Here is a 65,464-nt window from a genome sequence, read left to right on the forward strand (position 1 = left end):
TTAAGATACAACTTCAACTGGAAAATGACAGAGATAAAGACTTGTATCTTCCTTCCAAGAGAGCTGATAAGCTATGATACATTTGCTAATGTGTGATGGAGAATGAAATATATTGAATCTATCATAGAGAAAGGTATAGTAATTTTCCTATAGGAAGATTCATCTATTTAATGTTGAATTTGTTACAGATAAACACACTRTAAATCTGAAAGTTTTAGAAATATCACAGAATCAGATTCACAGAATGGTTGAGGTTGTAAAGGATCATCTGGCCCATATCCATCAAAAACTGTCTTTGGAACCCAGTCCTGCTCAGACCTGTCTCTATTAAAGAGCCTTTAGAATTTCAGATTTAGCTAAAGGAAAATGTGAAWATTTTATTTCAAATAATGAACATCGTTTTGTGCTCTCTAATACCTTCTCTGCTTCGTACTAGTCACCTCAKCTCTGTTATGGTACCCAGATTATATAACTACATACCTTTTTTTTTTTTTTAATCTCTACTTTTATTCATGGTAATGTTATCAAGTGGATGACAAACTGAGCATATTACAAGCATAACTCAATTATATTGAGTTAGAAAGTGATTAATCTAAATGAGCATCTTATTGGAGGACAAAAAGAGAATAAAATACAAGAAAAAATTAGGAATAGAAGGAAAAGACAGGAAAGTGAGCAAACAACTAACCAACAGTTAAACACCAAGGAAGAAATCTTGAGATTATTGTAGATAATTGCTAAAATAAGTTTTAAACTCTGCTTTCATTAAGAAAATAGTCATTATCAGATACTAGTTATTATAACTCCTAGACAGCATTTCTATAAGTAATCTGGAGTTCTGTCTCTCATGTCCTAATATTTCTCTTGGATCTGAACTAGYCTTCCAAATTATTTGCTGTTTTCCAAGGTCAAATCATTCCTTATTTTCTATTTTGCTTCTAGGAGAAAGAGTAGCAATGTTATTGAATATTATCTTCAGCCAACTTGTATTAAAGGTGAACAATTTTCTATTCCTTCACTTGATAAATTGATAAATCACAGAAGAATTTTCTGAACATACAAGAGAAAAAAGGTAATGAGAAAGATAGAGATAAGTATGAACACAAGAGCAGCACCTTCTTCAAAGAGAACTTGCATTACCAGTGCAGAAATGCAAGGAAGTCTACCTTCATACTGGCACCAAACTCAGATGGATATGCTCCATTCCCAGCTTAACCTGACCTGTGCCTTACATGCAGCCCTGTTCAGTYTGCTAACCAGTAATTTATCTAATCCTGGTATGCGCCACCATCCTGATTTCTTCTCTCACATAACAGTCCTGAAGGCTGCACCCCAGATGGGGAGATAAGGCTAGCACACTAGCCAAGGTCTTTAAAATGAAAAATATGACTACAAGTCAATCATCTTATTCCATAAATACACGGACAGCCCGAGAGCCCCTTTGAGCTCTCCTGGTGTAAGAAATGTTTGTTCCCTAAAGTCAATCAAAACTAGGAAATAACGATTATAAGCAGGAACAGCTTACTTAGATTTACAAGCATGACTGACTTCTGGGGAATACCACGGAACTCGAAGATGCTGAGTCTACCGTTCAAATCAAGGATTACCCAGATTGTTGATAACATTGGAAACAATCGAGGAACACTGGAAACAATCTAGGATCATCCAGCCTGCTGATAACATTGGGATGCCGATAACATTGGGATGCCGAGACTACTGATAACATCGAAATACCACAAAGATCACGGAAAGGAAGAAGGAAAGGACTAGAAGAACTATATACTATAAATACTGAGCYCCAAGAGACAAAAGATGGGAGCCTGAGARGGATTGTCTCCAGGCTGCCCCAGCGCTGTTATTCTCTGTACCCAGCTTACTCARTAAACGRTAGATGAGAAAATTGGCTTGTCTCGTCTATAACAGTGGGGACGAAGCAAACGGCTATTGGGGCCCTGGTGTTTTCCTAAACCTAGGACCGGAMCCCACAGATGYTCCTCACTCAATCACCAGCCGAGTGGCCTACTGGGCTGGAGGAATAAATGAAAAGGACCAAGATGAACCCTCCATAATCCCTATCACATCACTGAGTAAGATATCTACTGCTGTTACAAAAACCGCCTGTATCCAGGCCATATATGAACGAGGGGCTAACAACGCTCCCATATCTGCTACAGTGAATCCTGAAATGCTAAGACCTCTGATAAAAGGTGCTCCAGTTGTCCTTAAGTACTGCCTAGTTGGCAAACGAGAAAACATAAGACGGGCCATTAAATATAATGAGCAATTAGGTATCAACTACCCTCATCGATAGCTCCCCACCTGGGCTAGGCTAATGTATAATTTAGCTAATCTTGGCCATGAAATGGGTTGGTGTGATTCTAACAGCAATGCAAACTCTAAGCTTAGAAGGAGAAATCACAGAGAGAGACCAGTAAAACCGGAAACTGAAATTAATCTCAAAGGGAAAGAACAGCAAAACTTTCAGACTGGATTTAGGAAAAGTAGGAGTGAATTATGGAAAAAGGCCCCAGATCTCTTCTACGAGACCAACCCACAGGCATAATTCTCTGTTTAACTGAAGCTTTCCAGAAACAAGGAAGGGATAAGAGGAGGGAGCGTACATCAACAGGTCCAGCACCAGATCCTGGGAAGGGAAACAATCCCTTCTCTAAACCTAGAAAGGAATTAAAAGAAACAAGTTCAAAAAACAAGTAACGCCGGGGAGTCAATTGGGCCTGCCTGTCCGGCAAGTAGAGTCTTATCAGTGGATAAGTGATAAGGGCCCATATATTTTAATTCCTGTCGGTCCTCAGCGACAACTAGTAAAGTTTTTAATAAACACAGGAGCACAGATCTCAATATTAACACAACAGAGTGCTGAAAAGCTGCGAGTGCAACCTGGACGGCAAAAGATTACAATTACTGGTATAAATGGAGCAAGCGCTGTGTGCCAGACTGCCAAGGTCGCTCTATGGCTCCCGGGTGAGAAGTGCTTGTCGACTGCTGTCTTTGCAGTTAAAGATCATAACAAAAATATTTTAGGCTTTGATGTTTTAAATGGACGAACCTGGYATTTGACAGATGGCAGTGAGTGGTCATTTGGATCAAACACCTGCCCCAGTCTGGGTAGGAATCGGGAGGCTACAATGCGCGTACTTCACACAGCCCCTGCACTCCCTGATTCAAAAATCACTAACGTATCACAATACCCAATTTCTGCTGCCCCACTAACGTATCACAATACCCAATTTCTGCTGCCCCACGGGGTGGCATTTCTGAAGTCATGGCTGACTTGGAGATTATCTCCAAAATCCACTCCCCATATAACTCACCTATCTGGCCTGTTCGTAAGCCAGAGGGAAGGTGGCGACTGACAATTGACTATCGGTGCCTGAATGCTAATTCTGCCTCATTAACAGCTGCTGTACCAAACATTGCAAACTTAATAGCTACCTTACAAGGAGCTGCACACCCATGGATGGCAACACTAGACATAAAGGACATGTTTTYCATGGTCCCGTTACAGGAGAAGGRTAGGGAGAAATTTGCTTTCACGTGGAATGGCATACAATACACATTCAATTGACTCTCACAAGGGTATAAACATTCACCTGCTATTGCACATGCTGCACTGGCTGAACTTTTGCAGGCAGTCTCACTACCACAGGGTGTGAAATTGTACCAACACATAGATGACATCCTAATTGGGGGTGACTCACCCAAAAAGGTTGAGAAGGCAGCCACAGCAGTATGGCAAACACTACGTGACGCTGACATTGAGGTACCACCTGAAAAATGCAAGCAGAGAAGTAAAGTTCTTAGGTACTTGGGGGGTAGCTGGCAGTGCAGTAATTCCTCTAGATACCCTAAGAAAAACTGAAGAGCTGCAAATTCCCCAGTCAAGGAAAGAATTACAACAATTGATGGGAACTTTAGGATATTGGAGAAAGCATGTACCTGGATTTTCTATTATTGCTCGTCCATTATATTCACTCTTAAGGAAAGGCAAACCTTGRRAGTGGAAGCTGGAGCATAAAGAGGCAGTCAAAACCCTGACTGAAGAATTAAAAACGTATCAGTCACTGGGACCAGTACACCCCCATGACCCTATTATAGCTGAATGGGGTTTTGCTGAACATGCTACTTACTGCAACCTATTCCAAACTGGCCCTGARGGACCAAAACGACCTTTATTGTCTAGCTCGACTGCACTTAAAGAAACAGAACATCGATATTCCGAATGGGAGAAAGGASTTTTATCTTTAGTTTGGGCAGTTAAGCAGGTTGAGAAAATACACCAAGGACAACCTGTGCAAACTAGAGGACCCTTTAATCTACTAGAAGCAATCCTAAAGGGAACTGCTTCACCAGAAGAAATTGCACAAAAACCCACTATCAGAAAGTGGTATGCCTATCTAACAGGAACTGCAGAAAATATGCAGTTAACTGAAGGACATACTAAGATTTCCAAATTGCAGATGCCTGTAAGTACAGATCCATTAGCATTACAACAACCATTTAAAGCTTCGCCAGTTCTGGATGCACCACCCCTTATCGATGGTGCACCAACAGAAGATTTACAGACGCTTCAGCAAAAAGAGTAAATGGTAAATGGCTATACAAGGCTGTTGCATTAAATATTACCACTGGCGAAGACGTAACAGAAGAAGATGAAGGCAGTGCACAAGTGGGAGAGTTAAGAGCAGTAGTTTTAGCTGCACAAAATGGAGCAAATGTTATATATGTAGGCTCTTATGCTGTCTGGGCTGGTGCCACACAATGGCTTTGTCAATGGGAAACTCTTAACTGGGAAGTAAACAGAACTCCAGTCTGGAGAAAACAAGATTGGCAATTACTGCCGGATTCAGCAAGAAAAACACCATTTAAAATAGGATGGGTAAAAGCCCATGCTAAGGACAATCAACCAGGCACAAAGTGGAATCAAAAGGTAGATGAGTTAACCAGAATCAGGAAAATCACCTTAGACCCTGAGTGGTATCGATTAGGAGAATGGTTACATCAAAACCTAGGYCACACTGGTAAGGAAGCACTTTGCTGCACAAAGCAGGGGCTGGCCCATAAACCGGGAAACCTGTGAAACTATTCTCACAGAATGTCCCCAATGCAGATTAAGGTTACAAACAGATCATCCTGCTAAAGCTCCATCTCTGCACATCAATGAGGGGAAACCTTTATGGTCTATGTGGCAAATTGATTATATCGGACCATTCAAATCCTCTCCAGGATATCAATACATCCTTACAGGAGTGGAAGTGTTCTCCGGCTTGCTTATGGCAACCAAATGCAGGAATGCCAATGGACAGAGTACAGTGCAAGGACTGTTGTCTTGGTTCTCACATCTCCCTRCTCCTGATGTTATCGAAAGTGATAATGGCTCACATTTTTCACGTAAAGAAGTGCAAGCTTGGGCAAAGCAAGAAGGAATTCAGTGGGTATTTCACACCCCGTACTGTCCCCAATCAAATGGGATAGTAGAAAGAGCTAATGGGTTGTTAAAAAGGAGTCTGGACCCATGCAAGGCCCGGTGGGATATCTGACTTCCACAATTCTTCAACAATTAAATAATCCTTACAGGCCCACTGGAAGCCCTATAAACCGAGCATTCTTTGTGAAAAATGAGCCCAGTGCTCCACCTACAGGTGAAAGAGAATGTCCAACAACACTACAGCCAGGACAGCCCATGATGGTCGATCTACCATCTATTGGTTCTGTGCCTATGACTCTAACCAAACCTCGTGGCCCGCTTGMTYGGGAAGCTACTGATAACAGTGGTGTAAAACATAGAATTGGTGCTTGATGGATATCTCCTCCTTTTTAAATGGGGTAACCTGTTCGGCCTCACCCCACCGAGACAAGTTTCTATTTAATCTTGCAGCTGCACACAGGATGGTGGCTGGAAATGCGGTATTCATATTGCTGTTCCAGATGCTGGCGATGCTACCCCTTCGGACCTATGCTCGAAGCACCGCAGAGTGGCCACGGACACAAACCCGTCTTAAGTATACTGGGAGTATGGGCATTCATTCTAACAAAAAACTTAGACCTTTCAACTGTGGTCATGCATGGAAGCAAAGTATACTTGCAAAACGAATGGAGTTGGGATAGTACTAACCGAGTCCTCCAACTCCCGGGAAGGACAGGAGAAGAGATAAAGATTGGATGTCAGATGACCAATGGATTCACCTATGAAACAGCAACTCAAATATCTGTAACTGAAACTGAATCAGGAGGAAAAGGAGAAACAATTTGTGCCACTGAAAGATTGGACTATTGGTACAATTTTACTTTGGTACAACCTGTTTTTGGAGTTTGCCTCTGGGCTTGCGATAGCATAGGGCTAACACTTAAATTTAAAATTGACGTTACTAAGCCTAACATAATAGCATCCATCCCAACTGTAATGTCTTCCCCCAGCGTAAACACTTTTACAGCTGTGAGGGACAAGAAATATACATCTTCACATATTTCTGAAATTGGACCATATGTAATAAAAATACAGGACAACAACAAATGTTATCTAATCCATCACGATCCCTTAAATGAGTACAACTATTGATGTAAATTAATATATCTGCAATCAACCCATCATGTTCACCGTTTCTAAAGACATCCTATGTGAGATGGTCAGCATGGTTGCATAGGCAAACCCTCAGTCCTTCAATACAAACAGAGAGAGATGTGACTGGCATCATAGGGATGGGATTGGGAGCCTTAAATAACATAGATGCTGAAGTGCTTGTAAATAAACTAAGCACCACAACAAGTGATTTGCATAAATTAAAACATCCATTGAATTCCTCTCTCTCAGCACTGGGAACTAACCAATTGCTTTCATCTGATATATTGCCCCAGTGGGAAAGGATTAATGAAAGAGACCACCAGTTAATTGTAAATGCACTTGGTGTAACTCAAAATAATACTTCTCTAGCTCTTAGCTGCATCCAAGCTCAGCTCTGGATACAATCTGTAGTAACGGGAATTGTAAGAGAAGGTGAAGAAGGCACCTTACCCACTGAAATTAGAAAAGTAATTTGGGATAATGCAAACAAATTTGAAAGAACATTTCAGTCTTGGTGGTATTTAGTTAATTTATGATACCATCAGCAATAAAGCTACAGCTTTTGTCTTGACAATACAAAATGCTTCAGTATTCACTATATATCCAATCATTGCACTAGGATTAAATCACAATGGGACTGTACTCTACGCCTTAGGACATAGAGTGTGGGCCCTGCGAAATGAAAACAAGTGGCAAACTTTTGATGTTGATGCATGTACTGTGCAGAAACAACAAGGCTTTATTTGTGAAGGTAATACTATTAGAACTCAAGACATTTGTCTTGATACACAGCAAAATATTTGCCATTTTGAAATACACCATGATGAAACCCCTGAAACTGTACTTATATATGTAGGGAACGGATGTATTTGTATGTGATTCTATACTTGTCGATAATATTAGAGTGGATACAAGCAATCATTCAAATATCTGTGTTTGTGATTTTTCTGAAATTATGGGATGTGATTTTAATTATTCAGCCCTTGTAACTTCTTATAAATTGTTCGAATCTAAGTATACATTAAATCGAGATTTGCTACCTGCACCTATCGGAATGGACCTTATGTTGATGAAAAAACTGTTACGCATCAGAGACAATGGACAAAGAACTCTAATCATTCTTCATCACGATACAGAAAAAATACACCGTGTTCTGGAGAGAGTGAAAAGAGATGGAGAACATCATTGGTGGGAAACTCTTCTCAGATGGTCACCAACAGCAATGTGAATTTTTAATCTCATGCTTCATCCAATTGTGATTTTACTAGCTCTAGTGTTATTAGGTCTATTACTTATAATTACATTATATATAAAGGTTTGGTACATGATGAAGCAAATAACCCAAATGCAACCACCTAAAATGTATAAATTGGTACCTGGTAGAAATACTCTATGCTAAAATGTTCTCTTACCATAGACCTGTGAGTGCAGGAATTATCAATATGATATTTATGGCACAGAGGCAAGAGGTGACCGTACCACCACTCTGTGGAGACAAGATGAATTGACTGTAGTCACGGGGTGGAGTGAGACGGATATGCTCCATTCCCAGCTTAACCTGACCTGTGCCTTACATGCAGCCTTGTTCAGTTTGCTAACCACCAGCRATTTATCTAATCCTGGTAGGTGCCACCATCCTGATTTCTTCTCTCACATAACAGTCCTGAAGGCTGCACCCCAGATGGGGAGATAAGGCTAGCACACTAGCCAAGGTCTTTAAAATGAAAAATATGACTACAAGTCAATCATCTTATTCCATAAATACACGGACAGCCCGAGAGTACTCTTGAGCTCTCCTGGCACAGCTGCGGCCTGCACAGCAGGATCTCCCCTTGAGCAGGGACGCCTCTCAAGGTTACTCCTTGAGGTTGAGAGACCCTCCTTTCCATGACAGTTTTGTGGTAAGTGAGCATAGCGCGCTTTCTTTAACTTTACTTTGTAACTGTGCACAAGAAGCCTTAGTCATAAACCGTTGACCAGGTCTGGGACTAGGATTGGATCCAGCCGCACCCAGACTACTCTCAGAAGGAGCCTGGAAAGCAAGGGGGTCCAATCTGAACCTCGTGACCCAACGGGAGGGTATCTCAAGATAATTGTGTATTATCTTGAGCCTGCATGCAGTGAATAATAAGTGATCTTGCCATAGAATCTCGTGAAATCATTATTATACTAATAAATCGTATTGTTAGTTCTCCATTCGAGTGAAGTGCATTTTGTCACTCACCCCCGCCGCCACTCGTTCTGTGACACAAACAAAGGTTGGATTGTGTCCCAGGAAAGAGTACTAACTACTTAGGAACTTAATTTCAAATTTAAAGTAATTTTCAGTTCTACTTGTGAAGGCTTCTGTCTTTCTCTGACCGTCTTCAGACTTCTGAGCATAAATGACAATCCCTAACTAGAGAATACATGAAACTGCCCACTGAAGAAACATAATCAGCTGTTACTGGCATCAGTTTCACCACATTTATGATTCTTTTGAACGTGTCATACGGTATGCTTTCAATGACTGTAGGATCAAGATTACAATGTCAAACCATTTTATGACAAACTTAATCTGCCACTGAGACGGTGTCATTTGGAGTTATCAAATATATCATCTTCCCAGCTTCTGAAAGCAGATCTTCCTTACAAGGAAATGAAATCAGTCCAAATCCCCTTCAACAAGAAGCACTAAAGTGAGCTGTCACTCATTCAAAGTGGATTGTCTGGCTCTCCAAAATAGGATGTTTCCTTTCTTTTCTCATGTACTTGGAGAGTATGAAAGGAATGGACAATGCTGACAATGCTGACATTTAAAAGTGTTATCATTGACATCTGAATTTTCACCCAGTGAAAAGAAGATAAATCTTGGAGCTGCTCATTCACTATGCCTAAAATCTCAAATAAACACTTGTGCCTTTATAAATCAGGAATGTTTCCCTCAAAACTAGGGAAACAAAACCTTATTTTTGCTCCATGAAACTTCACATGTCCAAAAGAAATTGAGATTTATCTGGTAGTCCTTCTTAGCTCCCTGCATTACCAGTAGAGTATTACCCTGAACTACTGGGAAAGAGCTGATGTAGTTGACAGCTTCCATGTTGTCTAGTTTTAACTGAGTTAGACAGCAGAATTCCTGTCAGCTTCCAAAGGTAAGTCTTCCTTGAGGAGATGCAGAGCCTGCCTTGGACCACTCAAATTCTCAGTCCTGCACAGCTMACAAACTTGGACACTTGGGCAGTCACAGACATGGGCGAGTCACAGGACATGGTCTGGTCTTCTGGCAGGGGTAAAGCCAATCCCCTGGACTGGGGACTCCTCTGAGGGCATCCCTGCTGCGAGACCAGYGTCATAGTAGCACGGTGCTTACTTGGGTATCTGCTGTACTGCTCCCTGTGCTAGAACAAGCTCATCAGCTGTAAATCTCCACAGCAGGAAAAAGTCTAAATACCTTACACAGGGAGAGAAAGAATTTGAAGAAAAGATGAATTGAATGAATTTCAGGCATAATATGTAAGACTTGATATATTTATACTGCATCCTCAGAGCCTGCAGCAATGGAAGGGGACTATTTCAAATGAGCGACAGGCGTATTAAATTCACTGTTTTCATTCTATTTATTTAGCTAACAGCACACAGCAACTCACAGGTCTTTATCCACAATAGCTCTCAATAAGTATTGAGACTGCCACTTAGCATCAGGACTGAAATAAACTACCATTTTCTCAACAGGATTGTGAGTTATAATCTGCATAAGAAATATATTATGGAGCATACAATAGCCACTTCTGCAATACTGTCATGAAACTTGCAGAATACCAGCAAGTGTTCCATGACTTCTCTATGGATGTAGTCTTTTCTTTTCTGAATATTCAACAAAAAATATTTTTTAGTTGTGAGTAATGATTTTAGATCTTGATCCCCAAGCCAACTATTATTAAGATTTGCCCTCCGTCAATTTGATTGTATGGAAGAATTTACCCCTGCACTGCAGGAGACAGTAAGTACGGGATCTGGCCTTGCCACATCTAGTCACATCTCTGTCTCTGAACTTTCAATTTATATTGATATTGCAAGTTTATGAGAAGATCAAAAAGTGATATTTGAAGAAAGTAATTTCTGAAGCATCCAGATATTTGGCTCAGAGCACATCTGCTGTTTATGTGGTGTGAAGGAGACTGCAGCTGAAATAGCCCATGTATAATCATTAATCAAGGACCCTCCTTGGCTTATCCTCAAACTGAGCTGTTAATGAGGAAGTACAAGCTGAAGAGAGGGAAAAGGAGTGGAAAGTGGTTCATGCTGAGACAGACTCTGGTGTGGTTAAGGCTTTGGAGCCTTAAGGCAAACCTTTAAGGCCTACATTAGGAGGAGTGATGCCAGCAGGTTGAGGGGGTTGATTCTGCCCCTCTCTACTCAGCTCTGGTGAGGCTGCACCTGGAGTACTGTGTGCAGTTCTGAGCTCCCCAGGACAAGAGGCATGTGGAGCTTCTAGACAGGGTCCAACAGAGAGTGACAAAAGTGATTAAGGGACTGGTACATCTATCATATGAGGAAAGACTAAGTGAGCTGGGCTTGTTTAGCCTGGGGAAGAGAAGACTGAGAAGAGATCTGATCAAAATGTTTAAGTATCTGAGAGGAGAACACAGGTTGGAAGGGGCGAAACTTGTCTAAGTGGTGACCGGTGACAGGACAAGGGGCAATAGTTGAAACACAGGAAGTTCCRTCTGCATATGAGGAAGAATTTCTTTCCTGTGAGGATATCACAGCCTGTAGTTATAGGCAAAACTACTCAAGTTTTCTGAGGAAAATATGTAATGGAGATTTCGACATCCCAACCATCATAACACCAATGAGAAGTTTTTCTGACTTTTCTTCATTTTAGGACAGATTTTTATAATGTGGCTTCTACAAAAYCTTAKCCTTTATGAACTCTCATTTCTTAAAAAGAAAAGAAGACTGTAGATTGTATTGGTGCATTTTTGTTTTCAAAAACTTTCAAATGTAGTGAATAGAGTGTGACACAAGGGTCAGTTGGAATTGTACAGGGGTAAAAGAGAGCAGCTGGTTTAAAAGAGATATTGGTTTTGACTTTGGAAACATGCACAATTACAAGAATGCTTTAGCAATAGCTACCATTACTTCCCTAAAGTCCTGAAGAATTTTCTCTCAAGTTTGAAGAGAAGCTGACGAGATAGTTCTGAGCTACAATTTTCAGCCATTTAAATCTCTTCTTGGTGGTGGCCAGCGACAGAACAAGGRGTAATGGACATAAATTAAAATATCCGTCTCCATGTGAGGAAGATCTTCTTTGTTGTGAGGGTGACAGAGCCCTGAAACAGGCTGCCCAGGGGGGCTGTAGAGTCTGCTGTAGGTTGGGTTGGACTAGAGGTCCCTTCCAACGTTAACCATTCTGTCATACTGTCATTCTGTGATCTAGGTCTGGAAACTCTTGTTCAGAGTAAATCTGAAAGCTCTGAACTAGAGAAAGCAGCTTGAGATACAGTCTTGAGATAAAAGTCAGATAAAAATATTTCTTATTGAATTTTATCTTTTGGTTTGATGTGGTAGTATTAAAGCAGACATACCTTATTGCAATATCTTTGCTTTCACTTGCTGAGTTTGCCAGCATTCATAACAATGCTTATGCTGAATCACAAACATGCTACACAAACCTTTCTTTCTACTGTCTTTCATTTCAACAGGAGGACCAGCCATGAGAGTATTTGTTCCCTACGTAGTTCATGTCATTGCTTTGAAAAAAGTTTTGAAATTCAGAAAATCTCAAACCAATTTTTGATCTATTTTTTTTTTGTTCTGATAGGAGTGATAGTAACAGATGTAGAAGCAGAAGGAGTTTTTGCCCTGCCCTTCCGTTCTCGTATCAGTAAAACATGCCTCTAATTTTTGATTAATTTCCAGTATAGTCTATGAGAAAGAACTATGAAAAATGACATTATGACGATTGTAGCAATGATAGATTAGCTGATACCACTCCAAGTCATTCTGGTAAGGAATAATTCATGTGACATTTTCTCTTCATATTACAATCCTTTTCATAAAATAATCCTTAGTCATTCTATAAAAGGTAATGCAGTAAGTTATCACTTTGACCTTTACAATGTTTTATAATTTAATTAGAGAAAAAAATTTCCTCTCTTCTCCAGATCACTTGTTTCTCTTTTACAGACTACCCGAGGAAAATAAGAGGTTTCGGAAACTCTTCTAATGTTCAGCATTTCTATTACTCTTTTCTCCCCAAAATCTTACAGCTTTAAGTTTTCAGAGCTCATAAAGATACAATTTTGCAGAGAGATTTTGCTGTTCAGGCAAAACACCTAGGTATTAATCATATATTTTACAATTCATTGCCAAATCAGAAAATATCAGAAAATATATGGTCTTTCTCATCCCATTTTAGAGGTCAAAGTAACACTCAGAGGACTTATCAAGGAGAGGGACGTACACACACAAAAATACTGCTTTGGACTGTCAAAGAACCACTTGCCTGGAAGGTCATCAAAATTCATCAACTCCATCTTCAAAATAAAAAAGAGTTTTCTTTTACTTTCTAGTCCATGCTGCTCTTAATGGAACGCTGTTCAAGAATCTCATTTTTCTAATGAATAAAAGGAATCTTCTCCTGATTATCAGCCTCAAATTTTCTACGAAGTGTTGATACCATACATCTTTGTTCTTATGCCATTTGTATAGCAAACACAAGCAAGTATTCAGCTTCTCCAAAGATTTCTGAATGAATGAGAGAGTCCCATTTCCAGAAACCTGTTCCATATTTGCATACTAACCTACTAGTTAGTAAGTTTCAAACAGCATTTCAAACAGAATTTTTTTATTTATATAGAATCTTCAACTGTCACTTTGATAACAATATATTATTATTTTAGAAAAGTTCTAGTCTACTTATAGTAATTGTATTTAGTATTCTCACATATATCGCATACATGATAGATCTCATATATATTCAGCCTGAGCAAAATATTGGTGGTACAGAGCTAATTATCTGAAGTCTACTAGACTGATAAATAAGGGATGACAGTATTGGGAAGACACGATATAAAGCAAAGTGCGAGTGTCACAGTATTTGTGGACTATCATTTGATCATCTGAATTTTCATCAGTCTCCTCACTGAGATGGCAACACTGACAGTTCATACACAGAGAAAGATAGAATATAAACCGCTGTGATTATTTTCCAGATTATCAGTGTGATGCAATGGAAATATTTGAAAATGTAAATTTGGTGTGATGATCAGATTGTTTGATTTTCATCTAATAGATGTTTTGGATTTAAATGTTTTGTATTTTCCCATTTCATTTCTAAACATACATCCTGTGTGCTGAATAACTCACTGACCCTTCATAATTTCTACTCATTGTCCTCCTGAATGACAATGTCAGCTTGAATGCAGCACAGACTGCCTTTAAATACACCGTATTTTTTCTGTAGTTTTCTCCTAGATGTGGTCTGTTCACAAATATGTCAGTGATATATTGCACAGATCTATTATCTCAAATTTTCTGAGAGCTGCTTTATACTACAATACATTTTCTTTCAAATGATTTTTGACCAGTATTTCAAGGGAAATATCTTTATAAACAAAATAGGTTTGTTTCATTGTAACAGAACCACTTTCTGCTTCAGACTCGGCAGGAGACCTGCATCATAAGGTTTTGCAGTCGATATAAATTCAAAATAAACAGGGAACTCATATCTCTCACAAGTACTCAATATTTGATGGATGTCATTTATTTTAGACTTGTACTTGTTTCTTCATTGGATATATCCAATTTGGATATATCCAAACTACTGGATAATAATATCTTTAACCAATGAAAATGAGCATCCATCTACCCTACACTCAATAGAAATTTATCATAAGCGATCATCAATATTTTGTGTTATTTCTTGCATTTTTGTCTTGGCAGACTGAACAATTTTTTCCTCTGCTTATTTGGATTAGGGACTTGTACACAGCAGAGAGATTGAGCCATTTAATGCAGTAAAAGCAATTGTGATTTAAACTTGCCAAAACATATGCAGCTTTGCTTTCCTTTAACTTTTTTGCCCGAAATTCTTGAGATTTTCAAACTCTAAAGAGACTCCAAATGTCAGTGTGAGCCCAAGGAGCAAGTCAAGACTAATTTTTGTGCTCCTCACTGTGACAAAAGCAGGGGAAAGCTCCATCAAGCAAGTTTAATCTACATAGGTCAACATTGCTCTAGTACATTTCTGCAGAGTGTTATTCTGTTGTGTTACTTCCCTGCATTGCTTCTGAAAAAATGATCCAGTGGTGAATGTAAGTGCATTTACTTCTGGAGAGAAATCTAAGAGAGATATAGGCTGAAACAGAGAGGGAGACACATATTCCTAAAGGATCTTGAGGCCTCAGGGAGCTTGTTGGTGGCCATCRCTCTAATCATCATAACGCTTTGTTCTGGGCACCAGATGAACACTCATTTCTCAGACAGAAACCCAGGCAGAGGCCGAATTGATGGGGACCAATGAGGGTCCATGTGACAGTGCTGTAACTGATAYGTCATGCAGGAACTCAAAGCTGATGTATCGCAGTGCATCTTCAACAGGTATTGATGGCCTTACTGAATCAAAGCTGGAAAGGAAATGGTCTGCACAAGTGCACAAACTTAACGATAACTGTGCCAAGTCAGGGAGACCTAGGTGTAAAGGTATTGGATTCATGACTGTTATCCAAAGGAAAACGCTAAGATTGTGGGTTTAATGAACCTGCTTTCAGCACAAGCCAAGATTCAGATTCCTTCATGAGCTTTCCCTGAAAGGCAGATTTCATGCTGATTCCATATGGTCTGTGCATATGAATCTCTATCCCAGCTCTTCTGTTAGTGTCTCCTGACTTACTCTTTCTTTTCTGTGCCCAGAACAAAGCATTACGATGATTAGAGCAATGGCCGCAAACCATCCTAAACCATCCTAAGGCGAGGTAAGAAAAGTATGGCAGAACTAATCAAGTCAAGGGCATCAGAAGTGGTTCTTGCATCAATTTGTTTCCAACATAGCAGACTTGAACATGAGAAAGACTAGGAAAAACCTTATTACCATGTTCACAGAAGCACAACACCCTGCACAGCAAATCCACTTCCCAAAGACACTTTGAGTCCAAGGCATACTGAATCTTCCAGGGGTGATCCCTCAAGAAAACCACTTTGTCCTCCAGGCTGGAGACTGCAAAGTTCAGATCTCCTGGGTTGGCAGAGTGGGCTCCAGGAAATCACAGGGAGAGATGAATTAAAAGATCTGTGGAGGATTAATGGAGCTTTTTTCTTTTTCCTTTCTTCTCGCCATCAGAATAGAGCACTCCCCTCTGCAGAATATAGCACTCCTCATCTCCTTTCTGGTCCTCCTCTGGTTGTGTTTATACTGTTAATATTCCTGGCATTGAGGCCAACTGTTCTTGAATAGCTGTTGTCCTGTGCATCCTCTCAAACAGGATAGGTACACTCAGAATATCTATTGGAACATCACCTGGCTATACCAGCTTCACCAGCCATTGATTTGGGATGGTTCTGTCAATCTCAATTTCTCTAACAATTTGGTGATGTAAATAGTTGAGTTACAGTGTCTCGTCTTGTTACTTAGTTTATTATATAGATAAACTCTTGTCTTCCAGCGTTGTCCTCTACTTTCACCCCACTCTGTAGCTCAGAAGGCTGTCTTGCCTTTGACTTTTCTTCTCGGTCCAGTCCTCCAGTCCACTTTCCTAGCACTCCTTCCTCCAGCACCTACAGTATAGGATCTGCTCTAAAAAAGTCACCTCTTTCTGGATCTTCAGCAGTGTTTTTCCTCCTCTCAGCACTTGTGCCACAGCCTCCCACTGACTGTTCWACCTCTGCCCCTAGCTGGGTGGTTGAGTGGGAAGAGAAGGCAGAGTAGTCTTGCTGATACTTTCTTGGTAAAAAGGTCCCAAAGCAGACAAATCCAAAGGATTTCTTTAAAAAATCAGATAGTCTTTTTGGTTAATATGATTTAGAAGTGTACATGGAGTGAGACTCTTTTCTTGTTGATTATTCATATCTGAGTGATGGAATTCAGAATTGAAATTGGAACAGAAATTGTGGTTGAGAAAATTTACCTACCTAGTTTGCAGGTCTGCCTAGAGCAGGCTTGATACACTAACAACAATGTCCTTCAAATGTATTTCTTATTGCATAAGATCAAACTTTAACATCCCTAAGGAAACAAGGAAGAGAGAAGGAAAGTATTGTTTATTTGTAGAAAGGCACAGAATATAATCAAGAGATCAGTTTAGCAGACAGAGAAAGCAGTCAAAATGGAAGACATGAATGGGAGATCTGTATTCAGAAACCAAAGCGAATGTCTGAAAGTTTGAAAGGCTGCTTTAAGATGCTCTTAGAAAAAGACAGCAAGAGACTCCCTATCTTGTTTTCAATTACTCAAATATCCTAAATCCTTCACTGTCAAGCTAAAGTAGTGATGTACTTAAAGTCCCATTTTGTATGACAGAAAAATAAATGAAGTCATAATAAGTATTAGGCCTTTATGATCCAATAGATGGAAATTTAGATGGCTTGATGCATTATTATTCAGAAAACATTTCAAAATAAAAATTCTTCTTGATATATCTTAATTCTTGTTCCTTTTGTTCAGAAACATAAAAGAAAATACATTTGTATTGTCATTAAATCATCCCAGCCCAATATTATCACCTGGTGGTTAAGTTTCCTTGTTCCATTGTTATGAATGTATTAGTTGTGTTAGATGACATTAAACATTTCACTGTGGCCGTCCATCTGGCATGGCTTTTCTGTGGAAATAAACTATTTTCAAATGTTCTATAAGCAACTCGACATAAGTAATCATGGATATTGATTCATCTTTATGGTCTTTGGTAAAGCAAGTATTTTTAGTAAGGCCTTTGACATAGTCTCCCACTGCATTCTCTTGGAGAAGCTGACAGCTCATGGCTTAGACAGGTGTACTCCTCACTCGGTGAGTAACTATCTGGTTGTGTTTTATAACCCGTTTAAAAAAAAAATCACATTCATGCAAATAAGTAAAATAATTGCARATTTAAAAAGAGAAAAGAGATTTGCTTATGAATGCAGATAATTCTTAGCAGCAGCATTTTCTAATTCAGAATATTCAGAAGCTACACTACCCATCTCAAAGTCTTCAGTGTTGTTATTTATATCCTCTTCACATCTGTGCAAGCAGTCACAGCTTTAGATTAATGAACTTCTGCAGCTGCGATCTGACAAGGGTGAGTACGCTGTCGTTCCCGTTTTCTCTGTGGCACTTCATACCAGCAGACTGACACTAAATACACTCATCCAGACACAGTTTCACAAGTTCCTTATCTTTTCAAGTGTTTACATTAAGGATGAGATCAGATTCCCTCTCAGAAGCTGAGATCTGTCTCAGTCACTTCCTAGACATCTCAGAAACACGTAGGTTGTTCTTTTCACATGATAGCAGGGAAATAACAAGCTATGTTGTTGAATATATTGATATTTCCCTCTTATACAAAGTTCTGAAAACATCTGATACCAGAATAAAACCAAAGATATGGCAGCTCTCAGAAAATATTCCATATACCTATGCTGAAAAGTAACAGTCTTCTGAAATTGTATAGACCACTGTGCCATCCACCATACCAATCTGAAACTGTATCAAATGCCTTTCTCTTTTCCCTGCTTAGCTGTATACATACTTCATTTCAGCAATAAAATTGTACGTACATGTCACAAAATTCCCCCATATYATGTAAATTAAACCAACATTGCCTTTTTACAAGAGCACCTATTTCTCAGTTCTGTAATCATTCAAGAAAATTCATTTGTGTGAAGAAGCATTTTTCTGGTGGTGCAGAAATACATAAAATAAGCCACACAATCTCCTTGGACTCATTTGGTACCGAGTGACATCACTGAACAGGTTGCTGTGTTCCATTAATGGAAAAAAAGCACCAAAGAGCAAAACTTTCCTTTTTAATTATTATTTATTATTTATTATTATTATTTTACTTTTTATTTATAATTATTGCTCTGTTAGTATTGCTTCAGTGGGACAGTTGTGTTTCTAAATAGTGCRATAGTGCAAAAGTTGTTTTTAGAAAGAGATTTTGTCTAAATGGGTAAAAGTGGCTGTTAAAGTTGTTTGTGGTGACTATTTGACAAAAGCTGTCACTGGCAAGGTTTGCTTCATTTACTTTCAACTTTATAAAACTTAAAAATTGAAGCAGATATTCCCAAGCCACACATGAATTCATCTACATGTTATGTCTAAGAGCTACTGAAATACAATTTTTATCTTAAAGAAAAGCAGAGCTATAAAGGTATTTTCCAAAGGTCATGCCTGAGTAAGATAATGTGAAAGATCACACTGGCGTTTTATTTTCAAGTTTTCTTTTAAAACTCAAATATGTACATTTAATTTTTATTAATATAAATAGGAGTCTTTAAATTTCAGTGGACCCCTAAATCCTTTTCAAACTACTGAAAAAATGACAACTGMTTAGTGCTACAAGGGGCCATTGCTTCCAATGTTCTATATATACATCATTTCATCTTAATTCCTAATTACAGAGGGTAGAGAAATGAACTGGGATAGTATATGAGAGAAAATTAGGATAAGGAAATTGTGGGCTTATACTTGATGACATGGAGGTGAGTTGTATGCATATTATCAGAAGGAACAAGTGTTTTTTTAGCCTCATATCAGGACAGTCAWCAGAGCTGAATAGCTTGTTGGAGCTGAACAAATGGCTCACAAAGGTGAGGACACAGCCCTCCAGATGTGTCTTAGCAGAGCAGAGGGAAAGATGGAAAGATCACCTCCCTTGACCTACTGGCAGCACTCAGCCCAGGGCAGCCCAGGGTGCTGTTGCCATGAGGGCACATTGTGCACAGCTCATGTTCAAAYTGTCCATTGGGAAATTCTCTGCAAAGCTGCTCTCCAGCCAGCTGGCCCCCAGCCTGTGCAATCATTCCTCCTCATTTGCAGAGTTGGGAACCCAGGTTTCTTGTGCAATGTAATGAAAAGTTTGAGTTTCCCAGTACTCCAAATTTACAAATGCCAGGATGCTCCAGTGGGAGCCATCTGTCTTTGGTGCTAGTGACCAAGCATTTATCCTAGAAATGGGAGGATGGTGTTCAGCTTAGTTTGGTCTGTGGGGAATTCAACCCATGCGAATCTCATTCTGCTCAGGACAGCGAGTTTCACAAGCACAGAGTGGAGGAAAATCAGAACAGATTGAGGTTTTTTGCACTGTATGTCCCAAGGATGGGTCCAAGTGGAAGTGACTGATGTAAAAAGCAAAGTAAACAAGGCAGTGCCCAGTGAGCAAGGGAAATTATTAAGCTGGTGAAGAGCAAAGTGTCTTCTGGWGTCCCCTAAGTTTCTTTCTTATTCTTTTATGTTTAATGCTGTCTAATATAAAATCCAYAAACAATGCCTAAAACAGGGACAGGTTTCACATGAATCCCTTCCCAATTAAGTGTTCTAGCCACTAGACTATAGGCAGCCACTTTTGCTTCACCGAACACAGCTTGCTTATTATCTTTCTACTACAAAGGGAACAAAACTTTTGTGTTAAAGTGCCTGWTAAAAAAAATGAATTTGTAATATCTTGCTTTACATTTTATTAGAGTAACAACCAAAACTGTCACAAATTGATCTCTACATGGCATGCATGAAAGAATTGCAAAATGTTCCTTTTGGACGAAAAGACAAAAATGCTTTTTTATTCCTTTAAAGAAGGAGTACATTAATCAGACATGTTTTTCTGACTCAGCACTGAATGATTTCACAGTCATATTAATGCAAAACTTYGTAAGCTATATGTAATAACAGAATGAGTCTATAAATATTCTGGTTAGGAAAAAAATAGAATTCTCCTAAATCATCTCTTGTTTAGTAGTTTGTGTGAATTTCTCCAGAAAGAGTGAGTTAGGCTGAACCAATTCACTCACTTTTACTGTATCACTGTGTCTCACTAGTAATGAAAGAATCAGAAAGAMATAATCTCTTATGGAAAACAGCAAAATGTCATATAAGCAGTTCTGTCTCAAGAAGAGATAATTAAATATTGAATTGAAATTTCACTGCAGTTTTTAACAAATACACAATACTCAAAATATACACAATAGTAGGCTAGTTGATAAATAAATAGCCATACACTTACACAGTTAAAATAAAGATTTAGCTTTGTGAAGTCTTAAAATAGTATTTTTTTTCCACAGTGATGAAGCTCAGATTTATTTTTTGCATAACAGCTTTTTACAAGACGCTCTAGAAATATTTGCCTGCTTTCAAGGGCCAAGTGCCTGATCACTGCACGTGTTGTGTGGTGTGGGAGTTACAACCGTAGCTCCTGAAGTAGCATCATTCTTTCAGTCTGAGAATTAGATAGATCAGATATAGCATTTTTTCTTCTGAAGTGAAGATAGCAGGAGCTATATTATTAGACTTGTGCCATTCAGTTCCACGGGAGCTTCATACAAATTTCCACAGCACATTGTAGCTTTTTTGCTGTATCAGTTACACTGGTTCAGTGAAGACTTTCATGGATTTCATCCAAAGTGTGCTTTAAGTATACCTAACTCTTCTCAAATGCACAATTTTCTAACACTAGAATCCRCAGCGTCCAAGAATATCAAACTGGAAATAGTGTAGCTATAAAAGCCAGATGCTATAGCACCRGCTATATATGTCATATATTGTGTATAGCTCCAAATAAAATTCAGTGAGAACCCAGCCTGTTGCATCAAAGTCATTAAATGAGAATATAGGCATGAACTTCAATATTACATTCAATATCCTGGCATCACTTTTAAACTAAATCTTGCAGAGGAAGTTGCTATCCACAGAATAAATACATAAAGAAAAATAGTTACATTRCTACAGTCAGTGTTGACATTCAGCTACTTCCACGTCAAGCAAAAAGTTTTATTATAGAGATATTAATAAAYTTACAGTCACACAAGTTTTTAAATAAAGGTATCTCCACAAATCTAATCTACAGCCTCTAGATACAAAAAGGATAGTTGATGTCACAAACRGAAGGATAGGCATAGAACTAGATCTAAAATCACATTAGTATGATTATCTAGCAAAGCTTCTTAGAGGCATCTGTAGGAACGAGCATAACATTACAATGTATTTTATGGATAACATCTCTAAGAACATAGTCACACTGAATTATGAATTAAAACCAGCACCTGAAGTTATATTTGCAGTTTTATATGTGTAGGCGTTCTGTGCATGAATAATCATTTCTCTTTTCAAAAATAAAAATCATCATGAAAACCATTCCTTTTGTTTTTTTTGTTGCCCAAATAATGGTGTATACAAAATTGACAACATAACCTTTAKTTTTTGTTAAACGCTCACTAAGAGTATGGGCTCAAATATCTTACTTGCACATCTTAAAAAAGAACTATGAGTGCAGAAGATGAGAGAGCAGCTTTTGAAGTACAAAAAGGACCCAGTTCTGGGACCTCTTTAGAAAGTCTAAAATCTGAATCTTGATATACGACTAACTGACAAAAATTTTTGAAGTGTACATATTACCAAGAGGAAAATATTTTTTYGTTTAAGTAGGCAGAAAATCATAATTTCTCCTCTTTCCCATCTAACATCAAAACCAACTCCAGACCAGCGTTGGCATCTCTGCTTTAGAGAGTTGCTCCTTAATGCAGAGCTGATGCCAGCAGTCTGGTCAGCATGAGGAACCCAGATGATCAACATCTCAGCAGGCATTTCATTGACAAAATAGCAATGATAGAATGGGATTTGGAGGGAACGAAAGAATTCACACTTTTATTTACACCACTCCAGCCCTCCTTCATGCTCTCTCGCTGCCTGCTTCCCTCCTCTCTGTGTTTTCTGATTGAAAGCAGAACTGGTCTGATCTCAGACCAACACTTTACAGTATCGACTCAGAAAGAGGAATTTGCTTGCACCTTGAACGTGTCTCTCAGACAAGTAAATCCAAGAGTCTGTGAATGATTTCCCRGGTGATTCTGTTTTACTCTGACAGTTGTTTTGGAGTAAAATTTATTCAGGTTTCTGTTCTTTTCTCTGATTTCTCATCATGATATCCTGCTAGTATCTTGACGTTGGGTACTCTTAGGTAAGCGTGAGCAATCGGATGCCACAGAGATGAAATTTCATCCTAGCAGGTGGAAAACTTTGTTCAAAGTTATAGCCGATGCTAATATAGTGATAAGACCTGATTGGCAAGTGCTCCCTTTCAGAGAGCACTGCTCTTCTCTTCCAACCACACCATCTTGTTGCATGTGGTGGGGTTCAGGTCAGAGCTGCCAAGCTTCAGCCTGCCATRTCCACATCCCTGGAGCTGCCTTTGAGGCAGAGGATTTAGGGAAAAATCTGCAATACTGTCAGTGTAGGGCTGGTTTCCAGGGCAGCACACCTGGATCTGCTCCAGCTGCTGCTCTGACAGCTCCCCTGGCTTTCAGGATATTCTTCAATGTCAAAATGTGAAAAGATAAGTCATAAAAAGGGCTTTCTGGAACAACTCTGTCATTTCTATACTGCTGGTTAAAAATATCCTGCTGTCACTGATCTCTTCCTGTCTTGTTAGTCATTTCTAAAGCAGAAGCAAGCTTACGGATTTGACAGGAGTCAGATCTTTCAATTCCTCTTTCCCATTCAAGGAATGTGACATAGAAGGGTTTGGTGCAGCAGTCATGAGTTTCCAGCAAAATCTAAATCTGAGGGCTATTGAATATTGATCTTTTAGATACTTTTTTTTGCCTCTGGTTCTAGATTATCAAAAGCAGTGCAGGTGAACGTGTAAATGAAACATTAAAACAAAACTTGGAAAACTAAAAAAGGCAAGGAGTGCTTTTTCAGTATTTTCTTTCTTTCCAGCCAAATATGCAGCTGGATGACTTTTTAAATCTCTTTTTATGTCCTAAATTATTTTAATGAGTACCTTTTGAGTAGAAAAATGAAGAAACATTGACTTTTTACACTGAATTTTCCTAGAATTTCCCTAGGCACTGTATATATTGAAGCTATTACCCCCTTGCAGCAGCCTGAAAGACAATTGCTATTGAACCACAGCATGATTCACTAGTAAAATATAAAAGTCTACTCCAATACAATGTGCCAATATGTGAATTTCAGAAAGGATTCAGTATTAAAGAATACTTATGTTTTAAGTGTCAAATCTATGAACTAGCTTGCTGAAAAAAAAAATTTAAAAAGTTTTCTAATGATTTAATTTTTTTTATTCCCTGCTGTGAATTGATTGCATGGATGTTCTATCTCATGCTGTTAAAGGTAAAAAAAAAAAGAAAAAAAGAAAAAAAAAGGAAAATTCATGCTCTTTACTATCTGATATCTGCTAATCGAAGCATGCTGTGATGCCTACAGCTGGATAGTGGGAGCAGGGAGTGAATGACGGATAATTGCTGCTGTAGGTGGCGGTGCCAGTGCCATGGGCCACACTCCATAGCGCTGCCTGGTGTTGTGCACATGCTCCCTGGCCAGGACATGGTGGGCAAAAGAGGAGCCCTTGTCTCACCTCCCTTCCCCAGAGCATCACTCATGGCTCTGCTCCATGTTTGGGACAATTCCTGGGCTGGCTAGCTCAGCTTGTCATGAGTGTGTGAGGGAGCATTGGTGTATCCCTCTGAAGTGAGCCCTCCTGATTAAGGTCAGGTGTGGATGCTCAGGTGGGCTCAGCAGCATATCCTTTTCACCTCCAGGTGTGAGAAGCACAGAGGTGTGGAGAGGCACATGGCAGCTCCTGTATTTTGATGAGCAGAAAGGCTCCGAGCTTCACATAGGCCTGTGGAAATGGGGCATCCAATGGGTTTACATGACTATGTCCTTGTAATGTGAGTCTTAAGTCTGAAGGGTAGGTGAAAAGATGCACATGAAGAAAGAAGCATTTTCCTCCATCCTCATATCACCTGCAAAAGGAAAGAAAAATGTAGGTATCTCTATGGATCATGTACACTCTGAGACCTAAGGTGAGCAGGCTTACAAACAGTATTGAAGTAGCACTGCACAAACAAACAGCAGCATGAAAACAGTGACATGCACCATTATCCAGAAGAGAGATGGGCTAGACAGATGTGCTGCACACTGGCACGTCTGCAGCCAGGCTGGGATGGGGGACATTGGTGCCACCTGCTTAGTAGCACCAAGCTCTGAGTAGGAGCCATGGAGGTGCTAGGGAAGCACTCASGAAAGGGCCTCATTTTCCTCCCAGCTCCTGCAAGCCATACCCTACTTGGTGCAAGGCACTCTGAGAGCATTATGTCCCTTGGTCGGGCATTTCTCCCTTCTGAGTGACCTTGCCCCACTTGGCGGTGCATCCATGGGCATCATCAGCCTTCCCTGCTCATTCCCCTTGTTGGAAGCTGGTAGCTATCCCAGCACAACGGAGCACATGTAAGAGCACCCTGGATTCTGAGAAATGCACACAAAATATTTAAACACATAAATTGTTACCTCAGAGGACAAACATGTATCACCAGGAGACAATTTTGCAGAGGACAGATAGGTGTTGGTGACAGTAATATCTTCTAGTTCAGTGCTGAAATGATCAGATTCTTTGATCACATTACAATTCAGGGCCACATTGTAACTGGCAGGTTTCTTGTCCCGTTTCTGTTGGCAATTACAGAGTTTTCTAAAGGCTGCTCTGAATTTCTGGGACATGAGATTGTAAATCACAGGATTGATAGCACTATTTAAATAAATACAGATTCTGCAAAATAACAGGAACCAATTCTCTTGGAAGGGATTGGAGAGGAAGGAATTCACAACAACCAGTGTTCGGTAGGGCATCCACAGAAATGCAAATAGGATCACCACCACAGCCAGCATCTTGGTAACCTAGAGGAACAAAAAGATAGGCAGAAGGGTAGTCCTCAAAGCTGGGCAGGAACGTACACACTTAGAAGCAACTGCTCTATTCTGTGTTAACTTTAGTGAAAAGGAAAACTAATGTTAAACTTCATGAAATTGACCATTAATGTCATGATAAATCTGTGAATTTCTGATCAATGATTTATTCAGAGAGGCTTTCTGGAACAAGAAGAACAAAATTCTTGACTTCAAATTCCCCCTAACTTTCATTAAATGATGCTTTATATATAACATGCATGGAATAGTTGGGGTTGGAAGACATCTCTGGAGACTGTCTGACCCTAATCCCTACTCAAAATATGGTCACCTACAGCTGGCAGCCCAGGTTCATATTTAGTCAGATTTTGACAGTTTCTAAGATTTAAACTGCATGACTTYTGTGGGAAACCTATCACAGTGTTTGTGCACCCTCCCAGTAAAAGAGCTTTTTCTTGTGCTTGAATAGAATTTATTGTATTGCAGTTTGGTTTCTGTTGCCTCTTGTCCTTCACCACTGAGAAGAGCTTGTCTCTTTTTTCTTTACACCATCCTGTCAAGTATTTATACACGTTGTTCAGATCTCCACTCAGCCTTCTCCAGCCTGAGCGACTCCACTTCTCATTATATGAGAGCTCTGACCCTTTGCTGGACTCACTCCAGCAGCTCCATGTCTTTCTTGTGCTGAGGAGCMCAGCACTCAGTGCAGCTCAGGATGCTGTTGACTTCTGTGCTGCAAGGGCATTTGGTTGTCTCATGGTCTACTTTTTATATGGTAGGACCTCCAGATCCTTCTCTGCAGAACAGCTCTCCAGCAGGTCACTCCCAGCCTATCCTGCAGCCTGGGGTTGTCCCTCCTTAGTACAGGACCCTGCAATTGCCTTTGCTGAAGAACATGGGTTCCTCTCTGCCCATCTCTCCAACCTGTCTAGATCTGTCTGGATGACAGCACAAATCTCTGGGGTATCAGTCACTGGACCTACTGTTTGATTGTCGCAGAGCTGAGAATTTGCAACTGATTTATCTGGAAAGAGATGTTGATTCCAGTACAAAAATGGGGGACAAAAGAGTCACAAATCTGACCTCAGCTCTGTATCACTGATTCATCTGCATGATAGRTGCGACTCGTAACAGCCTTGGAGCTGGCTGTTTGTGGATATGACGGATTGGGCAAGGAGCCACTCTGCAGCTGAGTGACGCTGAGTGGGGTCCAAGTCAAGAACTGCTAGGACAGCAGGGGAAAGCTGCTGCAGCCCCAATGAGCTCAAGAAGCATGCAGAAACACCAGCTTTGCCTTACACAGGCTCTGTGAGAAGAGAGTGCGCAGCGTTTAGCCACAGTCATGTCCCTGAGACCTGATGCAGGGTCCTGGGCCCAAGTATCTACTTGCTCCTTTGCAAATGCTGTCTCTGCTGGCTGTGGAAGCAGAGCCTCCACACCCATGAGGAGTAATGAGGGGAGCTCTGGTGTTTCTCACTGCGCCCCAGCACACACTGGGGCTTGACACTGCAGAGACACAGAGCCAAAGGCACTGTGAGAATGCCTTGCTTCTTTTCCCTGGAGTTCACAACTACAGATGAACAGTCTCTAAATATGATTTAGGTAAAGTTGTTTTCTTAACAGCATCAAAAGCCTTCACACTGACAGCGCTAAGTAGAAAGAGCTAAGAGAAAAGTTTGGTCTGGTATACTWAAGTAAGCTGTCATACCCATGTTTAAATCAGCAATTATTAAATGTAAATAAATATATCGAGGGAGGTAGCTATTTCTTTTATATCAGTGAAGTGCTGGAAGAATTAATTTGTTGAGGAATCTGTTTTTTATTACCTACTCCTTCTAGCCATAACCCAGACTCTCTGAAAGCATCAGCAGTGGCTTGTGCGTCAGTCTGGAGAGCTTATTAATTACCCAGGTGAAGGTAAGCATACCCTGATGCTCTTTTCTTGTGGATGTGCGCTGCATATTCTATGTTCAGAGTACAAATTATTCTCAGTTAAGGAAATTGAAAACATGATTAAAAGGCTTTCTGCAAATCCATTTCAGTGCAAATTACAATTGTACTTTGAATGATACCAAAATGCTTCAGCTTGAACATGCTGCATGTAACCAGTGTTCAAATCCAGTCTTTTGGGTTCTGAGAATGTTCTGAAAACATTTAAAAGGTTTTTACTTACTACAATCCCAATATTTTAATATTGAAATATACTTTATTTTTCTTGCTCCAAGGTCTTGTCATTCTAAAACACTATTATAARAAATTTTCTTTATCAGAGAACTCACAATTTGATACCTGTTTCTTTCTCCTTTGAACATTAATCTTTATTACATTGGTTGATAAAAGTCATAGTCATATTTGCTAACTTACTCTGCTGCAGAATCATTTCGAAGTTTAAAATGCCCTTTTCTGAGCTTCATGGTGTTCACTGCAATGCACAAAGATTGTATATATAGGAAACCAGAAATTCTTTTGGGGAAAGTATGAAATCTACAAATATGTAGGCATATAGTCATGCTGTACATGAAAAACAATAGAAAAAGACATTATCATATATGTGATTGTTTTCAAATAAATTGAATCTTTTTTTGAGGTTTTGGTCTTCTGTTTTTCATCATCCATTACTAATTAAGAGCTATACCATTAAATGCATTTGCAAGTATAACTAAATCTCAGTAGCTGAAATGCCTCCTCCAATTTGYATCCAGCATTTACAGGAAATCTTTCAAGCTTGTTGATATTTTGATGTATTTCCAGAATTCAGACTCCAACATACTCTCAAACACTTTTCATGAGAAAGGTACTTGGAGCTGCTGTGTTTGCTGCAAATATTCTGCTTGTACAGTGCCAAGACCTATTTATTTCACCTGGCCTTTGGAGTGAGTTAAGTAGAATGAATATGTAGGCTGATGTAAAGATTACAAAGGGAAAGGCTATGAATAATAACTAAAGAATTGTTAGCTCAAGTTTCAGGCATGCATAATGTTGAAGCAGTAATGTGTGTGTAAATATAAATGTAAGTTGATCTGAACTGCTGCTTGATAGAGGCAATGAGCTGATTGTATTGAATTTGGTTTGTCTGCAATTTTCAGTAATGCGCAATCTGGTCAAAGCTTAGTTACAGATACTTGTATTTTTCCAATATTGAATTTACGCAAACACATTGTGATTTATGCAATATAAATGTTTATAACTGCAGTTAATAATTTTGCTCAATTGTTAYTCATTTTGATTAGGATGCAGCCAATGAATGAGTTTCTGAAAAATTTATCAGTATAGATGGTTTGTAAGTACCAATAACAGGCCATATTTGAGCTGCAAAGGCAGAAATTGTTAGGTAAAAACAATGTGCTTTTTTTTCCTACCGGCCTGAAAAATAAGAGGTCTAACTATTGCAGCTGCATTTACCACTGAAAAATCTGAATTAAAGCACAGTACATCCACATAATAGACTAAAAAGACAAAGGGACTAGGTGAACTGTTTTGTTATTGCTTGAAAGGAGGTCTGAGGAGTGAGGCTGCGTTAAAATACACCCTCCAGGTTATAGCATGTTAGTACAGTCAATTGCATGTCAGAACTCATGCAGAGGACTCAAAAATGCTGTGAGCATGTGTCTTGAAGAGTGATCCGTGTGCTCACATTTCAAACGTTCATTATTTCATCAACAGTATTCATTTTTAAGGGCAGATTATGTAGCATAATATTTTATCCTGGTTCGATACCATATGTCTATGCCACCCTAGTGTTATGTCAGATCATGTTTCACTTGCTGTTCCACAACTGAAATGAAGCCAGTCTCTGTCTTCATGCAGCTTGGCTAATTTAGCAAAGCACAGTCCAGAGTCGATGTCTTATCTGCACTGAATTTATACTCCTTAGTATCTAACACTAGCTGAACCGGTGTCAATAACCAGGAACTATAGGATGCACCACTAAGAAGACAGGAACAGATAACATTTTATCCGTGATTAGCCAAAGAGTTGTTTCTAGACCTGTGAAGGTGTATATAGGTACATATACCTATATACATACCTGTGAAGGTACATATAGGCTATATGTAATGTCTGGGAAATGGGCAGTGGAGGAAACTGCATAAAACATCTGAATTACTTGAAGAGTGAAATGGAAGAGTCAAAAACACTTGAAAGTTGCTCAAGGAAGGATGCTCTCTGAGGAAAATAATGATGTTATATATAGGTAGAGTAAGGAAAATTACCTGAAATTGATGGAGAAAATGCTTGCACCAGATCAGCTGGGAATATTTGATCCTAAGTAGATGATATGTGGTTTTCTTTCATATCAAATATGAGAGCAATATTCTACTTTGACTGTTTTGCTTTAACCTTAGCACATCTTCTGTTGAGGTACCAGGCTACTTGCTAAAGATCAAATAATATATTAGAGGTTAATTTAATCTAACAGCTGACCATCACTGGAAGAGTTTCATTTCTCTACCTCTTTTCTTCCCAGGCACTCGTTTTCCTTTCCTTTTTATGCTGAATTTTGCCTTTGCCATATCCTGTGAAGAGTCAATTTACTTCACTGAAACAGCAGGTAACTTATTTTGAGAAAAAAAAAAAAAAAAAAGAGTGGAAGATTTTCTACCAAGTTAGTGAGAACTGAAATCACATTCCAAAGCTAACACAAAATGGGGACAAAAATTCATGACCAAGAAGAATGGAACAGTAGGAGGCAAAGGAAGAATTGAGAGGGAATAAGATCTCTGTCCTTTGTCATCAGCAACTGTTAGGGTGGCTCAACTAATACTGAAGTTATAATACAGTGTTGGAGGGAGATTCCTCAGATCCAAGGTCCTGAGAGATCTAAGAAAAAGACCCTTGTTTGTTTGTGAAACAGGTCTTGGATCAGACAATATGAGAAGATCCGAATAGCTACCTGCAAAAATCTACATATTAGAACAGCAAAATACTAGAACAGATCAGAGGTTGACTAGGCCATGTTTCCACGTCCATATACATGTTCTAGTGAAGAGTGAAGCAAATATATGCTATACTTTTCTTAATTTTCTTGCAAACTTTCAGCCTTATAATTTTTCAAGAGGGACAAAATAACCAAGAAACAGATACTGGACATAAGTTGACTATTCACAGAATCATAGAATCACAGAATGATTGAGGTTGGAAGGGACCTCTCAAGATCATCTAGTCCAACCAGCCTGCTCCTACAGGGACAACTAGAGTATGTGGCACAGGGCGGCATCCAGGCAGGTTTTGAAAACCTCCAGAGAAGGAGACTCCACAGCCTCCCTGGGCAGCCTGTTCCAGGGCTCTGTCACCCTCACAGSAAAGAAGTTCTTCCTCACATGCAGATGGAACTTACTGTGTTTCAAMTYACATCCATTCCCCTTGCCTTGTTACTGGCTACCACCAAGCAGAATTTGACCCCTTCTCCCTACATTCCCCCTTCATGTACTTATACATATTAGTAAGATCTCCTTCTCTTCTCCAAAGAAAACAGGCCCAACTCACTCAGTCTCTCCTTGTATGACAGATGTTACATCCCTTAATCATCTTTATTGCTTTATCCTCTCTAGAAGCTCCATGTCTCTCTTACACTGGGGAACTGAGAACCGTATCCAATACTCCAGSTGCGGCCTCACCAGAGCTGAGTAGACGGAGTTTCAGGTGGGTTTGGAAGATCTCCAGAGAAGGAGACTCCACAACCTCCCTGGATAGCCTGTTCCAGGGCTCTGTCACCCTCAYARCAAAGAAGTTCTTCCTCACATGGAGAYGGATATTTTAATTTATGTCCATTACCCCTTGTTCTGTCGCTGGCCACCACCAAGAAGAGATTTAGATGGCTGAAAATTGTAGCTCAGAACTATCTTGCCAGCTTCTCTTCAAACTTGAGTGAAAATTCTTCAGGACTTTAGGGAAGTAATGGTAGCTATTGCTAAAGCATTCTTGTAATTGTGCATGTTTCCAAAGTCAAAACCAATATCTCTTTTAAACCAGCTCCTGTCTTTTACCCCTGTACAATTCCAAATGACCCTTGTGTCACACTCTATTCACTACATTTCAAAACCTTTTAAAAACAAAAATACACCAATACAATCTACAATCTTATTTTCTAAGAAATGAGAGTTCATAAAGGCTAAGATTTTGTAGAAGTCGCATTATAAAAACCTGTTCTAAAAGGAAGGAAATGCAGAAGATCTTCTCATTGGTGTTATGATGGCTGGGATGTTGAAATCTCCATTACATATTTTCCTCAGAAAACTTGAGTAGTTTTGCCTATAACTACAGGCTGTAATATCTCATTAGACATCTGCTCAAAGCAAGAATGCCATTGAAACTTTGGCCTTGCTGAACTCATTTGCTGATCTGTTACTGATTGAAGGGATTGCCTGTAAAACATCTTGAAATATCTTTCTTCAAACTTTGTAGCTACCATAGTTCTGTGGCAACGATTGCAATATCTCAGATGCTTCAGGAAGACTAGGATTTCCTTGAAGTTTCAAAAGATATGTTTAATGGGACTTCTCAAATTCATAGTCTGTATTTTATGGCAAAGGATAAGAAAATAATTTCAATTAACTTCCTTGGGAATAGTGATTATCTGTGTAAATGTACAGTAGTTAAATACATCTGTACAGTAGTTAAATCTGAATATAGATTTTGCATCAAAATCTGTTCTTTTGCTCTCAATAAAGTAATTGGAACTTTAAACTGCCTGACCTTTCTCATTTTTTGATCTTGCTTATCTCTGGGAAGCTTTAAAATTTCAGCTACTATGAACTGAGTTTGACAGTTGTTGGAAAATGTGTTCGAAAATTTTGCTTTCTCAACTACCCCCTTTTTGATTAGAAATATGTACATCAGGGCCATTTCATTCTGTTTTCTCAGGTTCAAATTGTGTAGCTCAGCAAAAATATTCTGTAATTTCTCTGCTTCCAAGAGCTTTCACCTTTCTCTTAGTGACCCTTTGTTTTTATCCTAATCTTCTCTTGCAGAATCTACATAAATCGTCCATAAACTCAATGTTTATTTGTCACTGAAACTTCTTATAGATAGTCAAATGCTTTTCCACAATAATGGAAATATCAATTAGATATGAAGTCCAGTCTAGCAAGATTATTCCTTTTGCAAAGTACTGCTGAAACCATGTTTAATAGTCATCACCATTGTCCTCAGACATAATAGGTGTTAATTTTTTTCTCTAAGTGACAAATGAAGTACATGCTTGAAAATTATCCAGTCTATTTTGTTGCCTAAAACAGGCTTAATACTGATTTATGACTCATGGCCGTAAAGCCCAGTGCCTTGTAGCYTTGAGCATAAGCTGATTCCTCCCTGAAAGTGGGGTCTATCAATATTGCACTTTCTTCTGGCAGAGATCTTCACTAAGCAGATATTCTAGTGTTACCTGTTAACTTTAGTGGCTGATGAAAAGCCCTGAAAAGGTAGAAAATTACTCTTATTACTTTTCATAAGTGGATCAGCTGAATTTTATTTCTGACAATTCCAACACATCTCAGAAACTGAATGAACTGGTTTCTGTTCCTTCTAGGACATGAGAACCTTGATGGAAAATTAAGTGAATTGCAAATGGACTCTGATGCAACTATTATATAATGCTAGTTTTCTTTTTGAAAATTTTCAATTGCATTTATCAAAACCTGGCCCTCARTACAGTTCTGTAAAACAAAAGGAACAATCCATGGGAATGAGATTGTTTTAGCTTTCCACAAGTGAAATTAAGACTAGAGTTTAACACATATCATTGTTACTATTGGTACTTAATATTGGYACTCAGTAACTCAGTACTCAGATTGGTTTCTCAGTAAAGCTCTTTCTTGCAATGTAAATTATTCATAATTTAACTGTCCCAAGCCAGCAGAAACAGTTGGTATTTAGTGAATTAAAAATGCAGTGTAAATGCAGATATTTTCTCTGTCCTTTGAGATTGTAAAGGAAAGGCTGGATATTTTATGTCTTTTTTTGCTCATCTTTCTTGCCCAATTTTGTTTGCAGTGCTTTGGGGGACCCTGAATAGCTGCCTGATTGCTTTTTCCACCAGTACTTGTCCACCAACACTTGTTGGCATTGGAGTATTTTTCCTTTAGTAAATAGATTTTGTTCCTGTTAGCTTTCCAAACATTAGAGAGAAATAAATATTTCCTCGAATTAACATAGTTCAGTGACTTTTAAATCATGTAGGTGGGAGGATGAAGGCAGGGATAGGATGAGTAAACAGAGGACCACTTTTTACCTGGAAGAGCTGATTACTGTTTSTTGGTGATGTAATATCATCTCAATCTGTGCTCATTCCTACCACACTCATAGGAAAAATAAGCTAAAATAGGTTTGACTCACTAATCTAAAAAATATTTCAGGCCTCATTTCTAAACCATAAAATGATCTAAATCCTTGTTCACTTCTGAAGACAAAAGTCCGCAGCATCTTTCTCCTCCCTTTAACATTAAATCTGTTTATGCCAGAGACTCAAAATATCTGTTCTAGGGAAAGCAAGCTTATTCTGTCAGTGCAGCTTCTGCAGCAGCAGTCTCACTGCCTCCTCTTCCTCTCACTGACAAGCTGCCATATGCCTTCCTKGCCTCAACTTAAGCAACTGCCTTACAGAGCTGAGGGGAAATAAATATTGTTTGCTTCCTCCCTATGCATTCAGCTCTTCTAGATGCTATATCAAGGTTGCTCCTCTCTTGCCTCATTCTCTCCATTGGTGACAGACGTTGAATCCAACATGGATTCCAAGCTGGCCTTCACATTTGCAGTCAGTCAACTTCTAATTCTACTTACCTTTCATATCATAAGAGCTGCATTTACATTTTTTTCAAGAAAATAATTGAAACTGTGCTATTATAATATATGAATCACACTAAAAAGCAGTGTCTATACATAGAAATCTAAGTCTAACTCCTGGAAGCTGATGTCGAGAGACAGCTAACAATATACACTATGTATGTTTGTATATATGGTAAAAACTTTCTGAAAAACAGGAGTAATAAGTTCTGTAATGGATTAGAAAGAGCTTCAGAAGGTGCTCCTGAACTAAAATACTGTGAGGGTATGACAAATTAGAGGGAAAAAAAATCTTAGTCCATTAATTAGCAAGTTTTAATCAGTTTTAGCAAATGGATATTGTAAAAATGTTAATAGGACATTTGGAAATTAAAGGAGATGGTATAATATACCAATGTGAGTCAAAATAAATCTAGTTTAGTGAAGCAAACCAGGTCAGACTACATGGGCAAATGAATTTACACACTCTGCCATGCTAGGGTAATCACAGTCAAAAATGTTTATGAAATACCTTGAGTTACACCTGAATAAATATTCAGGAATCCTATCCAACTTATTGCTTTATTCTGGTACATCACATAMATATGAGCTCATAATAAGTCAATTATAATAAATAATTTATAATAATTCAATAGAGCATTCATTAATTTCATTTTGTAGAAACATTCTTAGATAAAAAGGGGAACTTCCACATAAGTAGGAACTTAACAGTTGCATCCATTTAGTGTAAGCACTAAATACATATATTTGTGTGTATATCCTTAAACGGAAGTAGAATTCACTATACAGCCAAAATACACTGTCAATTATACCTATATTAACTCTTTCCTAAAACACTGGGAAATATGTGTCTTAGTGGCTGTCAAGACTTTAGATTCTTTGAATACAGACTTATGTTTTCCCAATTTACAGCCCTTGGTATACTCTGAATGCTGCTAGTTTATAAATAACATTAGTACTACTAATAATGTCACATTATCCTTGCTTTGCTTCCTATATTGTACTGTATGTATATGCTAGGTTTAGTCATAATGAAGCTACATTAATTTTTCAAGTAGCTTAGAAAAAATCTTGATATCTACATAAAGAAATCAGAAAATAAATCTCGACCCATCGCTCAGGGTGCACTCAGCATGTCTGAAGAGCTGAGCGCCTCAGAACTGTAACCTGCAGTAATGCACCTTGCACTTCTCAGGTCTATGATAACTGCTCTATCCTGTGTGAGTATCTGGTACGCTGCTCTACTGTGAGTAGCTTTAAAGCATTTATTCTACTATCCCTCCTGTTGTGATATAATTACACATTGGAACACACATAAGTAAAAATATAAAGCAGCCAGTCAAATCTATGCTTCAGTTTTGAGCCATTGGTGCAAACTAATATTTCCTTAGAAAGAAAGAGTAACAAAGATACTTAACACTTATAAAGCATTTTCATATATAGATTTTCTYAAATAAACTGTTTCATAGCAAGGAAATCAGAGACAGAAGTAAAACTGCACTTTGTTCACACAGTGACACAGTACCTTAGCACTCAAAACCTGTTAAACTTCAAGTCTGCTAAACTCCCAGGCAATTTCCTTCTCTTTTCCTTCTTAAAACCAAGAGTCACTTGCTGTATTTGACAGCATTACTGACAGGGTGTCACATGAGGAAAACACAGTGAAAAATGTTTCATTCTTTATTGATGCCTCCTAGTTGCTTTTTGATATAGGACATGAAATATAATTTGCCCTAGTTCTAGCAGGAGGCAATAATATTTAGGCAAGAAAATAAAAGCTCATTTATAAATATGTCTGTATCATATTATTTCAGCTTTACAACTTTATAAAAAGGGATAGCACGTTTTACTCCTTTCCAAATGTGATCTCAAAAAGGAGGATGGGGTAGGTTTCAGAAAATCATTTCAAATGCAGTTTCCTACCTGCCGTCTAGAAGCCACAGCACTATTGAATATTCTGTTAGTCATCTTGGAGTTCACTGGCTTGTTTTGATGAGCTAGGTCATTCCTGCATGTCTTAGACTTTTCTTTTGGATCCGAAGGCATTGGGTTCAGGAACAGAATCCTAGCAATCAGCCCATAGAGGACAGTTGCCAGTACCATTGGCACAACATAAAATATACCGAAATCCATCATATAGATAGGAGAATAATAGCTCCTGGACACCCTGTAGCCACAGGACACAACAGTAGTGTCTTTGTAGACTACCGTATTGAGGTCTAGAAGGAAAAACCAGAGCATACAGTATATGGAGGTGAAAGCCCAGACAAAAATAATGATCTTTTTGGCTCTTGAAAAAGTACATAGGAATTGAGCTTTGATTGGGTGACAGATGGCTATGTATCTCTCAATGGTGAAGGCAGTGATGGAAAAAGAAGAAGCATTGATCCCTAGGTACTGGAGATAAGTAATACAGAGGCATCCCACGTAGCCATACACCCAGGATYCGTACAGGCTCTCTGTGATATTGGGCAGTCCTGCGGCCACCAGCACCATGAGATCTGCCACTGCCAGACTCACCAGATAGCAGTTGGTGGGAGTTCGCATGTGTTTGGTCCTGAGGACCACCAAAACCACCATGATATTGCCCACGATTCCCAGGCCACAGATGATAAGGACCAAAAGGATGGTGACTACTTGGTATTCAGCGGTGACAATCTCTTGGCTGGTTATCAGCAGTCCAGTTTGGTTCTGCTCATCCCTTGTGCCATTCTCCATCTTCACTGTTTGGGAGCTGCTGCCTCCAGATCCTTGGTCTCAACACGTGTTCCCCATGGCCTGGTGTGGAACGTGGAGGGCACATACCCCTGGAGTGCCATCTTCACTGTCCCATTGTGGCATGATCCTCCTCTCCCTCTCAGGAACTGTACCTTCCATCTCTGTAAATTCAGTTACCAGGCAAGTAGATCCTTCTCAGGTGATAATTCATGCGTGCAGGTTAAAAGTTGCTTTTCCACAGCTGGCTTGAAGCGCTCGTGGAAGCAGAGCCTGTGGGGATGCTGTCCCTCTGCGGAGGAGGAGGAGGAGGAGGAGGGAGGGCAGGCAGAGCCCCTCGCGCTGCCCGCTGCCTTGCGCTCTGCCCGCGCTGTGCAGCCTCCAGCACCGCCACTCTGCAGGAGGAGCCGCGTCGCCTCCCGCTCGCACCGAGGGTGGAGACGGCGGGGAGGCGAGAGCAGAGCGCTCCACAGAGCCCCTCGGCTTCTCCCCTTCACGCCGCTCTCCCTGCCTGCTCGCAGGTGGCCGTCTCGCTCATCGAGCGCATCGATCCACGCCGACACACAGCGGGATCGCCAAAATACACCGATTTCTAAACTTCCTACTTGCCCGTGCCTGGTACTTGGGGAAGGGGTGGCAACCTGCACCGGCCCTGCGGGAGCTGGATGTGCCCACTCAGAGTGCAGAGAAGGAAAAACACTGCAGCTTTAGAAATCAGCAGAAAAGTTCAGTTTGCACATTTCCTTACAGGCAAAATTCACTTTCCAGCTCCTCTGTTACTAATGCTGTCATTGCTTCTCAGCCCTTTCCTGGATCACAGCAAAGCAACATTAAAAACATTGGAKTGCATAAATGAGCTTGTTACCCCCYGCATACTGGGCTTTCTATTCCGCTGCAGCTCTCAATGAAACTCTTCTGGCTGAATGAGCTCCTCCTTGCTCAACTAGCTCGTGTAAAGCTGCAGAAGAAATAACTGGCAGAAGTAATTGCTTTCAGATGCACTGATGAAAAAGCTATATGTTCGGTAGCTACACAAAAACAGCTAACACATTTCCTAACCAAGGAGCACTGGGAAGTATGAGCCTTTGGCTCTCCTGTGAATCTTAATGTCTCATGGAGAAAAATGACAGGACGCCCTCCCAACAGTGCTCTTTTAAAGAGTACTTTGCCACTCTCCATCAACATTTCAACTCWTTATTTCTACTTATAGTCTTGTATTAAAAAGCACAAGATTAAATCTGTCTTATCTCTTTTCCATTTTGTGTAATTGCTTTTGCTGCTTCCTCAGGATTGCAAGGGTTATTCCTAAAATAACATGCTGCTCAACTGCCTGGAGAATGGCAACTTGGGCTTCAAATACATTTTGGTGTTAATATACAACGGTTAGGACAGGCACACATTCCAATATTTGTAAAACTGGAATGCTAGACTAGAACAATAGGTGGTGACAAAATGAGGATACTGACTGAATTAGAGCTGGAAATTAGACTCAATCCATTTCAGAAGTCTGGAGCCACTAGATTATTTTTTCTGGTCATTTTTTTTTGCCAGTTTGTTCTTTCCTTTTGACCAGAAGCTGGTACTTCATCTTTTCATCTCCTAAGCACTTTGCCAAGACGAGCAAATTTCCTTTTCAGATTTAACAGATGGAAGTTCAGCCACACAGCACTAAAATATGCCAGAAGGGAGCTCAGGTGTGAGCCAGCACGWACTGAGTGGACATAAGTGGAGATATGGCAGGCCAGATGAGGTTACTTGATGGCCTGAGGCCTTTCTGCCACATCTTCTCTTTCCTGCAGGGAAGTTTTGTTCCTTATAATGCCCTGTATCCTGTTAGCTTGTCTAGGTGATGTGCATGACCTGAGGGGGCTGAGGACCTACTGTGACTGAGAGCATGAAAATATTTGTGGTGCCAGCAATAATGGCTAAGGACAGAGAAAAGCTGGAGTATGTTTAAAAATCCGCAAGAGCTGGAAGTGAGTATGGTAAGTCTGGAAGATGTGCAAGCACAGTATTATTTCACGCTTGTCCAATTTTGTGCCATTTCCTTCTGCATTCACTGCTGGCCGGTATCAGAAACAGGAGATCATATCTTGTCTGACCCAGTAGTTCACTTTTTATGGCTTTTTGCCAGGTGTTACATTCTGGGAAACAAACAAATAAAGACTTGTCACTGGATGCCTATGGGTAATGGCAAATAAATGGCTTGGCTCACATGGGAAATGTGCATGCAGCAGATGTTCACAGGATTTTGGTAATATTGGTCAACATCTTGTATCCACTACTTTTCTTTCCTTTCATGATTATATACGATAATTTCCCTTGTAATGTTCCTATAAAATCTGCAGTGATTTCTTACGTAGAAGGAATTTCAAGAGAGTACAAAGATATACTTTATGGAATTAAAGCACCTGGTATTGTGGACTTGGCTCTTTCTCCCACTTCCTGCTGTGTGAAGTTCACAGACAAGTGTGGTTCAGGGGTGCAAAATTACAGCCTTTTTGACATTGGTTTGTGTCAAAACAATCCATCATTAATACATGCAAGCTCAGCAGCTGTGCCAGAGATATTTTGAAAGCAGATGGACCATAGATCACTCTCAAATTTTAATTCATGTCTGTTACTCCATTTATACACATACTTGCTGACCCCAGCATCAAATGACACTGCAGGTACATATGAGTACTGATGCCATTAGCAAGTCTACAACAACAATTAGAAAAACAGACCTCCTAATAGGCACTGCCTCTTGCTAATACCTTTCTGTTGGTGCAAACTTTGGGTAGGGTAGGGGAGGAGAGGGAGAGGTATTATCCTCCCTAACTGTTGATTCACCCTGTGTTGTGTGCTGCTTAACCAGCAGTCTTCTTCACATTTTTTCCCCGTCTCGATTAAAATGCATTTATATTCACCTGAGGCACAGAAAAAAAATGATCAACAAACATTAAACACCCACTGATAGGGGACAGTGTCTTACTATAAACACTTTCTCTCACTAGATATAAATTATGTTTAATTGTGTTTCACTAAGTCAGATCACTTCCCCAGATGCCTTTTATTTTTGTGTTTGGAAAAATAGCTAGATGGAAGAGGCAACTTGATACTCTACTACCTCTGTGTATTCACAGTTCCTGAAAATGTAAGTAACCYGGATTCTTAATTCTATGAGCATCTCTGACGGAGTGTCAAGTACTTACTGCTTTGCAAAGGTCTTCAAGTTTGCAGTTTTACCCAGTTTTGCAGTTGTGGAGAGCAAAAGTCATCATCAATTATGTAATTTTAGTATTGTCCAAAGGCTGACTTTTAAAGGTAGTTACTTAATTAGTTACTGGCATGATCAACACTAAACWTGGTTTGGCTTTACACTTGGCAAGGACTGGAGAAGTAAGAATGATTTGAAGCTGCAATAGGGGAGATTCAGGTTAGAAAAAAACTTTACCAGTGAAGATTTTTGAGGATTTGTAACAGTTTGGGGAAACTAGATCTCCAGTTTTAGAGGTAAGTAAGAAAACACCTGTGCTAGAGGTGGCAGATTCTGCCTGGAAGCAGGAGGAAGGGCTAGATGAGGGCTGCTCTGACCCTTGCTGCCTTTTGATTCCATGACTGTACTAGTTGGATATGTCTCTGTTTATTTGCTTTCATTCCTGCATATGCCTGAAGAAGAAGAGTGCTACCTCAAGGCTCAGATTTTTAGGAGAATGGGGAATCACTGAGGTTGGAAGGGACCTTTGGAGATCATCTTGTCCAACACTCCTGCAGAAGCAGGATCATCCAGAGCATGATGCACAGGCAGGTTTAAATATCTCCAGAGAAGGAGATTCCACAGTATCTATGGGCAATATGTTCCAGGACTGTCACTATCACAGTTAGTACGTTTTTCCTCAAATTCAGGCAGAGCGTGTTGTGTTTCAGTTTGTGGCCATTGCCTTTTGCCCTATCTCTGGGCACTAATGAAAATAGTCTGTAAGGTCAACAGTTGAGGTTAAGAAACACATAAATACCTTCAGGACTCAAATCGGTATAAAAAGATCCCTGGTACCCCATGCAAAGTCATTTATGTTTCACTCTTCAAACCAAACTTGACAGACTACAGGTATGTAGCTCTAAAATCTGAGGTTCTCTGTGCTGGGAATTTCAGTCTTGCAGACTTCACTCTCCTTACAGCAACCTCAAAAGCACTCAAAACTTGTGAAGTTTGGCCATTTCTTTCATATGGGGTCTCTTTTGAGCTTTCTACTTTGCTATGGCACAGTGGGATCGGTGTCCATGACATGGGTATAAATCAAAGCAGTTGAAGAGTATCAGAAGAAAGAGTCATGATATGGTTACAGATTCATTGCGATCTTGAGGCATGGTGACATTTTCAGACTTCCATGAAAAGCTCTGCAGCCAATGAAATTGAATGTCAAGTTGCAAATAAATATTACAATCAAGGATTTTTGCAGATCACTTTTGTTATCCCGCCTTCTCCATCCCAAACTTTTTGTATGGATAAGCTCCCTAAAATAAATCTTGCTGCCTAAGAGAGCAGTCACCAAAAATACTCAAGAGCACTTGTGTCACTTAAATCCTGGTCATTCAGCTCTAGGAACAAGTTTAAAGCAGAAAGATTATCGACCAATTGGTTTTAATAAGGATAAGTTCATTTGATCATATAAGGATCTGAATTTTCCCCATTTCCAATACCACTTCTTATCTGTGAAAAAAAGAGATAATACATGTCAAAATGATATTCTGATTCCAAAAATAAGTGTGCCAGAGACATAAAGAAACTGTCATTTTATGACAATGAAGAAGAAAAAGTAATAGCTACCACCAGTACATCAATTACAGAAAAGAAATCTAACTTGAAATGTTAAAATGCAAAAGAAAATATTTCCTTTTCATATATTTAAAGTATACTGTATTGGTCATAACTTTTCCCCAAAAGAAAAGGTTGATAAATAAAAATTCAACAAATGTGTTCAGTTATACTTTGCAAAGAAATAAATGCTGCAGGCTCAAATGATCATTTAATACTATTTTAGACTAAAAAGGATGCCTAGATTTTTGCTAATATACTCACATTTTCCAGTAAGAGTTACTTTAAGAGCTTAAAACAGGTACTAGCTATGTAGGATGATCATACAGAATGTTGATAAAAAGGGCTATGAAACTGCTAAATCACCCTGTAATTTTACTATCAGCATTCAGCTGACCAGAGCACCCTAAAATACTATTTCAACTAAATGCAAAAGCTAAAACACAACCCCAATAATTTAATGTACAGACGATGTTTATCACTTCAAAGGTAGAGTACAGAAGTTGCTTACTAATTTGGATTTTTTTTTTTTTATGTTAGAAGCATTATCTTATACTCCGTTTCAATCAGTGCCTTGCACAGCTGTAAATAAAAGCATCTTTATGTTGGGCTGACATTTTCAATCTGAACTAATTCATTGAATGAATTAATTGAAATATAAAGAGCCATGCTAAGAACACGGCATGACTTACAATGTCAAAAACATACACATGTCAAATAATGTAGACRAAGAACTCTGTGCAATTTCATGCTGTTTGGGATCTCATTTCTTTTATTACATCTTACATGAGTTTTCTAGTTATTGATTTAAATTCAGTAGATCATGAGCTCAGAGCTATTTTCTTTGATAATCAGATGATATTCGTATTTTAATGCTTCCTTTAGAAACCAGTAAACTTCACATTTTTTCACACTTTTTTTTTTTTGTGTATGTTTTCAGCCATGAAAAGAAACAAGGAATCTGAGGAGAAGAAAAATGCCAAAGGAACTGGGTGAGAAAAGGAAAATCAGTGATAAAAGAGTGACAGAGAAAATATTATTGAGGAAAGAAAGAGGCTGTGAACCTGAATTGAGAATTATGTCCAGTTGCATGAATTTACAGGATGATAGTGYTATGAGTTATCATTACCTCCCTGCCTGCCTTCCAACTGCCTCTCTACCTTGTARTAGCTCTACATTGGAATAGCTGTTCCCATATCTATATTCAACCTGAACTCCAGACCCAATGGCACAACTTATAGGCACAGTATTGAGATGGCAAAGGCATATACCAAGGTGTGCCTGGCTTGACACAGCCTTTTCAGTCACTTTTCAGTCACACCTTCTCATGAAACAGGAGGAAATTCCTTATTCTGAATCTCAAAATGTAGCAGAAAAGAAATAAACCTCCAATGGTTAGAATTTACTACAGTAAATAAAAGACATGGATGAAGCTGTAGTATAAATGAGTGTTTATATTTTCAATTATAAACCACCTGGGAATATTCTTTTAGTCAGATTGCTGAAGTTGTTAAACCTTCAAATCTTTCTCTGTAAAATATTCTTATTGCATAAGACAATAATAATGGTTGTTTCATTCTTGCTTTTTTATGTTCTATAATATATAATTATATTTTAATTTCATTTTCTTTGTTTTGAAAAGATAAAATTAAGTATTTGCTAACATCTAAAAAAAGATTATCTTGAATATGCAAAATATCATCAGAGTGTGTAAAGTATATTAACATGCTTGCAAATTCATTTGCATGCTATAAATATTTATTGACTTAGAAGTTAATTTGTATTTTTCATAGTGTATATATATTCTGTGTTTGTGTCAGAGAGCATCAGGGGAGCTCCTGTTAGGTCAAGAGGAAGAAGACATAGCATTTTCATTTTCAAGGTTATTTGTAAAGATTAATTCCTCTTCACAACAAACATCAGAGCAGATCGTTAACATTTTTGTGCAACCTTACTGATCTCAATGGGAGGAGGTTCTACATATATTCCCAGGCAGAGGGTTACATGTACATACACACACTATTTTTGGTTTAGGTAAACTGCAGTACAGTAGTAAGGGTGGGAGAAGGTGGCAATGGGTGCCTGATGCTGTTTCAGTTGTGGGTGGCACATCTGTAGGAAATTTCTGGCAGTTTTGGTACACACAGATAGGTCTTCCATGCAATGTAGATGCACCTAAATRTATTTTTGTAAGACATCAGCGAAAAGTCACCAAAATTTTTCATGGATRAAAGTCCTTTTTCATGGGCAGTGCACTTACCAGAAGCAGCCTCTGAGCACTTGATATTTTGGCAGTCCTTCAATGAAATCGCCTTTGTTTTGAATCACATAGATGACTATCTGTTTCTTTCTGATTTTCAAAGGACTATCTTTTTTATAACTATTATTTAGACTTCAGAAGTACCACATTTACCGCATGGCTTCCTTAATAGCCTGCATGATTTCAGAGCASCTTTTGCTTCTGCCATTGCAGTCAGTGCATTCTGTTCTACCTTCTGCATCAATATGGACTGTTCCCTAAATTAATATTTTGGCTGAGCTCATTGCCATAACATACGTTAGAAACATCTACTCTTCGATGGAAATTCTGTTCAACTACTGGTTTAACACTTCTTCCATGCTTATAGCTTACATGGGTTTTTTTTTGCAGAGACTCTGTAATTCTAAACTGTTTCTTTGTGACTTCGAGCAGTCCTGGGCACAGGTGCTGAGCAGAATTGCTCTATTTTGCACCTGGGCACGTTCTATTATTTCCTTATCTCTGCCATTGAGTCCCTTTGCAATATTGACAGGATAATGTGATCCAGATCTGCTTCTGTTACTGCTCTGTGAAAAGGGATCAAGAAGACTGATAGGTAGAAGAAACCGATCATGATTCATTATTATAAATATAAAGTTTAATCAAACTGACTTGGTTCAAAGTCAGCCACATGGATTATTAAGGATACAGGAGTTTTCCTTGAAAGTGTTTCCCCTGAAAGTGTTTCCCCACTGCATCCGTGGAAGTAGATTCCACACATATAGCATTTAATTATGTGTAGGTTTTCCTGCAAAACTGATTTATCAGTTCTTGAAGGAAGRAAAATGAATAAGCTAACAGTGTTTTAGAAAGCATTATATATCTAATAGAGAAAACTAGAAAGCATTGCTTGCCCTCTCATTAATCTTCAGCTGATCTGTATATCGCAATATATAAACAAGGTTTTCAGTAAATCATGGTCTTATGATTAATTTAATCTTAACTGTTGATATTTCTAAGAAACAACGTCGTAGGTGCAATCTCATAGTGCTTATGGGCCAAGCTAATGTTTACATAAAATTATTTTCGTACTCCAAGATCAAAATTACACTGATCATACAGTTAAGCTATACCTGATGGACAAAGCCATATAGATCATTAACTTCTCCATTTTGTTGGAATTAAACTGCACCTATGAGGACATTTGTTGAGACAAAGTGAGGAGAAAAGAATCTAACTAAATAAACGATATCCAACAGAGGTGGCGAGTATGGTGTTTATGTTTTATTTTCATTTTTGAATTATGAAAACAGATAGAATGGAGATTGCAGATTTCTACTTGTCATCTTCTGAAAACCTGACCAGTGAAAGAAATAAATTTGAATAAAATAAGGCTTAAAGCTGATTTGCTYTTGACTATGGAATACCTCTTATTTGTAGTACTTATGAACTCGCCTTSCTCTGTATTATATTATGTCTTTTCATCTTTCAAAAAGCACTTATTGAGAACACATACTCAAGGAAATAAATGTATATAGTCATATTCTTCTTTAATTCATATACATTGGATAAATATTTTTGCTTATATTATGAAAAATATAATGGAAAGCCTTTTCTGATTATGAACATTAAGTGGGTTATCCTGWCAAATACGTAAAAAAAAAAWAAAATAAAATAAATTATGCTGGAATTCAACTTTGTAAGATAGATAGATTCTCTACAGATTCTGTTAGCACTCATGCATTCTATTATTATTAAAAATAATTTCTACAAAATAAATCCAATATTTGAAGAAAGAAAACTACTTCCTTATAGATAAAATGAGTGGAAATGAGTTTTGGGTGTCACAGATCCTATAGGTTTTCCATCTCAAAATTTTGCCATGCAAAAATAATTTTCTRTCTGTTTTTTGTCTCTAGAGGATCTCAAGTCAGCAGGTTAAACATTAATTCTACCATAACTCTGTTTGCCTGGAATTCTGTCATAAAGAAATTGTATTTGCTTYTCTGTTATTGCAGGGGATTAAGTAGTAAATGCTCAGATGGAGTTTCATGACATTCATTTAACGTCGTAGTTAAAAGTCTTGTCATAATTCAGGATGCCACCAGTCTCTTGTGCTCAGGAGAAACAACAYGGAAATGTTAAGTCACTCATGAAGTTAATATATTTTGCTAATGTTTTATGCAAATTCTCTCTTGCTGTGGAAATTACTCATATCACCTGAGTACCTTGATTACCAGCAAGCGGTTTAGTACATCCATGATTAGATGCATAGCAGGTTCCAAATGCTAATGTGGTGTTTGGGAAGGATTTTGACTCATTCGGTCTTGCTAACCAATGGACAGCTAAACACTTTATTCCTTGATGAATAAATAGCTCAACAAAATCCCACAAAAGTGTACTGGAAGAAGACTGCCTGCACAAGCAACTCTTGGGTGATGTAACAGCAGCCTGTGCTCAGATGAAGCAGAGTTGATCATAACTTGACCACTTGTGAAGAAACTTCTTCAGATTGGCTTGAAGYTGGTGGGGCCATATACCTAACTGATGTAAAGCCTGAAAACTTCTTTGCTACTAGTAGTGGTAAAGTGAATTATGCCAGTAAAAGTGTGTGCATTGTTTTTTCACTGACCAGATGTGCTCAGTCTTCTGAGATGATCTGCTGTGGATGGTTGGTTGTACAGTTACAATATGAAAAACATTGAAAACTGTTGGTGTGTATCTATAAATAATCACTGATATATATTTATTAGGCAGAAAAAAAACCTGCAAATTTGTATAGTAGAACTAGAGAGKGGATGTTGTTGGAATTAGGATATTACTGGGCGAGCTCATTACCAAGGAAGCAAAAGGCAACATTATGATGCTTTCTTTTAATTTCTTCTCGACCTGTACCAAATTAGACCAATTTAGAAGTTTGCAAACTGATTTTCACTCAGATATCTAGAGGAAYCAAAACTTGTGCCTCTTTGATGCTTGTTCAACACAAAAAAAATTTAGATGATTGATATAGTTGAAACACATTTGACAGTAAGGTTAGCAGTCTCAAATACATTAAGGGTGACAAATATTAACATAAGAGGTACATGAAGAAGAGAATCCTTCTTCCTTTGTCCTTCCTCATCCTGTGATAAAGGATATCAGAAAATACAGGCAGGAGAGAGACATAATATGTAAAATAAAGCAGAGAAAATCTTTGACCAGAATTTGTGCCTTATTAGAGAATTTAACCAGAAGATGGATTTCTGCAAAAATACAACTTCCTTATTTCTGCTGTGAACTTATTCATTTTATTTCACAAATGACTGACTTTAGAAATGCAGCAAGATGTACAGTTTAAAGGACAAGGTAGTGACTTATCTGTGTGAGGCAGTTAATTTAAAAAACACAAAGAGCAAAAACAGATCATCAGGGGCAGAAATAATTTGTTATTAATTAGGGATACTAAATAGATTTGGATAAAATGAAATCCATTCAAGCTGCAATCTTATAAGATAAAACTGAACCAAATGCTATTTTTTATCAATTTGATTCATTTTTCCTTTATTCCTTCATTACTTAGAAGGTAGATATTCGAAAGAATGGTAAGTTTGCTTCTGTTGAGGTCCATTCATCTCTATCACAATTTGACTGTGAATGAGCAGTTGGATATKCATCTAATAGTTGAAAAGAGCTTTAATGCACTGTAAAATGCCACAGTATATAAATATGTCTTTAACCAAAGGAGATATATCCATTTGCAAACCTCCTGATTTACCAAAGTATTTTTTCAGTCACATTAGGAAATTTGTGTTTATGCATTATTACAGAAAATGAATTAAGAGATGAAGCATTTTTTTACATTGAAAACACGCTTTTATTGATGGATAATATAGTTTGAAAGAGTACATTCTGCTAGATATAGATCCTTCGCTTTGCTCTCCCCCATTAATAAACATAGCTATAAAAGTGTATGGTCCCAACACATTCATTTTCCAACTTTCCAGTAGTTTTTCCCTTGCCCTTAGCTCTCAAGGTCAGTTATGTTTTGTGGACACTTTTTGTGGACACTACAAAGACCAGTTCCCTGCTGCATAACCCACGTTGGAGATACTGCTGTCCCTGCTCCCACTGGCCACAATGCGTCAAGATTGGAAGTAAGAGGAATGTCTTGTTCCTCTGTGATGTGACACAGTCAAACTACAACAGGCACGGGGTTAAGTTAACATACCCTTTCAGAGCTCAGGACTTGGAAAAGAGTAGGCAAAAAATACCTGCCGAGTTGACTTTGGCAAAGTACCACCCCCTGTGGAGGTTCAGYTTATTACAGCTCTCTATCTGTTTTTATAAAAGTCATCAGAGGCACAGTAGGTTGTTGGGAGCTCAGATGTAGCTTCCTCTCAGCCTCTCAACAGAGAAAATAAGTAAAATGCAATAAGACATATTTTCAAGTGTACAGAAAATGAAGCAAGGCTGCATGATCCAGAGCTCAATGTTTGCAGTAAAGGAACAGCACCAAGGTTACAAGCAGAGCTTCCAGAAATTTTGGTGTATGTTTAGTGTAGATTTAAGAGCACACTGGAGCTGCTTTTCATTTATCTTCTCTAATCTTTTGGTTCGATCTTCAAGGTGAACAGCCAAATTCAGTGGTGCTCTGTTAGTAACTGGTTATTTCCAGAAAAAAMCACAAGCTAAAATCAAGCCTTGGTAAACATCAGACTCTGGCTCTTTGACCGCACGTCATACTTGCACAATATATATGTATCATGAGCCAGGCTGTGAGAGGTTATAAACCACAGTTTTTCTTATTTGCCATGGGAGAATGAATGCCTTTATTGAGAAAAAGCAGCTTCAGAATTTGTGACTGTTCTGGCCTGAAAGAAGCGCTGTTCCCAAGTGCCCAAATGCCTGCTTCGTCCTGACATGAGAACAGGGTGATAAAGGGCAGTTAGAGAAATCYGAGAGGGAAAGATGTGGAGGACAAGCAGCAGGAAAGGAAATATTTTGGCTGACATGGCCATGGAGGGGGAGGCAGTTAAGAAATCTGCATAAGCCAGAGAGGAAAAAGGAAAAATAGAAAAGGGACAACATAGGCATGGTAGGTAGCTCTTGCAAGACCAGTGGAAAAAGGAGTTTTGCTAACATAGATTGGTATGGACATACTTCATCCTTGCTCTGCTTGTATCCTCCCCAGCAGCAATTTACTGCTCCCACACCGGTGCTCTGCGCAGTCACAACAACGGGGCTCAGGTCCAGACCATCCGACACTGGAATTCTGCAGCTCTCTGTCCATAAATCTGACATTTCTGTAAATCTATRTTTGTGTACCAGTTTTCTCTCCTCTCCCTGGCTTCACACGTTCCCAGAAGAGTTACAAAGGAGAGAATAAAGAAGCCCTGCAGGCTCAAGAGGAAGCATTTGTTGCCTTGTTCATTGTGACTGCACTTGCACAGTCACAGATCTCAGAGAATTTGGAATATATAGTCTTTTATTTCTCATGCAATGTTTCTTTGGAAACCTGAACTGGATTTCAGTTTAGGAAAATTTATATGAAAATTAATCTAGGGTTTTTTGCCTGTAAATGATATATTGTGTTCAAGATATAAAAAAAAAGTGCAAATATTTTATGATACCTTATGCTAATTCTGTCCTTTAAATGTGGTTTATAAATGTGGCCCCCCACTATACCTGTGGGGAGTAGATTGACATCTTTCTAATTATTTTAGCACGTAAAAGCTGTCACAATGTCTGTGAGGGTGACATAGTGAATCTCCTAATACCAGAACATGTACTATTCAGTGATTTCTTTCCTGTCTTTTGATAGCTTTGGTCATTTGAATATATAGTGTTTGGTTATGCATGAAATAACACTTACTTTCAGTATATCATCCAGAGTACCTGATGACCCTCTGGGAGAATCCTTTTGGCCTGTTGTGCAGAAAGATTTCTAAGCAGTCATTGGGCTAAGTACACAAACCACTCTCCTCTGGGATTCATCTCTCTTGTAGATTAAAAGACTCACTCAATTCTAGTAGCTGCACCCTGCCATCTTCTTAAAGATATATTTCAAAGATAGCTGGAATTGTGAAGCACAGTGCCACTCCACATTTTCATTTAGAAGCATCCAATATGTCTCAACATTGTCCAGTCTTAAAAAGACCAAACAATGCTAAGAGAGCTGTTCTTATGAGTCACACACACTCAACAGTATAGATGGGCAATAGGAGTCCACTTTCACTTAATGTGTTTTGAAAATATCAAATGCTGGCTGTGATGACAGTATTTGCTCTAAAGTTGACTTTTACCTTGCTCTGCCCAGGTAGCCAAGCCAACAGATGAGGCAAGATGACATATTAAAACTGATCAAAGATGTGAATAGTGCTGGTCAAACATGAAAGTCATATGTATCTGAGGTATCACTTCCTTGCCCTGAAAATAAATCCCACTAATGGACTATCTTTCTTTGTAGATCTGAAGAGCAAGGTCTCCTCCTTCATGTGCTGGGAATTGCAGACATCATGGAAGGGTCAGGATTGGGAGCCATTGCAGGAAAAGAAATTGAAAAGCAAGTTCATATGCTGTTCCCAAGTGCCTAATGGAAGAGTGGAGAGGAGATAGAAATAGACTCCAGTCAGAGACACACAGTGATAGGACAAGGGCAGTAGATACAGATCAAAACACGAGAATCTCTGATTAGGTGTAATAAAATGGCTTTACCTTGGGGATGGTAACACAGTGCAACAGGGGGACCAGAGTATTCAACCTTGGGGATATTTAGAACACATCTGGGCAGCTTAATCCAGATGGCCATGAACTGAGCAGGATACTGGGATGCATGATGTCCCTTTCAACCTGTGTGGCTTCATGGTGCTTTAGGTAAYACAGACAATAAAATTTGCAGCATAATCCATACAAAGAAGCAGTTCAAAATTCCAGGTCTTAAACTAAACAAACAAAAATATCTTCTTCTAATAAGCACGGCTATAAGAGTGTAAGAATTTCATGGAGGGAACAGCACCACAGCACATGGATTCCAACAATAAATGATATATATAAGGAATGYAAAAACAATGTCAAATGAATAACTAATGTTCTGAAGTTTCTGTATTTCTAAAATTAAGGTTATATGTGAGGCTAGTTCCAGTTTATTCATTTGAATGCATGTTGCAATGAAGCTAAAACAGGTTAGAAAATGACATACTGGGACTTATGATTCTTTAATGTCATACAAATATCCTTTTATCCTCATTTGTAAGTTGCTTATGAAGAACTAGAGAGTCAGGAAGCTTCAGTTCATGTAAACATACCAGAAAAAGTATGCAGCTACCCTAGCAACAGGCATTTCCTGAACTGTTTCAATACAAATAAGCCTTTCAGCTGTGGTATAGGTATCAGGAAAAAAATAATGGAAGCATGGGGAATTTGGAAAGAAAGGAAGGACAAGCACAGTATGCAGTGAATGGAGTGCTGCTTGTGTCTATGTGTGTGTGACAGAACATGTGCTGGGCATCACTTGGGAGTCATTATTGTTTGAAATTTCATTATTAGGAATAGCTGTGCAAACAATGTGTAAAATTAAAGCGTAGCATATATTCAACCATATTGAATGGTCAGATATTATGTCACATCTTTCTGTAGTAATTCTAGCAAGTCCTAGACCTGTACAAAGGAATTCTTCTTCAAAAGGTTAGCACTTGAGAGTTTTTAACAACTGTGAAAGTATCTAGGAAATCAGCACTTAAAAATAAATCTCTAATTTAAAAAAAAAAAACTTTACCAATTGGAAAACGACTGGTGGTAAACTGGAAGTGTGACTCATGCTCCAGCATGAACCCCGAATATTTTCTGTATTTTCTGTCTGAAATGACAGCTGAGATCAGGGAGTGCTCCTCTGGCAGCATGTTGTATCAGTGTGTTTAGATCAGATCCCTGCACCCACTCTGAATCTGCATTTTCCAGTCATGATCTTTTGTAGGATGGCAAATTTTGCACATGCTGAGCAAATGGAGAGATCTGTTTTAAGTTGCATATGATTTCTAAGAAGCATTATGTGATGGTAAGAGATGGGCATTCAGCCACAGCCTGATGTGTTTATGTAAGCACTCAACCTTGTGAAGTTTATTACATGTAGAGCACCAAAATTGACTGTTCTGAAAACTGAGACCCCAAAACCCCAAAACCTCACTACAGTTACCAGTGGGACAAAAGGAGGCAAATGGTAATTTTTCAAATTGTAGTCATGCTTCTGAATCTTGTTTYATATGAACAGATCTCTACAGAGTGAAGCACATAGCTGTGGTTAATCAGACTCAGTATATAAAAGACCAGGTAAATGGACCAACACTCTAAAGATTTTCCTATGGTTGTTTCAAAAGATGTGATAAAGCCTCAAAATAAAGCCTCTTCTATATAAATAGATCTCTCCAGTGCCATCACAATTAGCTAGCTAATCATTTCTTTTAAAATTTCCTCCTAACTTTCAATGATGCCCCTGATAACACAGGGGAGGATTAGATGCATAAATGGACAGAAAAGCCATTTAGCTGTTGATGATGTAATTGAGCATTAGCTTCAAGAAAATCTGTGATTTAGAGAAGCAATTTACATGGATGCTTTGATTATAGAATGAAGATTAGTACAAGTAAAAAAAGTAACAGAATCTCTAATTACTCATTCTGGTAGTTAACTGTTAAGCAAAGAAAAAAAAGTCAATATTGGAAATAACGTAGAAGAAATGCTGCTTTCACAAATTCCCTGCTGAAAAGGCATAATTCAGTATAAAATTGAAAGTGAGGAATACGGAGTTCTCCACTGGATGTTGAAGATGTTTTCACTGAGTTACATATATGCAAGATTATAGCGTGAAATGAGTCACTAGGATTTATCCAGAATTTATATAGTATGTATAAGGTGTTTTAAACATGAAAAGATTGCAATAGACATCAGGATCACAGAATCACAGAATCACAGAATATTTAAGGTTGGAAGGGACCTCTAGAGATCATCTAGTCCAACCTTCCTGCTCAAGCAGGCACACCTACAGCATGTGGCACAGGGTGGCATCCAGGTGGGTTTTGAAGACCTCCAGAGAAGAAGACTCCACAACCTCCCTGGGCAGCCAGAGGATCTTACAATTCTCTTCACAGAACTATTACTAATGTCCTTGGGGACTTCAATGAGTTTTCTTCTTGTCTTTATTTTAACTGGTTATTTAGAGTATAGTTCTAGGAAAAGGATTAATTGTACAATGTTTTCACCAGGCATAGGTGAAAGGGAGCCTTAGAGAGGGAGCCTTAATTCTGACATAGCCTCTCTGTGTTACCATAACAATAATGGAAAATGACACTTACTGTGGCTTGGTAGCATGTCCATTTTATTCAGTGCCACAAACAGCACCATGCATTATTTACCACTTTACTATTTGCTTCGCCTTCAAAGATATTGATATCCATTAGGATGCTGTTAGAACCTAGAACATGTACTTTCCTTCACTGGCTGAAAATATTTGCTGGCATCAAAGTAAAAGGTCAGTGAACTATTAATAGGAAGTGTTTAGTCATCAGAATGTAGAGCACATTAACATAAGCAGCATGTATTATGGAAACTATTCTGGCATTGTTTTTGAAACATATTTTTCTCTGAAGGGTATCAGTTTGAATGTATTGCTTCTTGTCTGCAGGCTAACTTTTGTTGTCATATAGCATGCAAATTATAGATTCTATAAAACTTTCACTGATAGCTGTAAAAAGAAAGCAAAGCTATATATCCAAGCTTGATATTCACATTAAAGTATAGTTTTTAAATTCAACCATAGATCCTCCAACTCTGTCAAGAAATTTGAACATACATGATAATGATATGGAGCAAGATTGAAGTTCCACCTGAATATCGTTTGGCCACTATTAGGCACCATTTTTTCAGTAGTCAACCGCACAGCTGTGAAAGAGTTGGTTAAAATAATAACCAGACAGATAGTCACTTATGGCTATGTAATTTGCATTGATGATATGATTTAAGTGCTGTCTGGAGTCATTTTCATATTCTTAGTTATGGATCCTAGGAAGATCTTTACATCCATGTACGAAAGACAGAGGTTTTTGGTTTAAAGCAGGAAGATTTTTCAATAGGTAAACCTAGAAAAAGMAACAGTTCAGGTGAAGAATAAATGCTGTTTCATGTAGTTGTGTGAAAAAATAGATAGCTTAGATAACTGAAATAATACARTTCAATGAAGTTAGTTTGGAACAGCATAACCACCACTTCAACTCTCAGAGGAAATGAAAAAACGTTTTGGTAAAGAGAAAMATTATTTTTACTTTTGAGGCTCTGAACACTCCATTCCTTCTGAGACAGATAAGAGAAATTTTTGCATACTTTTTCCTAGAGCTAGGATCCTCTTCATAGTGTTGTCTCTCATATGGCTAAAGCCTCAAGGAGATAGAATAATCTCCGTAAATCTCTTGAATCCAGTCTTCATTGAATCCAAAACTGGAATACAGACCCAGAGGCTCTATTTGGTTTTCATTTTTGCTCCATTCAGTTTCATTATTTGCTGACAAGAATCAGCACATTTACCGAAGGGGACTAACAGCTTATTTTAGCATGCCGCTTATCATACAAATATCATTAACTTTATTGCAGTATTATAGAATAAATGATCCAAAAAGGATAATTGATCACACAGAAGTGATCAAGTTGTTTTTAAGGAATTTCAGCTATTACCCAAAAAAATCCTTAGCAAAGTATATTTCATGCTGCTTAGCACACAGTAATGGATAGCTTAGTCTGCTGAATATCTGCTGAAAGAAGAGATTATAATAAAATTAATGTAGTACACCTGAGCATATTATTTCTCTTGGACCTTTGCATCACTATCTGTTACATAAGAAAGTTTATTATGTGTTATTCACTTTGAACAGATCAGAAAGGGACAAAAATCAAGGTCAGGATAAAGTAAAAGATCTGCAGTGGATACCTTCCATGGGTTTGCATTCATGGTTTTAGTCGAAAAGTTTGGGAAARGACAAAGGCAGAAACACTGAACAGAGAACCGTCTGCATATCAAAGCAAAAGAACTCAGGCAGCAGAACAGATCTTCAGGATACTATAGAAAAAAAAGAAAAAGTAATAGTTCTGAAAGGAAGAAAGCCTTCAGGCACAATTGAGAGCTATGAAATTGTAAGAAAAAAAAACTCAGAAAGCTTTATTGTCCTTCAGTCAATGAAAAGTCAATTATACAGAAGGATTCATAGCTCAAGAAATGCCCTTCTGAAAAGCTTCTTATGAGAGAAACACACCCTTTCCCAAAACAAAATACCTATGCCAGGGTAAATTATAGCTGTTGTAACATTTTTGCTATGCATGAAAGTGGAATTGGAAATATTTCAATTTAAAAAAATCTCTTCTAAATAAAAATAATCTGTGAAAATATATTGGAAGAGGATGGCCAGGGCATCAAGTTGGAGCTGAATTCAGGATCCTCACAGAGGTGATTTTCCCCATGCACTTTCTCTCCAGCTGAACTGCAGGAGTTCACACTCAAAAATAGCAAGCATTTTCCTCCAGGGAGAAAGACTATACAGTTTTCTGATYGTGGCTGTCAACTCCTCTTCATAGTTCACCAGCTTTTGCACTGGGTCCTGCTGCTTCCCCAAAATGCCAAGGTTTTTGTCCCTGCTCAGCCTGACTTCGACACCAGCAGGCACCAGTCTGTTCACACTGTCAGGGGTCTAGCTATGTGCTGAGCTGGAATGAAAGTAGCCAGAGGCACTTCTACATTTTTGACTAAGCAGAAATGATGTTTTTCATCCATTTCTATCATATATTATGCTTTATGCAGAGGAAAATGTCTTTTCCTTCCCATATTGGAAGATCTCTTTTCTGCACCTGAACATAATGATATTCAGCTGCCACCATCTATTGACAAAACACATTGATCCTGATCTCATAAGGACTGGAAGACCTTTAAGCAGAGTAAGTGTTGACAGGTTTTAGTTTGTTATTTTCCTGAAACAGAACAAAGGTCTTTCTAGCTTACAGTACAATAATATCAGACTTGATCTTTGTGCATTAGTACATGTCAGATAAACAGATTATGCTTCAAAGAAAAATGCTAGTGGTACAAAATCTTCCAATAAGAGTAAGGAAAAATATGTGATCTCTAATGTACAGTATTTATATTCCTAGATGACTTGTCATCTTGATTTGGGAATTGAATCCATAATTTTTTCAACCCCCAGTGGAAAGCAGAACACTTTCACACATCGGTTCTGCACTGTAATTTCCTCCAGGGAGGAAATGTTTTGTGGGAAATCTGAAATTTACTCAAATGTTGTGGGCTACTTTTTTTGTAGTTTTTTTTTTTTTTTTAGTAAATGAAATAAACAAAACTTTCTAAATTGTGTAAAACCTTTTAAATACAAGAGAGTTCAGAGAACTGAAAGAACAGTTAAAAGACTGAAACTGAAAGAAAATTTTGTGCAACTTTTCCTTTAATAATGCACGTTACTCATGCTTATTGTTTATGTGAAGAGAATATAAAGAAATGCTCCTTTGCTGTTAAGACAGTGTTACCCTCATAACTTTGTATTTTCAYGGAAATAACTGTATAGACAAATATATTTCAGGAAAAAATAAGACTGGATTTTTTTAAAGCAATCATTTGTTTGGTTCTTCCTCTCTTCCTTCAGGTATTCCCCTCCCATGGAATTAAATAATCTCCACAGACACGTTTAACTGTATCTGTCTTGCATTTCTTCCCTCCTGGCCTTTATGACTTTCTCTCTACTTTTTTTAAGCATTGAAGCTACTCTGCTTACAGTAGTTTTATCCTATTGCAAAACATTTTCTCTAAATACGCTTTAAAATGTGCAATAAGGGGTTGGATGTTTAATGTGGGATTAGGCTATAAAACAAAACATAAGACAAGTCATACTCAATTAGACAATAATGACAAGATATATCTTCTCGTGCCTCTTTTTTTTTTTTTTTTAATCTTTCTTCTGATCCTTTTTTAGCAAAGATAATGAACCATCATTCCCTTTTTTTCCTGGCCTTGTATTCATAGTGTGATAGAATTCTAGGATATCTTAGTCTAGTGCTATAACTGTATTTTTCCTCTTTGACATATATTAGCCTAGCTAATTTTTCCTTGTACCTTAAATCTTTCTTACAGCTCTTCTCTAAACTTTTTTTTTTCCTATTTCTACTTACTCTTTTTTGAGATAAGAGTATCAGGGACTGCACCTAGTTTTCAAAGTGTGGGCAGGCCCTCAGTGTACATGTTGGCATTACAATTTTTGCTCTTTTTGCTGATCTTCTCATAGGACTTTGTAGAAAGTCTCCCTCATGGGAAGGAGTAGCCAGTTCAGAGTGTTTCACTATGTGTGTGAAGTTAGTATGACTTTCACACATGCAACGAAATGGAGAGGGAGAGGATAGAGGATGAACAATGAGCAAGTGAGGGAGTGCAGGACAGAGTCACTGGCCAAAGGATCTGGATAAGAAAGATGCAAACATCTTTCAGAATCTGTTATTTAGGGTTCTGGCTCTCTTCTGGCTTCAGTTCTCTGATGACAGAGCTTGGCAGTGTGTGTACAAGTGCTGACTTTCTTATGATTTCCCAGATCCATTTACTACATTGGGGTTTTTGTTAACTGTTTTGTTATAAGCAATGTTAACTTAGCCATATGTATAGAAAGAAAATAAATAAAGAAAWAATGTGTCTATAAAAGCAATGACATGAATTAATTAATTTAGAATGGGATTGGCAAATTAGTTGCACACAAGCATAGACTTCCTACCCACTAATCTGATAAGGGGTACACTTGACAAGACCCAGCAAGAACACTTTTCTTTTTTTACTTTAATATGACAGAACTCGATGCCTGCCTTTTTGATGATCCATACATGAGAACAAGAAGTACGTGTTTGCACTCTCAGATGCATCATTTATTTGATTGTTTAAGGATAAATGTAAGGATAGACCTAAGATTTTTTACTCTTTCATGCCTTATTGCTCAGATGCCAGATGATCTGCTAGTTTGCAATTGCTTGGTCTTGTTCCAGCTCTTTTCAAAAATACAAAAAAAATGGCTTTTACACCTAGATAGATGCGCTTACACAAGAGCACTAGATGGCATCTAATTAGCTAAAACTTCCTGTACTTCATATTATGAAAGTCTAGTTAAAGAAAAAGTCTATAATGAAATTAAGGAGAGCATTTAACATTGAGTAAGTCAGAGCTCATTTAATTTATTGCACCTGCTTCTGGCTCCACTGTCAACTTTGTGTTTACAGATATACTTCTTCCTAACTTCAATTCCTCCTTGTCTCCCTTGCATACACATATGTCAGAAAAACAGCAGAAGGCATTTGTCTAATTCCTGGTCCTCATCTCCTCTGAACTGACTATACAAAGCACAGTGAAATGCACAAAATAAACCTTTGTAAATTGAGATGTTTATATTTTATGCTATTAGTCATTCACTCTGTCATACAGCAAATGCATCTTGACTGTGACACGGGAGTGAATTCTCCCCTAGGAATAAATGGTCATTAAAGAAATGGCACCTAAGGCCAGTTCCAGTTAACAAGATAATTACACAAACACATGCTTTCCCTATTTTACTACTCCCTCTTCTTCCCATCACTCTTGGCTGGGCTCATTTCCTCCCTGGTATAAATGCAGCAACAGTGCAAAGACAGGGCTGATCTAATAGAAACTGTTCTCTTTTAAATTTGATTTTCAGGGATAAGTTCTGCTAAACCAGCAAGATAAATTGATGCTCTTTGCAGCTACAAAATTGCTAGACCGGATGCAAGCTAAATAGCAGGGACATGTGGCTGTGGATGGGACTATGGCATTAGATCAATTTGACTGAGCCATGAATGAAATCTAAAATCCAATCACATCCTCAAGAATTCATCTCAGCATCCACCTACCTGTGGGACTACCTGGCCTTCCAATATGCACTGTAAACATGAGCATAAACCAGAGAAAATTTCCATCCATATGCTTGCTAGTTCATGATCCAGAAATAGGGGTATATTTATGTGACACTCTCTGGAGAGTCAAGTCCATATTTGTTCAACTTTTTATTGATTAAAAAATCACGTTTGTACTACACAGGTCTGGTCCACTTGAGTTGGTCAATTATACTATATGGGGAATCTTTACTCTTCAGTACACATTTTCCATAGTGAAATTGTAAGGCATGAGAACATTCCTTGAAAATTGATTTGATTTCCTCAGTTGGTTTTCTTAGTCTGATGACATGCAATTAAATTTTTGCCTCTTTCACTCCAAAGCTGTTCTCATCCTTGGCTGATGGTCACTGCAGCACAGTTTCAAGAGAACAGTATCCATACTAAGAAGGCGCAATGAACTTTTCAATCTGTCAAAGGTAACATACTTTGGAGGCCTGTTCTGTGTTTATGAGATTTCTTTGAGGAGGAGAGCATACAWTTTCTTTTTTCTTACCCAGCTAATCCAGTCTCCAAGAATCCAAGTCAATACACATTWAACAGGATTGTTTAGAAACTCTCCTTTCTGTCTAACTATAGAGAGGGAGTCCAGTCAGATAACATTTGAACAACTCATTTTTATTSAAAGGAATTTGCTCTCTTCTGTTTTGAGGTAGTATTTATCAGTTCTGTGAAAAGTTGTCAATATTTGAACTATTTAAACATACTCAGAAATTACTCCCCAAAGGAGCTCACATTATTAACTGCATGGTAGTTCAGTTGCAACAATCTCTACATAGTCATCTCAAATTCTGCTTGTATCTTTTTTCTTTGCCCTCAATATAATATTCTTTAAGACAACCTGAAAACATTCATCATTATCTCAGTGGCTCTTTGTATATTCCATATGCTTTAGCACACAGAGTATAAAAATCTCTGGCATTTAAAGCAGAYACAGTAACAATGCAGTAACAATGAATATATTTTCCCTTTCTCTAGCTCACCTTAGCAGTGTAGTCAGTTATATTTTTATGCTCCTAATCTCAGTGATATAATTTCAGTATAAACAAATCTGAAATGAAACAACAAATAGTTCGTATATTGTGGTGGGTGTGTAGTTCTATTAGGAGATTCCCAGTTCATGTTTTGCTACACCAAATTGCAGATGTGCACAAACAAAAAGAGTTATTTCAGGTGGATTCGTAGCAGCTCCCTGTCTGTAGCATAGCAACTACTTTATGTTTTGCTGCTTTATGCTTACTTCTATGCCATTCTTTCATATTCCTTCACAAACAAGTCCAAAATGTCTCACTGAATGTCAGTGGAAAATACATCAGTTTTGGATTGCATAGTACAAACAAGGTCCAGCACAGCTCTGCTCTCACAAAGAAACATTGAAATATAGAATTCAGACATACCTATATGCACATATAAAGACATTTATTTATATGGACATATATGAATAGAATATTGGTCTTTCCTAGACAAGGAGTCACATGCAGGTATTTGAGATGAAAATGTGATCCACACCTCACCTTGCATTTTTCAAAATCAGGATTCAAGATTAAGAATTAAATAAGATTAATTTGCCTTGTAGGTGATATACAACAGAACAGAACTTCTGGTTAGCTGTAAGGGCCTGTTCTGCTGGCCACATAATGTCACATGCGTTGAAACATGCATTCAAATGCATACTTTTAAAAGTCTAAGACATTCCCAATATTTCCATATCCTCTCTTGACTAATCAAAGAAGCAAATCACTATTCTCACTAATACACTTTAGCATAGGGTTAACATATGTCTAGTGGACATATCTAGTGGATTTCCAAGCCTTGAGGTAGGCATTATATGTGAAAAGCGGATTTTCAGATCTGGCCACAGATTTGAAAAATTGAATGAGTGGATCTTGGATCTTCATTGATCTGACAAATGTTGATACTTTGCTAACTCAGTGCATTGCTTCCTTCCTGGCTTTCATAATACTGTGAAGTGTAAGCATTGATTTCCATTCTGTATTGCACTTTTTTTTAATAGTAAAGCTTTCATGTGGAGTTGCTGGGTTCTCTTCAAATCTGTTTCACTCTGACCCATAGATGTAATCTTGTCTTGTTTGCATAACAGACCAGTTTCCTGACCTTAGCTTTCRTCTCACTGTTTTATCATTCTAGAAAACCTGTGGCACTTGGCAAATAGCGATATTTTGTTGTACTGTTGATAAGCTGTGAGATCACTGTATCCTATCCAATTTTTTTCCTCCTAATGAAGTCAATGGCATTGTTACAATGTTGCATTTTCTAAAACTGATATCTCTGTTAAACCGTGCCTGAGACTTAGCATTTAATTTAACTCGATTGACTCTATCTTGACATAAGCAGTAGTGATAATAATAAGTTTTACTGATATGCCTCAGGCTCTTCCAGAATTAATCACAGTGTGGCCTGTGGAGCACTTTTCTTGAGATGTATCAGCTTGGTAATAGACTTTTCTCACCATCTGATGATTTCCTTGATGCTATTACTAAGGTAAAAATATGGTAACATTGATCTTACAAATTAAAATGCCTTTCCTTTGGCCTCTTTTGTTATTTTTGAAATACTGCTAGAGAAGACTTTGCATCAGTAAAATCAGCACCTTTTTAAGACTGCAGCTGCTCAGGAGATGGTGATGGCAAGCAGAGCTGCGCTTTCCCAATCAGCCACAAGACACAGGGCTGCCAGGTTCCTGGCTCGCTGTCGTTGATTCCAGCCCAGCCCACCCCTATCCACTGCTCCGTCCAGTCCTGGGCACAGCTCTGACACTTACCTCGAATAACTCTCTAGCTTACCTCACTGGGTATTGTTTTTTTTTTTTTTTTTTTCCTCTCTCCTTTCTTTCTTATTTTTTCCTTTTTTTTTTTTTTTTTTCTGAGTTAGTTTTCTGGCAGGTGAGTGAGCAGGACAGGTTCCCCATGCCAGCTCCAGCACAAGGGCACAGAGAACAGCCGTGAGCAAAACCAAGGGACTCTGCGTTCAGCCATAGTGGGCAGCTGCCCCCGAAGTAAGGACAAACTTTGTTCTTCTTGTTATACTCATTTAAATTCAACCCAGATACACTCAGCCAGATTCTCATTTTAATAGTAAACACGGTGACTTATCCTAGTAATTCTAGCTCAGCAGCTCAGCAGCATATTCTCTTTGCTAGAGAATATGTGGTTCTTCTGGTGAGAAAATAAAGTATTAGGTGGTTTCCAGCTCTCTGACAAAGTCTCTTTCAACAGATACCCTTGCTGAGTGACAGTTCTGTAACAAACCACAGAAAATTTCATGCCATTTAGTGACAAAAGGATCATGCAATTTCATGAATTCACTCATTTGACTTAAAAGCTGTTATTCCAGGTCCTCTAAGATGGGTCTGAATTTTGTGCCCTCTTGTGAGTCCAGTCAGTCTTTAAWGGATCACATTCCAGTGGCCAGAAATAGCTTTTCCCTCAGCCTTGTCAGGACCAGGCACAGAACAGAAAAAGCCTTCCAAATAGGCAACAAAGTGACATCACTCTTGATCTTGAAGGTCCTTTCCAACCATAATTATTCTATGATTCTAAAGACAAGAGTCTTTAAAATTCGCCATGTCTCTAAGCATGGTTTGTGTCTCATCTACACATTTCTTGAACACTGCCAGGGATGGTGACTCCACCACTTCCCTGGGCAGCCTGTTCCAATGCTTGACTACTCTTTCTGCATAGAAATTCTTCCCAAGGTCTAACATGAACATCTGGTGCAACTTGAGGCCATTTCTTCTTGTTCGATCTGCAGTTATTCTGCAGAAGAGACCAGCCCTCATAGCAYTGCTATCTTTCAGGTAGTTGTAGAGAGCAATATGGTCTCCCCCGAGCCTCCTCTTCTGCAGATTAAATAACCTCAGCTCCCTCAGCTGCTCCACGTAAGGTCTGTGCYCCAGCACCTTCACCAGTTTTGTTGCCCTTCTTTGACCAATCTCCAGCATCTCAATATCTTTATTGTAGTGAGGGGCCCCAAACTGAACACAGTACTACATGCATCTGAAAGATATCTTTGAGATCAGAGTTTAGAGCCAATTCAGAGAAATATAAAGATTTGAAATTTTCCAGAATGATGTGGGGTTTTTTTTCTTGATTTAAAGCTAAAATTTCTTTAACTTATTTCTCTCTTCTCTGCTCTTCTCTGCTCTTCTCTTCTCCTTTTAACTGATGATGTTCTGCCAATGGACCATGCCAAGTTTGCTGTGACTTGGTGCAAGCGGTGCCCTTTGCGCCACTGACTGCTATGAGCATTRCAACAGGAATCAAAAAAAGATTTATAGAGAGGAAAACTGCAGGGGGAAATAGGTCAAAAATGAGTTCTGCAGCCAGGATAGGCAGCCGGGACATGACAAAGCTGGGATAGAGAGGGCAGGTTCCACGGAGGGTGCTGTGACCACAGGCTCTCCTCACTTTGGCTCTGCTCCACTGCATGGCACCAGTCTTGGATGAGGAGATACTGGTTGCTCACRCTCTCCTTCTTGGACAGGGCACACAAAGGCAAAATCCCTCACTGTTTGGTCTGATTGTCAATAAGGCTGAATTTATGAAGTCTCCGCTGATCTGCATTTATCACATGCTCACATCTATTATTTCCTTCTCATATTCAGAGCTCAATAACAACGTTTTCATCCAGTAAAACTTCATCAAATGAGGAAAATAACTCCTGAACTGGTGTTTTATTTTTGTAATCTATCAATAAATGACAGGTCTGGCTGATTTTTTCAGCTTTCCAGATGAGGAAGCCAGAGATCTCCTGCGGTGACAAATTTTAAGTTTCACAATACACTCAAGTATATTTGTCTCAAGTATTGGCTCATCAGCATTCACAGGAATCACAGGAAACTTTGAAAAACACATTGAAGAGGAGAAAAAAGTAAATGGCCAATAGAGCAAAACAGTTTMTCAAATAAAAACCACTTTATTTCTGATCTTGCTCTGTTCTCTCATATGAATCAAATAAGAACCTAAATGCAAATTTTGAACCTTTAAATAGATTTAACTATTTTTAACTATTTTATTTTTCCTTGATAAGCTACTTCTGAAATTAAATGATATAACATTTCTTTTTCTGGCTTACACTACTTATTTGCATACATTATAAATTCCTATTTATATATTGTATTTGCTCACAGACAATATCTTTGTGATTTAGAGTGCAAATATATCTGTGGTTAAACTACTGACTGTTTCTTGCTTTAAAGGGAGAAGGATGCTAATGACAGTAATATCTGTATTAATATTTGAAAATGTATTCTATCATCTAGTGCTTCTATCATCTTACACCATCACAAACAGAAAATATTTATCCAGTAATGGATACTTCTGATCCAGATCCTTGCAATTTAATCAAACTCATTCATTTTAGCTATAAAGCTAATTAGTAAAGCATTGGACTGCGTTGAACTGGACCAAGAAAATTTTTATTTGTATCAGTCAAGATCCCAAGGTAATGTTTTATTTTGCATCTTGGTCCACAGTGATAATTAGGATATAGACTCATAGAATCATTATGGTTGGAAAAGACTCCTTTGCTATATTTTTGGGTACTGACTCTTAATGAAGGTTTGTACAACATGAAACATGAAGTAGTGTTGCTCTAAGAGTTAATCTAATGAATATATTATAAAAGTTTGAAAAATTCCAGCCTGTTCCTGAATTTTGCTTTTGCTAATTTGGCTAGCTACATTATTTTGGGAAAGGAGATGACTCTTTCTCCAGCTTAAGAATAGCAGAATAAATGCTATACTCCTCTTGAAGAACCAAATGCTTCATTCAGTCCCGAAGACATAACATTTATTAAGATAAGTAATTTGCATAGCAGCTTTTGTTATGTAGCCAATCCTTTATCATTCAACTCTGTAAAGCAGCTGTTAGTTCTCTATTTATCTTGCAATGAAAGGATTTTTCGAGAGGTCAAAGCAGAGACCCACACCAGAATGTGTGTACTTTCTGCGAAGGAGTACCTCTTCTACAGCTCTGGTGCTGCCAGTTGTGACTGTTTCTCTTCTAAGCTAGTACAGCTGAGTGAGACTGATAATAAAACCTTCTTTCAAAATAATTTTATACTTCTTATTTGTTTAGCTAGCAAATGCAAAATAAACCGCCTGTGCATTGCAAATGGCACAAAATGCTTGTTTGTTGATTTGTCTGCAAAATTTTCTTCTTATCCTGGTGTCCTAGAACCTCAGCTCAATTCCAAATGCTGTATCAGACATGTACGTGTAGTGCATGYTGGATCCATTGGGCACAATGAAGTGCAGGTGAAGAGATCTGCCTTTCTCACTGTGTGCAGAAGAATTAGACTGGATGGTTTTGGAAACCACTTGCCATACCTTTCTTCTCCTTGAGAAAGGCACCTCYGATTCCCACTTCACAGATTCACAGGTTCACGGAATATTTAAGGTTGGAAGGGACCTCTACAGATCATCTAGTCCAACCTTCCTGCTCAAGCAGGCACACCTACAGCATGTGGCACAGGGTGGCATCCAGG

The 65,464-nt window shown here is 38.5% G+C and overlaps 1 protein-coding gene and 1 long non-coding RNA gene across 2 annotated transcripts in view; one reads left to right on the forward strand and one right to left on the reverse strand.

Annotated features, from left to right (window-relative positions):
• Positions 1 to 1,085, forward strand: part of LOC112960317 — a 6,682-nt gene extending 5,597 nt beyond the window's left edge. Inside the window, exon 2 of the long non-coding RNA XR_003251737.1 lies at positions 943 to 1,085. This is a non-coding gene — a long non-coding RNA (uncharacterized LOC112960317). The remainder of the gene's footprint in view (positions 1 to 942) is intronic.
• Positions 1,086 to 24,496: 23,411 nt separating this feature from the next.
• TRHR (thyrotropin releasing hormone receptor) lies at positions 24,497 to 36,956 on the reverse strand. The gene is made up of 3 exons (XM_026054544.1): positions 36,162 to 36,956; positions 25,065 to 25,451; positions 24,497 to 24,520 (listed from the first exon to the last, which is right to left on the reverse strand). The coding sequence occupies exons 1-3, from the start codon at positions 36,954 to 36,956 to the stop codon at positions 24,512 to 24,514; spliced, it is 1,191 nt and encodes a 396-aa protein (XP_025910329.1). The 3' UTR covers positions 24,497 to 24,511.
• Positions 36,957 to 65,464: the final 28,508 nt, after the last annotated feature.

Source organism: Nothoprocta perdicaria, unplaced genomic scaffold, assembly GCF_003342845.1.
Source record: "Nothoprocta perdicaria isolate Ctin4 unplaced genomic scaffold, notPer1 scaffold_122, whole genome shotgun sequence".
Lineage (NCBI taxonomy): Eukaryota > Metazoa > Chordata > Aves > Tinamiformes > Tinamidae > Nothoprocta > Nothoprocta perdicaria.